Source organism: Eupeodes corollae, chromosome 3, assembly GCF_945859685.1.
Source record: "Eupeodes corollae chromosome 3, idEupCoro1.1, whole genome shotgun sequence".
NCBI classification, from domain to species: Eukaryota; Metazoa; Arthropoda; class Insecta; order Diptera; family Syrphidae; genus Eupeodes; species Eupeodes corollae.
In genome coordinates this window covers 83,595,243-83,654,366 of record NC_079149.1, presented here as the reverse complement: position 1 = coordinate 83,654,366, position 59,124 = coordinate 83,595,243, and the positions used below count along the sequence as shown (strand labels likewise).

Below are 59,124 nucleotides of genomic sequence, written 5' to 3'. Positions count from 1 at the left end.
TTACGGTAGAGAAGATTTTGTTGGCGATGTTAAGTAGACTAATTCTTCTATAGTTAGTGCAGTTTAGATTGTCTCCTTTTTTAGAATTGGGCACACAATACTGAGGTTCCATTAATCGGGCATGCTTTTACCCGACCATATCTTATAGATAAGTTGGTGCATGCTCCTAACCAACTTATCTCCAGCTGCTTTAAAGAGCTCGGCATTTAAGCAATCCACTGCAGAGGCTTTATTAGACTTCAGCTTAGATATGGCAATCTTTACTTAGTCTAAGTCGGGAGGACGGGATTGTTGACTTTCTTCGCCTATGTTGAATGGATCATCCTGCCTGACAGCGGAATTCGGTTTGTCATCGCCATTATACAGACTGTAGAAGTGGTCCTTTCCTATCCTCAGAATTGTTTATGTACCTGTGAATTTTGTTTCACCTGTCTATAAAACAATCGAACTTCATTACTGCTTTTAAACCTCTCAACATCTTCGACCGCACGCTTCTCATGTCCTCTCTTTTTTCTTCTGAGAAAAAGTTTGCTGATAGGAAACATAAATATTTACGTTCAACATAAACCCCTAATTAACACATATTGTTATGCACTAAATGTCAACGCAAACATAAATTTCGTCAAGTAAAACAAAACATAATCCTCTTAGCACATTTATGTTAGACATTAGTATAATTTTATCATTATTTGAAATATCTGCCAAGAATTATGAAAAAACGGATTTTGAAGTGTCGGCCTTGTTGGAATATGAAGTAGAATTCCTCGAAGTTCTGTTTTTGTTTGTTTGTTTTAAAAAATTTCGTTTCTAGGAGTAATTTTACCGCTCCTATTTACAACTTTTAGTCGCATTACGTTTTTTTGCGACAGGAACCCATCTCCTAACTTAACCCCGAGACTGGTGGAATGGAGTCAGTTGACAGTTTTAAGAATATTGTTGAAGGTGTCGAAATTAATTAAAAGAATTGCAAACGATTATATTAAATTTGTTGAAACCTCAGCTAACAATTCAAAAACAAAACAAAATCTTTTTATGAAAGTCAAGAAAAATAACCCTAACTTTTAAGTCAAGTCTACTTCTATCAAAATGACAGTTGATCATATTTTGTTATTCAACTGAAATTTGAACTTCAATGATTTTTTTATTTTCTGACCAATTTTATTTAATGTTTTATAGGAAAGGGTTCCTCTTCAAATTGGAAAAGAAATAAGTAATATATTCTTCCAATACAAAACACAAATGTTGATTGACATGTAACTTGCCTGAGAAGTGTTTTGTAGACAATATTGTTTTTTTTTTTTAGTTTTTGTACGAAGAACTGAAGGTAGAAGTTAGTGAAGTAAAGTTCTGAGTTTAAAATGTATAACACTTGAAAAAGTAACTAGCTGCTTTGCTTAAAATGTGCGTTCAAAGAATACAGTTGAATGCAAATTAAGTCTCTTATGTTGTCTGAAACTGCCCATTGACGGCACTCTTATCAAAATCAGTCCCCAGGCTTAAGATTTAAGAATGAAAGTTGATATAACGATGTCATGTAATAATAGATAAATATTTAGTTTTGTAGAGGAATTAAGTACTTACAAATATGTTTTTATTTTATTTTGTGTTCTTAAGTATCATATTGAAACTAAATTTTGATGTTTGCTGTTTCGCAATGTTGTTCTGAAACATTGGTGCTTTGCAATGTTGAGGCGATTGGCCTTCTTCTAGAAGTCTATAATGATGCATTTTCTTTTCGTTCGGTGTCAACAAATTCTTTTTCAGTTATAGCACATTGTCGTCAATTGTTTTTTGGGTAATTGACTTCGAGTTTTTTTGGAAGCATTGATGGTGTGTAGAATCTCCAGTCGCGTTGATATGATTTTCATTCCACTATGAAATAAATATAATAAAATAAAATCCATTTTCGTTCCGTACAATTACCTCGTTGTCATTATCAAAATACACAGCTTAGCAAAGGAGCAGATTTAAAACACATCTAAGTTCACTTCGTCCTACACAAAACGTCAAAATATTAAAATTCGTGAAAAAATTCAAAATTGAAACGGTGTTGTTTTGTTAATTGCTGGTTCTTATTGTGTTCTAAAATTGTTTTTTTTTTTGCAAAAATGAAATATAATGGCAAACAAAATCAAGAAAAGAAATCCCAACTTTTCACTAAACGAGAAAACATTGCTTCTTCAATCAATTTATGAAGAAAGAGCAGTAATAGAGAACAAAAAAGCTGATGCCTCTACATGGAAGGAAAAGGAAAGTGCTTGGCGTCGTATTGAGCAAAATTTGAACAGCCAATCCGGAGCTTCTAGTTTTAGGAATAGCGAGTCTTTAAAAATGCTGTATGGAAACTACAAAGCCGAAACCCGGAAGGAAGCTGCTCAAAATTTTCTAGTGTGCAAACTGGTGGTGGGAACCCGATCAAACCGACAGACCCAATTTTTGAAATAGCTATCTCCATTATGAACCCAAAAACTGTTCATGGCTTTGAAAAACGAGTTCGACGGTAACAACCAAGTCAAAGAAAAACAAGGCCAAAATGTAAATTGTAAAACAACAATTCACTGCTTGCCTACTTGACTTCTTAACTATTTTTTAGATTGCAGAAAACTCGAACAACGACTGGATTGGCTACAAACCCTCTATGCTGAAGAAAACTGCTCATCCCAAATTAAGAACCCCACTTCATACCATTATTCACACCGATTTACAGGATCTCAATGAAGAAAGCAACTTTCCTGAAATTGAAAATGAAAATCCAACAACAGTTGTTTTGCCAAAAGATTTCAAAAAACAATTTGAAAGTAGTTCGCTAGAAGTGAATACACCATGGTTTACCAGAAGAAGACCCGTTGCCTCAAGTCTACCAAGCAACAAAATATCTGAACAGTATTCAGAATATTCTAAAATTAAAATAGAACTTGCCAAATTGCAGTACGATACTTTGAAAGAAGAAACTATTGCAAAAAAATATTAGATGAATATCGAGCATGACCTGAAGAGGAAATCCATGGAACTTGATATTGAAATAAGAATTGAGATTTTGAAAAAAATCAGAGAAGAAAACTGCACTGTCAAAGATGCTCAAAATATTTTAAATGAAATTGAAGTTTATTTTAATGAGATCACACGAGAAAAACTTTCTTAAAAAAATGTCCTTCGGAAATACAAACGTACCTTGATACATATTTTATACTGCATAATATGTACATTCATTTTAATCCTATATGATTATAATATGCATGTTAAAATTTGAGGAATTTGTTCTTAAATTATTTTGCTGAAGAATGTTCAATATCCATCTGTCCAGCGCTGATAACACGTTCTTGATCTTCATTACTGAAGTCTATGCTTTCAGGCGGATCATCGATTATATTATTGTGCCTCGATATATTGTGCAAAACACAGGTTGCAATAAATAATGGTTAATACAGTACTCAATTTCAAACGGGCACCGTAGGCCAAAATGGGAAATCTTCGTTTTAAAATGCCAAAAGCTTTTTCGATTACTACTCTCGAACGAATTTGAGACTAATTATACAACTGTTCAGCTGTGCCATGTGGGTTGAGCAGTGGCGTTATCAAATAAGGTTTTTGAGGATAAGCTGAATCACCTAATATTTTAAAGTACCTACCCTAAATAAAACAATCTGCGTATGAGCTAGACTCTCTTTCCAAAACGTTTCTTATTCTGCAACTATTAAAAATCGTAGCATCATGGCTTGATCCAGGCCACCTCGCCACCACATTGGTGAATATTATTTTAGCATTGCAAATTGCCTGAACGTTTATAGAAAAATAATTTTTTACTGTTTCGAAAAACTTTTGCATCAAACCCACCTTAACATACACCATATTCGTAATCCAAATTTTGATAAATAAAAAAAAGGCATTATTTACCAGGAGACTGGATTTTAACATGAGTGCCATCAGCATCAATGGCGCTTATAACATTTGGAAACGATGCTATTTCAAAAAAATCTTTTTCAGTTTTTAATATATCAGTTGTACTATCAGGAAATGTGATGTAGTCATTAGCAAGTCTAGCTATTGCTTTGGAAACTTTCAAAACTATCCTTGAAACTGTCGAAACATGTGATTTCCAGTTGCAAAAAACCGGAAGGCGACCAAAAGTTGGTTGATAGGAGCTATGGAGTTGTTTCTGAGAGCACAAATAAAATTCAATTTCTATACTTTTATTAAAATGACTGTACCTGTTTGAAGGGCATTTTAATAAGCTTGCTATTTTTTTTTTTAAAACAACTATGTTTATTTCTCTTGTTAAACGAAATCTTTTGTAAAGCGAGAGCACATCAAACGATGAAAAATTTTCATTTCTCTCGTATATTTGACGAGGAACTCCAAGTTCAACAATTTCAAGGATTTCAACGTCATCATCAAATATATCCAGGATTTCGAAGTCTATTTTATTTTGTTTTATTTTTTTTAAATCACTATTTATATAAGCTTACAAGAACGTCCAAAAATTGCTATAGGTAACGATTGATTCAATCATTTAAATAATTTATGCGACACTTCCTTTTACACATAAATTATGTTTGACTTAATGACTTTTATGTGTAGGTTTGAGTTTGGTGCAAAGCAATATGTGTCACTTAACCTTCATACGGTCCTCAAAGTTACTAACGTAAAAGATCTTCTGTTACTGTTTTTTCAAGATTTATGTCCGGTCGTGTTTGTCCGTAAAGTATTTGATTAAATAATACAAGTATGGTTAATAATTTAATTTTTTTTAAATATTTTAATGAACATATATCTTATTTAAGTTTATATTTTACGATTTTATTGAATTTAAAAAAAAGTATGTTTACATTTTAATCTTATTAGTATTCTAACAATTTTTTATTGAAGATTGAAAGATGAAAGTGTAATCAGTTATGACAATTTGTGCACTAAGTAATAGTTTTAGAATGTTCTTTACATATAAATTTATCGCAAATATCGCCTGTCTTATTATCCGTTTTTGGACATAACTGACATCGGCTTCTTTTTGTTGTTTTCTTTCTTGTATTGTTTTCCGTCTGAGTTGATAAAGAAGGTTGTGGATCGTTTTGAGATGCACCTCGTATTTTTTTTGCGATTTTAAGGGAAAAAGGGGCTCGAGGTAGAGTTTTTCGTTTTTGTATGTAAGGAGTAACAAGTTGCATACCCAGATTTTCCAAAAAGTAACGTCGCTTAGCAAGACAGTTTTCTTTCCAGGCATGGTTAGCCAATTTGAACAAAACAAAAGCACTGTAAGCTGATATATCCACCATGTTACAAAACACCACTTGGGGCCATAGAACACGATAGTAAGGTAGTATCCTTGGTAAAGGCAAAATTTGATGAAGAACTTTGTCGTCCTTTTAGGTTTACAGTTTCTGGTATCAATTCTGGTTTGTTCTTGCGTATTGTTCCAACCAGTGTAATCTGTTTCTGCAGCAATATTTGTCCCAGTTGATAAGACGTGAAAAAGTTATCGGTCGTTAGATTATGCCCCTTTAGGCCTACAACCAAATGAAGAACAACACGCATACCTTGATTTCATTCCAGTGTACTTCCAAGTTCTTTGCCTGTATAAGGTTGAATGTTCCAAGTATACTGTCGAAAAGGACATCTCCCTCTAAATGCTACCAGTTATTCATCTATTGTAACATTTTCGGATGGGTTATAAAGTTTCGACAAAATCCCAATGATTCCACAATTCTCGTATAGAAGCAAATTTGTCTAACAAACCTCGTTCACTTCGAGTTTCTCTGTTGTCGAACCTGATAACTTTTGATACTTTTTTGAATGTCTTCAGTGACATAGTTGCTGCAAATATTGGCCTTCCTTTTTGAGAGTCCCATAAACTTTCAGAGCTTTCATTATTCGATCGAAAAAAACCAGCAAGTAAAAGAAGTCCAATGAATGCAAACAAATCCGTCCTATCAATGTCAGTCCATGTTTGTAAAAGCGAATATCATACGTACCAAAGGAGGTGGAAAGAATAACTCGAAGCTTGAAATTTCTTCTGCTGTGATTCTTGAGGACGAATAACGTGTCAATCCTGGCAACAACTTTATAACGTTTTCCCTCGAGACTCTTCCAGCAATGTTTTCAAAGGGCTTTTTGGTGTATGTTATTAGGCCATTTTTTGACTTAATCATTTGGGCAAAAGCAGATGCAATTTCACCATCCGATGAATCAGCTTCCTCAGCAAGGTCTTCGAATTCCGAACATGATTCATCTTCATCCGAAACTCTAAAAGAAAATTCACTTTCACTATCACTCATTTTCAATAGGAAAAAATTAGTCAAACTTGCAAACATAATTTATGTGCTTGTGCTTTTCACTAATTGTCAAAAAACAATTCTATAAAAGCCCCGTTAGTAAAGCAATGTTAGTGCACAACAATAACTGAGAACAAATAAACAAAAAAAATCTAATTGACACTCGATTTATACAGTAGGGTCAATTTTGACCCGAGGTCCGCGAAAGTAAAAAAGTCTGTACGTCCTAAAATAACAAATATTAGCTAAATATGTATATTAGTTTTAAAACTTAAGAAAAAGCCATGAAACATCAAGTCCCTAAGAAATTTAATTTAAGAGAAATCTTTATTTTACTTCAAAAATGGTTCAAAAATGACCCGAGGACCCTATAAAGGTTAAGGGTTTATGTTGAACATAAACGCTAAAGTTTCGTATCAGCAAACGGGCCTAAGATACTGAAATAAACTTTTCAAAAAATTGATTTGAAGTTAGTTAGAATTGAAAAGCATTTATTTTGTAAGCCGAATCGAGCAATTTACATACATTTAAGCATCACATAAAACTTATGTTGAACTCAGCTATCTGTCAGATTCTTGTCTTATATTAGCAAATGGGCCTTAAACTCCTACATGTTATGTAATTCATGTATGTACCTAGGTATGTTAAATATGATTTGATTTTTTGTTTTCCAAGAAAATAGTTTATAAAATGAGAGAGTAGTTTTAAGAAGATCTTGTTTGTCAAGAACCTATTTTAAGCACAATTATCTATGCATTTTAAAGTGTAGTGTACTTGCTCTGCTTAAAACTGAAACTAATTATTATCTGTACCTGCAACGAATGCCTCCTCCCACACACTTTACACACAATTTGTAAAAATAAAATAATACAAATATTTATTTTGATGTTTCATTTATTTATGCAGTTGGCGCATGTTGCATAGTGCGGTGCGTAAATCGTATAGGGCTATGAATAAGACATCATCATCATCATCAACATCATGAACATCAACGTTGGGAATCAATTAATAATTTGTATGTTATTGGTCATCATATTAAATATCGGCTCAATAAATCCAATGAAAGGTGAGTTTTTTTTTCTATATTTTACTTCTTTTTTTTAAGTTGAATATACTCGTACATAGATACATAAGTATCTTTCTTTTATTTTGGCAACGTACCTATATTATAAATACATAATTAAGTAGGTTTTGAGTTTTTAGTTGATTGATTGATGTATGATTTAATTAGTTTTGTATAAAAGGGAATACATTGATTGACGTACGGTATAACTATTGTCTATGGAAAGATGCGGGTGCCCGCTTTATTATTGCAGTATTTCAATGAAGCTTATTGAGATCAGATTTATTTTTAAGTCGCATAAATATAACATGAGATTAAGAAAGTGTGTTAGTGTACTTAACCAAGAACGAAATATTGCCACATTGTTCATGTTCATTGCCGTCTTATCGCATGTTGGTGTTCAGATATAATTTCCAGATATGTTTTGATGAAACTTGTATTCCAGATATAAATTCACTGACATTCCCTTACAAATGAGGACTATAAAAAAGTGCAGGGTTGGAATCGGCTAAGGTGATTGTTGATAAATGACAATCAAAATCATCGAGTTTGATCTACGTAAGGTGATAGTCGAATTGATACTTAACAAACTGTCACAACAAAAATGTGATAGTCATTTTCTAACAAATATGTTTATTCCGAATAGAGCTACCAGACGCTTACACAAACTACTGGAAAATTTTCTTAGGTCACCTTGTTTCTTTAAAAAAACACATACCTCCGGCAAAGCTTACGAAAAAAGCAAGAAAAGCAAGAGCTTCATTCAAACAAAGCCTATTTGATACTTTTGCTTAGATATTTTATAAGAATCAATTTAAAATTTCACCAAGGCAACAATGAATTTTTACAATTTATTTGAATCTGAAATTGTTCAACCTAATTAAATTGAGTTGAATCAATTTTTTTAACTTCCCATAGGAAGTTATTGTAATGGGTCCGATTTGTCGAATTGAAAATGTTGACATTTCCTAGGGTCGAAATAAAAGATTTTTAGAAAGATGTCTGTGCGTGCGTGTGTACGTAAGTTCGTACGTTCGCGACGTTTTTTTCGTCGTCCATAACTCAAGGACCAGAAGAGATATCGACTTCAATTAAATTTTGTTATACAGATAATAATGCAGAAAGATGCAGAGAGGGCTCTCAATGAAATTGCTGGTGCTTTTTTTACCATAGCAGTTTAAAAAAAAGGTGAAAATGTAGGTTAACCCTAAATATATCACGAACCAATGACGCTAGAGACTTGAATTAAATTTTATATTATATATTGTAACGTGATACCAAACCAGTATATTTTTGGAAAAAAATACAACTAACGGTTTTTTTATAAATCAATAAAAAAAAACTGAAACAAAATGTTTCACCTCGAAAATTTTATGATTAAAAAATAATTTCATCTCCAAAACAATTTTTTGCAATGCAAAATAACGTTTTCAATATTTAGTAAAATTTTGAGAAAAATCGAATTGACAGTTTTTCTTACAAAAAATAAAAACTTAAAAGAAGATTTAACAATGGTTGGTAAACATTGATTTTCGACACAAATATCTTTCTAAAAGTTTGGGATTATGACTTCCAACTAATTTTACTTATAAGGAATATTTTTGTCAACATTCGGAAAAATGTTGAGAAAAATCGAATCGACAGTTTTTTTTTACCTAACCTAAACCTAAACAAAAAAATAAATAAAAGTTGGTAAAAACTAAATTTTCACTCAAATATCTTTTCAAAACTTTGTGATATTGAATTTAAACTACTGTTATCTTCAAAAATTATTGTTGTCAGCATTCAGTAAGGTTATGCGAAAAAACAGATTGACAGTTTTTTTTTACAAAAAATAAAAACAAACAAAAAAATTAATAAAAGTTGTTAAAAATTGATTTATCTTTATCTTGATTGATATCTTTTTTATAATTTTGAGATATTGGCTTTTAACTACTTTTATATAAAAAAAAAATGTTATCAACATCCAGTAAAATTTGGCAAACAATCTAATTAATAGTTTTCTTACAAAGAATAAATATTTAAGAATAATTCAGCTGACAACTTTTTTAACCCAAAACGAAAGCCTACAAACTTTTAAGCAAGACAAATAGACAGACGGGATGGGAAGTTATCAGTGTGGGTCGCATCCAAGAATCTTTTTATAACAAGCTTTTATTGTTAAGAATTTGTACACATATTCTTAGTCCATATTTTGTTCCACATGTAGTTTTTTAGAAAATGTCTTCCAGGACAGAACTAAACAGATGTGAAAGCGGATCTAATCGTCTTACTCTTTTTGTTAAATTTGAGTCCTATATACTTTGTTTTTATTCGTGCTGTGTTATTTTTATATATGTTTTTAATCGTTTCTCCTATATTTGGACTATATCATTTCGTGTTCAACGGTTTTACTATAGTCAATAAATAGAAAATAAACCGCCAGTCTATTTAAGGTAAGGTTGGGTTAAAGTGGATGGCAGTGATGGAGTAGGATGCACTTATTGTGATACCACAATGCTCATTGTCTCATTGTCTTCAATTCCTACAAAAGCTTTATGAGCCAATTCAGAACATTTCGAGCACTTATTGCAACCATTAGTTATTCTGGATTGGATGTTTTTGGCGGAAGATAGACTTGCAATCGTCATCGTCATCTACATTGCATTCATCCTTATTCACCTTTTTGGTTTCAATTCTTTTAGGTATCTACATAACTATTTTGGGCACTTTTATAATGTCTCTTGCACTATTCGCTTAGATGATTTAGAAGTTGGAAGAGCTTTCAGCATTGATTTGTACAGTTTTTTTCTTTTTTTATATTATACGCGCACTCAATTTGATATGAATACCCTTATAATGATTAATCACAGTGCGAGCAATTAGGAAGGGAGGATAGGATTAGAAAGGAGATATCGGTGCACATTGAGTGGGAAACATTGAGTCTGGTAAGGCATTCCACATTCGTGTGGTGCGACTAAAAAAAGAATCTCTGTACTTTACAGTACGTCCGAAATTGGGCTCAAGGGTAAACTGATGAGCATTCCTAGAAGAACGGGTATTACGTTTGAATTGTTTAAGATATGGGAATTGTACTCGAGTTTCGGACGAATAAAGGCTTTAAAGATTATAGCCAGATCAGTAGGAGTAAAAAACTTCTTGCACCTTCGAAGAAAATCTAAACACTTAGCAGCATTTTTGGCGATGTCAAATATGTGATCACTCCACAACAAGTGGTTTGTAATGCACATACCTAGGCCTGAAAGCTGTTCGGTCTCCTAGATGCAAGTACCACTAATGGATAGTGGCATTGGGGGAAGGTTACGCTTTTGTGACAGTAGACACATTGAGTTTTCGAAGCATTAAATTCTACACAGTTTTTGATTCCCCATTAGACAATGCTGTCAAGATCGGAAATGAGCTTATCATACGCTGCCATTGGTAGTCCACATCCGAAGAACAAGGATGAAAAACTTAAAACGAATATGAGAAGCTGAGCGAAACAATTAAGTGGATTAGAATTTTCAGACAAAATATCATAAAATAAGTAAAAATGTCGGAGACAAAACGGAGCCCTGGGGCGCACCAGCGTTTATTTTGTGGATATCAGATTTGAACCCGTTCAATACTACTGGAATTGAATGGTCCAAAAGGTAATTTCTAACCCAACGAAGAAGCAATTCATCAATACCAAATGCGCGCATTTTTGATAAGAAAGCTTGGTTCCAAACTCTATCAAATGCCTTTGAAATATCAATTGCAATAATCTTACTTTCTCCAAAACGATTTAAAGATTTGTTCCACTTCTCGGGTAGATAAACCATGAGATCACCAGTTAACTTTTTTACAATTGTAGCTTTTTCTCGTTATGCTTTTCTCTAAGTAACCAGCCTCTTTCTAATAGGAATTTTGACACGATCTTTTGTTAAAGATAAAATAAAAGAGTTGACGTAAATGTTTAGCACTGGAAGTTGTTGTAAATGGTTGGTTATTGGTTTCAGGTACTGGTTTAATGGAACCGTTTCCCCTATTGAAGCATGATTCTCAGATAATGGCCTGTTGGCCAGATAAATTGAACATCCAGTCAAAACACCGCTGTTGAGGGGATAAATTCCATTCTTTTTGAAACTGTTTACTGCGGTTTGAATGACAACAGACTTTATATATGCAATTCCAAATACCTCAGGGGATTTGACAATACGTAACCATTAACGATGAACAATATTTACTCAATTCCTTTTTCTGCCTTGCTGTAAGACTTACTTACTTTAGGGGGTACTACAGTCCTGTGTGAAATAGGGCCTCATCCAACAAATTTCTCCATCTAGCTCGGCCCCTAGCGAGGACACTTTCCTCTCTTCCTCTACTGCGCTTCCCTGTGGGTGTGGATTCAAAAACTTTCCGGGCCGGAGCATTGGCTTCCATGCGCTCTACGACTTGCTGTTAAGCAGTCTTAAAAGGATATACAAGGCTCTTGTTGTCACGTGTATACATTAAAAGCGTTGTTCTTGAATTTTATTTAACAAGCTGACTCTACTTTCTCCTTATAGCTAGACGCATGAAATTTCTACAAAAAAACATTAAATTTTCAGTAAAACAAAGCTACAGTAATGGAAAGACCGTTATGTTTTTATTTGTTAAAAAGTTTAGTTTGTTTAAAAGTAGGGTTGCTAAAAATCGTTATAATTACAAAAAATTGTATTTTATTGAATCTTTCCTCAAGCTTAGATGAACTAGTGTAATTAATTTATGGAGTAAAAAATAGTTACATGGAGACGTAGAATCTTGATCTATACCTATAAGCTCCTTTTCAATACACCTATACTCGCAAATCATTGGTTGACATTCTCAGCCGAATCATTTAAATATCGGGGAAATTTTAAATCCATGCAGTCAAATTAGCTTGGTGTGACCCGGTGCCAGATATTTGTTCATTTGTGGCTTTGAATGCCAAATTAATGATAAAAAAAATGTTTTAGAGACAGTCTCCTTTTAGAGCTTAAACGTCCCGAAAAACGAACCGGACCCTTTGACCCTTGAACATCATAACAAGAAGTAAAAGAATTATTTTTCTACATTGAATATCATGAACGTTCATAAAAAGAAAAAATATTAGTCAATGTAGATTGCTTAGAAGGAAAAATGTTTGCATCCTTCTTTTGAATATGAACAAAAAGGACTTGGGATGGAATACATTGATGTTACTTTTTATACAAAACCTATCTAAAACGTTCAACGTTTTTTATTTTTAAATCATTAATTACACAAACAGTTAATTATAAGATGTTTAAATAAGTTTTTAAAATTGGTCCTTAATGAAATTTTCTATTTTGTAGTTTCATTTTATGGAGATGGATATATTACCATGCCGCTGCAGGAAGCAAAAATGTCGACCAACATTCGCATAAAATTTCGAACTCAACAAGAGAATGCATTCCTCTTTTTAGCTGACGGAAGAACTGACTATTGTCTAATTCGTTTGGATGGAGGCATCATAAATTTTACTTTCAAAATTGATAGAGATGTCATACAGGTACGCAATTATTTATTTATTAATAATTTAAATAATTTATACATTTTTTTACCAATAAATGTAGTTGATTTCACCAAAAAAACAAAAACTAAATGATTTGGAGTGGCATGACATAGCCATCCAAAGATACGATAGCAACATAACTCTTCAAGTAGATGCAAGTATTATTCGAAAATCTTTAAGGAACGGGCTATCGGCTTTCAATGTCCATTACGGAACATATTTGGGTGGAGTTGGTGAGTTCAGAGCTGAATATGTTAAGGATGTTAACAATTTTCGAGGTTGTATATCTGATGTGAGTAAGTTTTTTGTTTAAGTTGAGAAAAATTAAAAATCCGATTAATTTATTTTTATTTAATTAAGGTCTTCTATAATAACATAAATATAATCAAACGAGCAAAAGAACGTATTAGTCATACAACGAGTATTGGAGTATCGTGGACATGCAGTAGTGAGTTCGACGCGGGAGCCATTGAGCCCATAAGCTTTTTAAATGATGATTCGTTTGGACTTCTAGTAAAGGAAAACAATCCAACTGCAGAATCGTGAGAAAGTGCCATTAAAAGGTCTCAAAATGTTGCTAACCATGTTTACAATTATTCTATTTAAGGATTCTTTTTGAACTTCGCACCATAGAACCATCGGGTTTGGTATTTTTCAACGGAGGCTATGATTTTATCCTCGTTGAAATTCAAGACGGTGTTCTTCATCTTATTTTCAACAAGGGCGGGACAATACTCAAACTAACTTCCAATAACAAGGTATCGGATGGTGAATGGCACCAAGTTGAAATACTTTATGATGACGTTGAAGTTAAATTTGTGGTTGATAAAATTGCTTCCATGGAGAATATTGCGAACCTTTCTAATAGTACAATACAGTTGGAAAAAAGTTTCTTTGTTGGAGGTGTTCCGGAAAAAATGCGTAGAAAACTTTCGAGTGAAGGTCTTAAAGTCAATGACCAAAGTTTGAAGGGATGTTTACGTGCTATTGTAGTTAACGACTATACCTTGGGATTTCCTCAAATGCGAGCCAGCAATAAATTGTCGGTGGATTGTGTTTGGAAGTATCCTTGTATTGAAGAACAACCTTGCTTACTCAGTGGCGTGTGTAATCAGTGGAGTGTTGATGAATTTATTTGTTACTGCGATCAGGCGTATTGCATCAAGGCTGATTATCAAGGTCCTTTCAAGGTAAGGTTTTTAATTGTTAAATGTATATATTGTTATGACATTTAATATCTTCTATAATCATGAAAAGTGTTTTTCCCAGCCTTATACGGAGTAATTTAATGCAGTTTTCTCTTGTAAGGTTTTAACTGTAGGGAGTGCGCTTGTGGTGATTTTCGTATATTCGCAAGAAAGTTTGACTTCTTTCCCACAAAGTGGCAAAGTTTCCTTAGCTGCGGTGTCAGCATCTTGGTTGCCCCTGATGCCTACATGTCCAGGTACCCAAACCAAGCAAGTATCTTTGGAAGATTATAAGAGACTTCTCACGTTTTCTATACGAACTTTCTATAAGTTCGGAAATATAGCTTCCAGATGAATCAGAAGAAGTCCTTTGCAGATTATTTTTGAATTTTCATTTGATTTTAATTCCACTACTGCATTAGAGGAGTTTGGATCCTTAAACGAACCATCTGTTTAGAAAATACGATCGGCTTTTTTTATCAGCGATCATCTGACTATGAAATCTTTTAAATTGTTGATATGGTGTATTGTTTTTTGTATGCCTTGCTAAGGAAGTGCATAAAGAGCAAATCTTGTTTCCAAGGTGGAGGAGGAATCTGAACTACCTCGTCTCTTGTTGTTTGGGAAAAAAGAAGAGGAAACCCTGGCTCTGATAAAAAGGACGTTATCTTATTTATTACAGAGCTGGTACCCTTACGAGGCTTTCCTATGCTAAGCGATTCCTTCGTAGCCTTGTGTAAAGGGTGCAAGAGATTCCCCAGAGAGAGATTCTTAGCAAAGAGTTCAAATGGTAGATAACCATCTCTCTTCGAAGTGCTAATAACATGTTGAAGAGAACAATCTATTTAGGTCTTAGCTAGTCGGATGGCGGTTTCTGTATGGGGCCTTTTCGTTTGGAGCAGATCATTTTAAGGGCATTGTTGCATAGTTTAAGTTGATTCGTTGCTTTTTTTATTTGAGAATTCTATTTGAAATTTCCAGAAAAAAGTATGCGGAGTATCCTAAGTTTTCTCTTAAGTGGAATTTAAGTATTTCGCAGGAAAAGAGGTGAACAGGAGCACTTTCTCTTTCTGTAAATGTGAATAGCTTCGATCTTACTTGGTGGAACAGAAGCTCCACTTTCTTGTGGCCATTGATGAGTTGCTAAGTCTTCCAAAAGTTGTTTCACATGGTTTGGGTCTCCAGATTTTTTACACCTGGAATAGACTTTGACTTTATGATTAATTTTTATTGTGTTTGGAACAAAGTTTTTCTTAATTTACTACCTATAATTTGACTAGTAAATTAATAAATCAATGCACTATATATCAGAAACAAATGTGTAATTTAAGACTCCATCAATATATACAAATCATTTACATTCTTTTGTTTGTTTTTTTGTAAATGCTATTGAAAATAAAAGTAAAGAAGCTATATATGGTTTGGAAGCTTGTCAAACGTTAAGACTATTTTCTTGTTTAATTCTAATAACACCAAACATGATTTTCAACCATATCTTATTTCAAATCCAAAGAGACCCAAATCAACACCCGATTTTTCTATACGCAATATAATGATCCCTTAAACGTACCCATTGTCTATTGAAAAATGCAATTGAAAAAAGCTTAAATGCGTCTGGCAAGCAGAAAGATGAAAGTAAGAGTCTTGGACGCACTTTTATATAATCAGGGGATTTTTTGATGTATCACTCATGTGGTTATCATTTCGATCTCAAACTCGGAATAATGATAAAAAACCAGCCAGATGTTTAAATTTGATGTAATGGTGCGTACGCATTCACAACAAGGAATTTTGGTTCTAACTCCACTTCTAAAATTTGCTACTGGCTCCAGGTCTATGACCTTTTAAAAATATCTTTTTAAGATTGCAAACATCATGTACTATTTTGAAAAACTGTGTTATTCATCTGTCGTTTCCTTTGTCCATTCTTTTTAATTTCTTAATATCTTCTTGTGTGTTTAAATCGATTTGGAAAAGTTCCGAAGTTAAATATTATCGATCTATTGCTAGAATTAATATTATTCCTAAACTCTTTGGGGTATATTAATAGTCATATTTTAAACCTTACTCTTTTTAAACTGTAGTCTAAATTTAACATCTATGTAGGTTAGGCACGGCGGCTATTCATAAAAGATTCGGCAGCTCTGTTTAGTTAGAAACAGGTTTCACGCATATTCTACTACAATTTCATTTAAACCTGAAAAAACGTCTTGAAGAGTGGAAACAAAACTAAACGCGTTAGCTATAGAGCCAAAGTCTTTGAAATCGTTGAAATTATTCTGCTTGTTGTTAGTTAAGAAATTTCATGAAAGTCGACTGTGTACCGAAAAATCTTAGCGCTGGCGATGTTAAGACTTGGAAACACACAGATATTGATAAACCTTTTATTGATTTTTGATCTTCAATATTTAGAAGGTCATTATCATAAATTTGGCATTTTTTTCATCGAATTCAAACAAATCGTCGTCATCTATTTTAAAGGGGTCGGTTAAAGTAGAGCTTAAAATGTTGATAGATTCTTAGGTCTATTGACATTTTAATGTAAGTTTTTATATTTTGAAATAAAACGTCTCGCAAAGTATTTTAATAAATTAATTTGTTTATTTTTAACGCTTTATAGAATTAATAACAGCTTAAACAGAGGGTCTGTTGAGTATATTTTTGGGCTCTAGGCGATTATTTAAAAATGGGCTTAAATTGTTTATGAATAACATAAACTGAAGTTTAGTTTAAAAAAGAAAAAATAGAACTTTTCAAAGAACTTTGAGTTTATTATTTGTATTGTAAATCGCTATCTTTTTATTTTGAATTTATGATCATTCCAAATCAGCACGGTTTTACTAAGGGGAGTTCTACCGTCACTTTTAAATGGCTTCGATTCAAACAAGTTCAAAGTTAACTCTGTACTTCCACAAGGTAGTCATTTAGGCCCTATTTTCTTTATTTTATTTATTAAGAATTTATCGTCTGTGTTGAAGCACATTGTCAGTACTTTTTTTTGAGTGATGTGTTTGTACTGTCTGCCTCTTAACCTTGAAAAATATAAAACTATGAGCTTTCCGAGAATGTTTTCTGTAACCTCTTTTAATTATATGTTTGACGAGTATCATTATTTCGTGTTAATAAAATGTATGTCTTTGTTGTGTTTTTCGATGAAAAATCGAAATTTAATACGCTTGTCAGTTCTGGGTACCAAATTATTCCTGTCATAAATCCAGAAGAGAACCTAGTTTCTGAGATCGGGGCTGAGGGGTAAGGATGGGCTAATTCCTACGATCTTCCATTTTAGCAGAACAGATATGTACAACTTATTAAAATGCCAAGTCTTGAAAGCAGACGTGCTTATTAATGTTTCGTGTGTATTGTTTAATTAATAAATGGAAATATTGACTATTTGCACCTTATGTTAGGTATCAACTTTAATATTCCCCAAAGAAAATTGAGGAATTTAACTGATTTCAAAATTGTCGGACTTATTTATTTACAATGATCCCCTTTGAGTAGCTTGTTTAATGTTTATTTAATTACCCTAATTTCAAATAGTAATACCCGTAGCGTGATGGTTAGTGCGTTGTACTGTACTGGATCTTTTGCTGTACGACACCAGACTAACAGTTACAGACAAAGTGGGTAACCACCCTCGAAAGTTCTTACAAAGACAGCCGAGTACGACAGTGATCAGAAATTGACCAACATTTACAACAAATGGACGAAACAATAAAACGAACGATGGAACGGACAATCCCAAAGTACAAAGAACGGGACCAAATGGACACTTACAGAAACGCGACTATTGACGCGCTGCGTAGGCCCAAAAACATCTACAGACGACTTACAGACCCACGCAAATTGGAGGCTAGGACACTGAAGTCGTCAATAAAAATATCAATCTGTTGATTAAGGATAACTAAAGATTATCAATGTAATGAGAACAACTTTATCTTGATGACAACTCCTTTATTAGACTCCAACTCAATGACTGACTCCTTACTTACATACTACAACTAAGCTGAGCTAGGTATGTCTATATACTTTAAGTACAGTGAGTATAACACTACATCTCCCTTTCTAGGTTTGTTTATACATTTTAATTCATTTCTTTTATATAACATCACTTGTCATTTGTAATATTTCATTTTTTAAATTATACAGCAAAATAATAGTTTTATAATTAGGTAATTCAATTTTGTGTAACTTTCTTTCTCTTCTATCCTCTGAATTTTTAAATTCAAGCTTATAATAATTGTTTTATGAATTAAAAGTGAAAAAATAAAAAAAAATATTTAGTAACAAAGAATGAATGAATAGGATTTATAATTAATTATGTAATTCATTTATCTAATCTTAATTTAGGAAATTGATACTTCAAATATTATACTGTTTTTGTTATAATTTATAGAAATTAGATTGTTTTTTTCATTTTCTTTCAATTAAATAAAATTTTTACAATCTTGTCATTAAAGAAACATTTTCTTTTTTTTTATAATTTATAGATATTTCAATTTAGTACAATGTTTGGAATAAGTTTCTAAGCAAACTTCCAATCTGATTGAGCTTATTAGTGATTTATGCGCGCGATCTTATATACTTTGAGTTTCGGCGAAGGATTCTACCACTTTGCAGCTGTATCAAATATGATCTTGGGAGCGAATGTTTTTCTTTGATTATTCCCGCGAGCCAAAATTTTCCTTCCTGCATCCAAACTTTCTGTTTTACTTGGAATGGGGATCTTTCTTTTGCGCCGCGGTCATGATAGTGCTTATTTTTAAGATTTTTGCTGTTAAGAACAGGTAGTAGTTCGTTACAAATACCACTATTCTTGTAGAGTTTATGATCCCCGGCAGCAGTGTACGAGTTTGTCTGCCCATTAACACTTGAGTTGGTGTCAATTTAGAATTTTTAATTGGTGTATTTCTGTACTCGAGCAGGACTAACCATAGATTAGTTTTTGATTCTAAGGATTTGCGAAGAAGATTTTTTGCAATATGAACGCACTTTTCACTAAACCCATTGGATTTGGCATATTTAGGACTACTTGTGATTAGTTCAATATCAAACTTTTCAGTAAAGGCTTTAAATTCCAATGAATTAAAAGGCATATTATCTGCCACTATTTGTCTTGGGATACCATGAATCGAAAACACAGTCTCTAGTTTACCTATGATTGCTTTTGCTGTTTTACTATTCAGCGGTAAAACGTCAATATACTTAGACAAAAAGTCACCTATGACGAGGTATGATTTACTGTCATATTCCATTATGTCCATACCAATTCTCTGATATGGCCCCTCTGGTAATTCATGGTTTATAAGCGGTTCTTTGATGTTGCTCGACCTATATTTTTGGCAAATCCTACACGATGCAACTAATTTTTCGATTCCTTGGTTCAAGGTTGGCCAATAGACTAAAGAACGTGCTCTTGCTTTTGTTTTTTCTATTCCAAGATGTGAAAGGTGTAGAGTTTGTAGGACTGAATCTCTTAATTCTTTGGGTATAAATATTCTATCAGTATAGAAAACTAAACCATCATCTAAAAATAGATCGTCCTTCAAACTCCAAAAACATTTCAAATTTTCCGGCATTTTGCTTTTATCTTTTGGCCACCCTTTACATAAATATTCCTTGATTCTTTTCAGTACTATGTCTTCATCTGTTTTTCTTCTATAAAAATCTCTTTTGGCGTTACTAATGTTAACCGTATGTATTAACTCATTTAAACCTTTAATATTGTTTTTATCGAATTTTACTGAACAGCTATTTCTTGATAATAGATCAGCTAACACCATTCGACTACCTGGCATATATTCTAAATCTAAATTGTATTTTTCTAACTTAAGTTTCATGCGTTGTAGTCGAGGAGAGGGTATTTTACTATACTCTTTATTGATGATCCCTAAAAGTGGTTTATGATCAGTGACAATCTGAATTTGCCTTCCATAGATAAATGAGTGCCATTTGCTGCAAGCAAACACAATTGCTAGCAACTCTCTTTCAATGTTTGCATATTGTTTTTCTGTATCCGTAAGGCTACATGAAGCAAAGGATACTGGCCTATTATTCTGCATTAAACAGGCTCCTAAACCAGAAAGTGAAGCATCCGTTTGAATAGTAATTTTTTCATTTGGATCAAATGATTTAAGAATTGGAGCTCTAAGTATCGAGTTTTTAATTCTTTGGAGGCATATGTCATGTGCCTCGGACCACTGAAAGCAAATATTCTTTTTTAGTAATTCTCTTAGCGGGTTAGACAACTCAGATAGGTTGGGAACATATTCTCTTACATAGTTTATAAATCCTAATAATTTTTGTAACTCAGTCTTACTGGTTGGTGGCTTAAGCTCTTGAATTGATTTTATTCTGTCATCGTCTAATGCTATTCCATTTTCGCTTATTAAGTGCCCTAAAAACTTTATTTGCTTTTGTTTGTATTGAACTTTTTCTTTGTTAAATGTTATATTTCTTTCCAACGCTCGATTTAAAACCATTTGAACTGTTCTGTCGTGGTCTTCGACAGTTCTCGTGGCTATTGCTATGTCATCTATATAAATATAAACATTCGGAATATCACTAAAATTTTTTTCATTGATTTGTTGAAATGCTTCTGCAGCTATTTTAATACCTAGTGGCAATTTAATGTACCGATAAAGGCCAAATGGAGTACTGAAAGTACAAATTTTCTTCGAATCCTCATCCAATTCGATTTGATGAAATCCGTCCTTTATATCGAACACAGAGAAGAATTTCTTATTAGCAAAGTTTGATTTTATATTTTCAAAAGACGGAATTTCGTGAAAGTGCTGAATAATTGCTTCGTTTAGATGCTTTGGGTCGAGACAGATCCTCAGTTTATTCGGTTTTTCAACAATTACAATGTTAGATATCCATTCACTCGAGGTGAAACATGGTTCTATTATTGCTAGTTTACATAACCTATCGAACTCTTGTTTCAACTTATCTTTTATAGCGAGGGGAACGCGTCTTGATGGTTTCGCTACAGGTGTGGCGTCTTTTTTTATACCTATGTGAAAATTTTTATAACAACACCCTAATCCAGTGAAAACTTTTTCGTACCTATTTAAGAGGTTATTTTTTTCTGTAAGCATGCTTTCTGTATCATATTTAATCTCATTGTTTTTTATTTCATTTATTCTTTTAACTAGTTGTAACTTCATGCAACTTTCTAGACCTAAAAGAGGTATTCTGTCCTCATCAACCACATAAAATTCCACACTTCTGTTAGCAACTAAGCACTCTAAATTGGCTATCCCTAGCGATTTGATCTCCGTTCCATTATAAGCAGACAGTTTGGCTGCATTTTTAATCAAATTTATGTTTTTCAATCCATTTAAATATTTTACTGGCAATATATTAACCATGGCTCCCGTATCTAATTTGAATTTTATATTAATGTTTTGTACCTTTATGTTTTCTAGCCAGGTACCCGAAATATTTTCTTGGTTCATGATACTGTCAATAAAAAAATCATCGTTTGATTCATTTACCTCGTTATCTTCTACATGAACTTCCCGAACCGGTTTATTTTTACAAACAACTGCAAAGTGATTTAATCCGTTGCACAAAGTACATCTCTTTCTGAATGCTGGGCAAGACCTTTTGCCATGTGTTTTACCGCACTTCGTGCAATCAAATTGGAGGTCCGATACATGTGGTGATCTATAATCATGAGGAGAAGAGTTTTTATGATTAATTTTGTTGTTAGTATTGTTATATTTTTGTTCGTTCTGATGATACGTCCCCTGCTTTTTAACTGCGTCTATCGATGCATCTGTCCTGGTGTTCATCTGCTCTATCTGTTTGTTTGTTACTTCGGCGCAACGAGCCATCTCTATTGCCTTTTCTAGCGTTAATCCATCCGTCTCCAGATATCGTTTTTGTAATTTTTTGTCATTAATTCCCAGTACGATTCGGTCTCTTACCATTCTATATACGTGCCATTCTAAGCTGAGCTAGGTATGTCTATATACTTTAAGTACAGTGAGTATAACACTACAATCAACTAACAAGTACTGGGACCGCAAGATCCAGTCATTTAATTCCAGTGACCCAAGTATGTTCCCCAAAATCAACAAAATATTCAGGAAAAAAGAACTATAGTGACCTTCCGTGTCTGAAAATCCAAAGAACTGAAGAGAACAGAGACGTGAGAGAAGCCATCTTTGACGATGACTATTTAATATAATTGAAGATCCGAAGGAAAAAGTGGAGGCGGAAGCAGCTGCTTTCCAGCATGTGTACAGGGTGAATGTTAGCATTCACCCTAACCACGACCTGGAAAACAGAGCCCTACTTAATCACTTTTACCTCTGTAATGATATCACACAATGGCGATCTGAGAACCGCGGTTTCATGCGATTCAATGACTATTCCTTAGCAAATGCCATAATCGCCGAGCAAACGGGAGCAAGTCCCTTGTTGGTAACGAAGGTTGAGCTTCAGCTCGTCTTCAATTCAATAAAAAAATAAAATGTCAAGTATGGTATATCCAACGTTGTACAAAGACGTTTACCGATGGAGGCAATTGGCATTTACACTAAACTCTTCAATAATGCACTGAATAATGCATATTATCCAGTGCATTGGAAGACTGCTGTGCTTCATCCTCTCCCAAAAACGGGAAAGGACAACTGCAACCCGTCAAATCTTCGGTCGATAAGTCTTCTTCCGAGCATCAGCAAAGTTTTCGAAAAGATCATTAATAGGGCTCTGACTAAGTGGGCTGCGGACAACAAAATAATTCCGGATACACAGTTCGGGTTCAAGGCGGGTCATGACACAATTCATGCTGCGTCTAAACTCGTTTCTGATATCCAATGGCATAAATCAAAACAACAATGCACAGGTGCTGTTCTGGTTGATTTGGAAAAGGCCTTTGACACCGTATGGTTAGAGTGTCTTTACCTAAAACTGAGCAGGCTTGGCATTAGCAAGCCATTGTTGTATATACTATATGATATGCTTAACGGTAGAAAGTTTGTTGTCAAAAGTGGCAATGTAACTTCTACCACAACATTCTCAATTAAAAATGGTCTTCAACAGGGAGGGGTGAATTCGCCGATTCTCTTCAGCATTTACACCAGCGATCTGATAGGTAGTCTTACAAAGGCAATTGCGTACGCCGACGATATAACTGCGTACAGAACGGTGCGAAAGGTTAATGCTATTAGAGTTCTCTTGCAGCATGATTTCGACAAGATTTAGCGATATTGCGATGACTGGAAACTGAAAATAAACATCCAGAAGTCGGAGACAATTCTGTTCCGGACTCCGTTGGCTAAGGCCAAGAGGGACACGCGCAAAAATTGGGGCAAGATGGTCATCGTTGATCTTCACGGGCAGCCATGAATTTTTGTCTAGTTTTAAGATAGGTTTAAGATAGGTTTAATAAAAATGAATTGAAAAAAAAGAAAAAAAAGTGCGTTTGACTGTCATGCAAGGGGTCTTGGGTACAACCCCTTCCTGTACCACCTAACTTGTTTCACGTGTACTGCCTCTTGCGGGAAAATAGCAAATCCGCCAAGATTTATTCTTGTCATGAAAAGTGCTTTCTCAAATTAGCAGTTCGAGTTCGGCATATAAACTGTAGTTCCCTTTCATCTCTGACAACATTATTCGCACTCAGGAATGGTTAAGAGTTGTAAGTCGGTAGGCACTGGTTCTTCATGCGCTGTTGCACCACCTATTATATAAACATTTATCCTTTATTTTACTATTTCACAGGGACACATGCTGTGTCCCAATATTTTGTGTGTTTTTTTTTAATTTAAAAAAATATTATACTTAAAATGCAAACATGTTTTTAAATAATTATTATTACTTTCATTTTTTTTAGATTTTCGCAGAATCCAGTACGGAAACTGAACTTCTCAATATTTCACCATTACAACTTCTAGAAGGAGGAACAATATTCATAACATCGCTAAATATTGATCTCCTAATCGAACTTAAGAGACAAGATATTCCTGACCTAACCGTCAGATTCATAATTGTACATCAACCTAAATACGGCACGATCTTACATTTCTCCAGAGACAAAAATAATTTTGTTCCTGTTGTTTCTTTTGGTCTAGACGATTTGAGCACCGATAAATTGAAATACGTTCACAATGGAGCAGAAAGCTTCAACGATCATGCAACAATCGATATGCAAATCGATGGTCCACCACATAAAGTACCAGATTACATTTTGGGGAAACATCGTTTTCTTTTGCATGCTAACGTTACGCCGGTCAATGATCCTCCACAATTACGAATTCCAAGAAATAAAATTCTACGACTGATTGAGGGCATTGAAAGAGTATTGGATGCTGATTTATTTTCGATTGAAGACCCAGACAGTCCCCCAAATGCTTTGATTTACTCTATCCTACCAACAAAAGTTCCAAAAGAAAATGAAGGACGTTTCGAGGTCGATGGGAAACCTACTGAAACTTTTTCCCAAAAAGATATTGATATGGGAAGAGTGACTTACTTATATAATACGACAACAACAGAAACGTTTTCTTACAATATCAAGCTTCAAGTCTCTGACGGAATTGAGACTAGCGACACGGTTAATCTTCCTGTTTCTGTCCATCCATTGGAATTGAGACTTGTTAACAATACGGGACTTATAATGATTCATAAATCGTTTCTTTTTTTGACTCCATACAATCTCTCAATCGTCACTAATTCCGGGGAAGATAATATTGATATCAGATACGATATTGTTAAAAGACCACAATATGGAGCTATTCAACGGTTGCGACAAGTCGATTCTTCATGGGTGAATGTGGAATGGTTTAGCGATAGTCAATTGCTGCTCAGTCATGTACGATATGTTCATAATATTGGTACTCCGTGGCAGGATGTCTTCAAGGTAATATTTTATTTATGATGCATGCGTCCTACGTGTTCCCAATATACTATGTTGAAAATCGTGTATTTTTATATTCAAACAGTTTGTTGCATCGCATGGATTGGTTACTACACAAATCTTTGACTTTCGTATTACTTTTACCAGTCTTCGTATAACTTCGAACAAACAATCTGTAATATCAATAAACGGTTCCAAGGAGTTCATATTCAACAACGATGTGCTCCTTTTCGAAACGGTACCTCTGCCAACATTTCCACGGAACATCATCTATAAAATAATTCAACCGACTAAATATGGATCAATTTTCGTAGAAGGCTCACGTAAGTTTGCGAAGGTCAGTTCCGTTTTCTTAGTATACAATGTTCCCTATGTTACATTTACTGTTAAATTTTAAAAACTCCATTTTGATTGAATTTTATGTTTATAGGAAATGGATTCATTCACTCAGCAGGATGTGGATAAAAATCGAATTCGTTATGCTTTACATCGCACGTCGTACTCGTACTTTGTTGACTATCTTGACTTCATGGTCTCTGTAATGGAGTGTGAAAATGTCATAGGGAAGCTGAAGATAATTTTCACACCTCAGAAAGAGTTGGAGAAAAAGTTGTCGTTCCAAAACAAACAGCTTTTGCGAGTTCAAGAAGGTGATCGAGCACTCATAAGTAAAAATAACTTCGAAATTGCGTTCAATATTTACGAAAGCCTGAATTTTTCAATTTCCAATCCTCCACATCATGGAAGCCTTTGCCATCAAGATACAAACACTTCGAAGCTTGAGACAATGACAGTTTTCACCCTTGAGCAATTGTTTCTAAATGAAATCTATTACTGTCACGATGACACGGAATCCCAAGAAGATTCCTTCAGCTTGCTGATACTCTCAAATAAAGAAGCTGACATGCAGTTTGTGTGTCAGATTGATATTCAAATCAAGCTTTTAAATGACAATCCACCATACCGCACCGTCGATCGAATTTTCCATGTGGTTCGTGGTTCGGTTCGAACCATAAATCAAGACGAACTACAATACATGGACTCTGACGTTAACACCAATCTGTCAGATATTCATTTTATTCATGTGTCAAGTACGAACGGTGGGTTCTATAAATCAGGGGTGTATATGGATCATTTCAGTCAGGATGACATAGACAATAGGCGAATTGTTTTCCAACATTCGGGACCCGATATTGGAACGGCTTCTTTTATTGTTAGTGATGGCCAATATGAATCAACTGGAGTTCTGGAGATTCATGCGTCTGATCCATTTGTCTCAATGCTTCCTACAAATGCTACTACTGTGCAGGAAGGGAAATTTGTCATCCTTCGAAATAGAGATTTTGTTTTGGAAACAAACCTGGACATAAAACTCGATGGAATTCATTATGAAGTAATAACTCCACCTTCGTATGGTATTCTTATGTATTTGGGAAGAAGAACAAATGATTCTGTCCATATTAAATCTTCGAATCTAACATCGCTAACTAATTTCACTCATTTGGATGTGGAAAGAGATCGATTGGTTTATTGGAATACTGAAGTTGCTTCAATGGATAAGGTTCGGTAAGTTTTTCATCAACAATATTGGTTAAATGCATTGGGTTTTAATTTAGCTACAGTTAGAAAACAAAAATGATTGTATTCAGTTGTATTTTAGTTTCAAGTTGACTGAGTTCTGTAGGTCATCTATTTTCATGAACTTAAGGATAAATTGATATAATCTGCAATAGATAAGTAATGTGCATTTAAAGTTGAAAAAATTTATCCAAAATTTGTTTTTCATTTGATATCTTTTCTTAAAAAAAAATTGCGGGATGTTTTGTTTTTGCACAGAACTTTATCAAACTTTTTATAATCGATATTTTGTGAAAAAGGGCGGCTAGACATTAATTTGCTTCCATATTATGAATATTTTTCTTCGGTCTTAACATCTCTCCAATTATTCTTTTTATCTACACATATAAATGAGTTTTACTAAGTTCTAAACCACCATTTAACAACGTTTCTTGATGAAAACACCAGCCAAAGTTATTAAGGATAAAAAGTTCTTATCACAGTTTTTCAATTACAAAAGAAATTAAATGGTTAGACTGGAACCTTCCTCACTCTCAATACTAAAACTTCAAATGATTCACAAGCTATCTTTAACATGTTTGCTAACTATTTCAAATATTTTGTATCGATCTTTTTCTGTTCCATATTCTGCATGTTTTGAATAGCTCTCTAATTTCTCCGTCGGTCCTTAGTAAATTAAGACTGATTGTCTCCATGAAGAAAAAACTCATTTGCAATCCCACACCCAAAAGTGTTAAATATATGTACATATTATGTTGTACATAAGCCCACATATGTGGGAAAATTATTATTATTTGAAAACATCTTTAACAATATTTTGAGTTAACTACGCATACACATAGTCCAAAAAGTCTCAGTTCTGGTCCATAAAAGCGATATAATTCTTTTGTACGGTACTCGATTTCTCTAAATCATCTTTGTCCATCCCTTCCTTGAATATTAGCTTCTCAAGAATGATCCGCTTGTCAAGCTCTAATGCATACATATTTCAAGAGCGCGTTAAAAGAATTTCCTTTCGAGGCCTTAATTGCAGTTACTCCCTGGTCCTTCTTCCATATCAAGGCTGCGCTTAATTAATAAATCTAAAGATTTAGGAAGAACGGTGACTGAAATCGTGTTTATTTATTTGTTCAAATTTTTATAATTCCATCTTCTTTAACAGTAACATCGTCTTCAAAACTTTCCCTTTAGCTAAGCCTCATCTTTAGCTTTAAGTTACTTAATTTCGTAAGCTAACTTAATTCTCGAATTCAGAAAAATAAATGAGGAAACCAAAATTTAATTAAAAAAGATAACTACATATCCCGTCTGTAGATTTGTCTCACTTAAAAATTTGAAGGCTTTACTATTGGGTTAAAAAAGTTCTCAGTTGAATTATTCTTAAGAATTTTAAAATTACCAACGATATTTTTCATAGAAAGAATAGTTTAGTTTGAAAATCTAGTTTTGTTAAATAGATTTTTAGTCGAAAACAAAATTTAACCAATTTTAGTAGAATTTCTTAAATTTTTACAGATTGGATCACTACTTTAGTTACTTAGAAGGTTGCGGTCAAACATCCCTTTCATCTTTCACGATAACTAAAGAAATGGTACTTGTTAAATCGTAAGTCTCAAAGAAAACTTTAGCCCTGGTCCGAATGGCGTCCCATCAGTTGTTCTACAAAAATGTATGCATTCTCTGTCAAAGTCTCTAACTGCACTCTTTGAACTCTCTCTCTAGCAAGGTGTGTTTCCTCATACATGGATTCATAAATATTCATAATATTTTGGATTCATAAACAAGGCAATAAAACTGTAATAATCAATTATTATAGACCTATTGCTAAACTTTAATGCATTCCAAAACTTTTTGAAAGCTTAGTTTATGATTCCGTTTATTTCCATTGCAACCCCTTATTCTCGCTCGCTCAACATGGTTTCTTAAAGGTAGATCCACTACGACTAACTGAATTGAATTTTTATTCAAAGTTTTGTTAGCCCTTGTGAATGGCAAGGAAGTTGATGTTGTATACACTGATTACAGCAAAGCCTTTGATAAAATATCCCATAAGATAATTTATTTCAAACTTAGAGCCCTAGGCTTTTTATCTATGTTTATAAACTGGATAGGCTCCTACCTTGCCAAATGAACTTATGGAGTCCTTTTCCGTAACTTAGTCTCCAGTCCCATACATGCAACTTCTGGCGTCCCACAAGGTAGTTACTTTGGCCCTTTTCTCTTCGTCTTATCTGTTAACGATGTATATCGTTAATTAAAAAACTCAGACATCCTAATGTTTGCACATGATAAGAATTTTTTTAAGATTATCTCATCTCCATCTGATTCCTTACTTTTACAAAATTATCTTAATATCTTTTTTGTTTGGTGCATGCACAATTTCCTAGAGTTAAATGTAGGTAAATGTAATCAAATGCGCTTTCCGCGCAACCAAATCCCATCTCATAGAGTATGCTACTTCCTTAATGACGCCGCGCCGTCTATTCAATTAGAGATCTTGGTATTATGTGTGATAAACACTTGAATTTCCATTCCGATTTTGACCCAATTATTAATAAAGCTAATAGATCTCTCGGTTTTATTAAGAGATGGTCAAAAGAATTTTCCAACCTCCATTGTAACTAAAGGGCTTTACATTTCTCTAGTCCGTCCCCATCTTAAATATACATGCCAAGTATGGTCTCCTTTTTATGAAAACCATTCACTCTAAATTGAAAATGTTCATAGGCGTTTCGTTCGATTTGCCTTACGTGGTCTCGCCTGGGATGATACATCCAACTTGCCTCCTTATGCCGATCGACTAAAACTGATAAGTTTGCAACCCTTATATATTAGACGCAAAAACGCTGATATAATATTTGCTCACCAATTGTTAATGGGCAATATAGATTCCCCGGCACTCCTGAGTGATATTCATCTTTACACCAATCTGCGATCTGTCTCCCTTTTCTAAATCCCTCATCACTGCGCTAATTACGGACACTTTGAACCAATGTCCAGAATTCTTCGTCACTGCATCGCTGCTATTGTAGTCTTTGATTTTAACATTTCCCAATCCCATTCGAAAGATTCCCTTTTTTTTTCTCTTTTTGCGACCGAATTTCTCGTCCCTTTTAATTTTAAGTCTAATAAAATAAAAATTCTTTGTTCTGTATATTAAAGAACTTTTATGTGGGCCTTAGGTCCCACATGAATTAATGTTGAAAAAAAATGTTAAGTTAGTGTTAAGTTAAATTAAGTAATGTTAAGTTATAGCTCATATTAAGCTGAATAAATAAATAAATTGAATTTAATTCAAGTCTCTAGCGTCATTGGTTTATGAGATATTTAGGGTTAACCAAAATGTTCACCTTTTTACTGCTTTGTAAAAAAACCACCCGCGCAATTTTCTTGAGAGCCCTTTCTGAATCTTTCTGCGTTATTATCTGTATAACAAAATATATTTGAAGTCGATATTTCTTCTGGTTCTTGAGCTTTGGACGACGAAAAAAACGTCGCGAACGTAGGTACACACGCACGCACAGACATCTTTCTAAAAATGTTTTATTTCAACTCTAAGAACCTTGAAACTTCCTATGGGAAATTAAAAAGAGGTTCGGATGCGACCCACACTGATACGTTCCAACCCGTGCGCGTCTGTCGATATTTGTATGACTTCAACAAAACATTAATTAGAATATTTTGTGTGAGATGAAAATTTTTGAAAAATGTCTTCATTTTTCTTGTAGGTGTTCGTGTTTTGTAAAAAAAAATTTCCAATTGAATTTTTCGAAAAAAAATTAGTTAAATATTTTAAATAAGTTTGAGATCTGAATTTGTTTTTTAGCCCAGATTTTTGGCCGAAAAATATGTTAGTAGGTAACTTTCTTTTAATTTCTTCTAGAGGGATGACCTTGGAAAAGCCATAGGAAAGTTTTTCAAAAAAAAAAAACACATACAATTCAGAAAAATCCATGCAATCTTTATTACGGTCCATTTAATTTAATGTTTGAAGATTATTTGACTGCGCCTCAAATGGCCCATCCGCTTAGTCCAATTTTGGCATACTCTTTCCAACATTTCGAGCGGTATCTCACGAATAAATGCTTCAATGTTGTCTTCCAATGCGTCAATTGAAGCGAGCTTGTCTGTATAGACATGAGCTTTCACATAGCCCCACAAAAAACAGTCTAAAGATGTTAAATCGCACGATCAAGGCGGGCAATTGACCGGTCCCGATCGTGAAATAAAATGTTCATCGAACTCGCCTCTTAATAAGTCCATTGTCGAGCGTACTGTGCATTTTTAGCAAAAAAAAGTTGGATATTATATCACTGTAGCGCAAACCATTCACAGTTTCGTTGCGATTCGCATCATCCTTGATGAAGTACGGTCCAATGATGCCACTAGCCTATAAACTGCACCAAACTGTGATTTTTTCTGGGTGCATTGGTAGCTCTTGCAATGCTTCTGGTTGATATTCACTCCAAAATCGACAATTCTGCTTATTAACGTATTACGTACGCATTGAGACAAAAATGAGTTTCGTCGCTCGTTGGAAGAACCGCGCGATGAACTTTCTTAAGAGCACGCATTTTGAAAATAAAATTCAATATTTGCAAGCGTTGTTCTTTTGGTAGACGATTCATTTTTAAATTAAAGACCAAACTGAAGATGTTTGACAGTGAAACAAACCACAAAACGTACGTACGCGGCGCTACAGTCCAGAGCTCGAAGAATATATCTTTGGTGTCTTCATCTTTCTCCTTTGTTGGAGCATGCGCGCATATTAGGCTTATGTTGGCGAATTTAGCCTTGATGCGGATTGTCGTGATGCGCTCGCTCACACTGTTGAAACTCAAGACTTTTTGCCTGTATTTGAACATCAGCTGTTTAAACCAGTGTTACCAAAAATATAATAGCTAAAAAATCACCCTTTATAAAAAATAAAATATAGATCGAATATTTGTAAGACCACTTACAAAGTCTTACGATAACAAAAAAATTAAGCAAATAATAATTAAATCATTTTGAAGTCAATATATTTATTTATTCAGAATTAAACATCAATTTTTACCAATTTTGTGTAGATTTTAATTGCACGGACTTTTGCATTTTTATTAAAATTTTACTGAAAAAAAAAACATTTTTTGTAACTTAAAATTAATTTGAATCCAATATATTGAATTTTGAAAAAGATATTTGAGCCGAAACTCATTTTTTCCCAACTTTTAGTAAAGTTTTTTTTTTAAGGTTTTTATTTTTTGTAAAAAAATCTGTCTATTTGATTTTCCACAATATTCTACCAATGGTCGAAACCATCATTTTTCTTCGTAAAATTATTTTAGAGTTGGTAGTGTTATCGGTTCGCGAAATATTTGGGTCAAGTCCTTTCAGCATTTTTCTGTTTTATCATCCGTAAAGCAACATTTATTTGAGGTTCTTGAGAATTAAACGATCTAAAGTGATATACCGAACCTAAGAATATAGGCCCACACTCCCTAAAAATGTTTTATTTAGGTTCTAGGGACCTTAAATGTAAAAATTTTCAATTCGACAAATCGGACCGATTACAATAACTTCCTATGGGAAGCTGATAAGTGTATTTTTTATCGTCTTATCAATTCATAGATTTAAGTTAAACATTTTAAAGACAACGAGCAATAAATAGGTTTACTACGTAATTATGTAATCATTTTATAATACTCTTTATTTTACTAAAAATGTTTAAATCAAAATAAGGCCATTTGACGTACTTTTTTCTAATTTTTAGGTACCGAGTTTTAATAAAAAATACTGTTGCTGAAGGTGAAGTCATATTTCGAATATATCCATCAGCTTATTGGGAAAATCTACTCATTAAAAAAAATGAAACGTTATACGTTGAAGAGTCTACTAGTGTATTGCTGTCGAGAGATATTCTAGAGGTTTGTTTAATAAAACATAATATTTAAATCAATTTCAGTAAAACTAAAAATTGGCAAAATAATAAATAACTCTACAGGTTTTAAGCTTAAGTCAATTAAAATGTTAAAGATAGAATCGAAATTGTATACTCAGGCGTTTTTCAATAATTCATCCTTTTCAGGTTTCTCATCCCAATATATCACCTGGTGATATCACATTTCTAGTAACTTCTTCACCTATGCACGGATATTTGGAAATGCAATCAATGAGCTTTGATGACGAATATAACTGCAAGGTATTTGACCAATCCGCTATAAATACCAACAAAATGTTCTACATCCAAGCTGGAGTCAATCAGTCAACTGATTATTTTGTTTTCGACGTTACTAATGGAATAACATGGTTAAGAAACCTCATGCTCAAAATAATTATCATTCCGGAAAGACTGTATATGATAACAAGTACTGTAGTTGTTGTTGAAGGTAAGCATTTTTTTAAACTTACATATTTCAAATGTTGTTAAATGTTTCGAGTTTTTTTAATCCTCAGGAAAAACTGTACAACTTTATGCGACAGACATTCAACCATTTTCTGAGTATTATAAAAATAAAATATTAGAATACAAGATCATAGAAAGTCCATCCTCTGGATTTGTTATGGCTGGAAACTCAAAAGTCAAGCGCTTCACTCAAAAACAACTCGAAATAGGATCCATCCAATATGTTCACAACGGAAATGAAAATTCTTCAGATACAATTACGCTGATTGCTTTAGCAAGAAGCAAGGAAAGTGTGCCATTTGTTCTTAAAATTTCAGTTAGTCCGGTAAACGATGAAGTTCCTTACATTGCTGTTAACACAGGTTTGCAAGTATGGCAAGGTGGAAAGTACATTATCAAAAGCAGTGATTTATGTAAGATACAAATAAAAAACTTATACTAAACAAATTAATAACATTCCATAAAAACATTTCACAGCGGCACAGGACCATGACACACCTCCGGAAAATCTAACATTCATAGTAAATCATATTTATGGTGGTTTTTTGGCACTCAAGACTGATGTAAATAGAAAAATACATCAATTTACCCAAGAGGATATAAATAAGGAAGTTGTTCAATTTGTCCACGATACAAATGCTAGGAAGACTGAAATCTCATTTATAGTAAATGATGGTCTATTCAATACAACCGAACAGCTTTTAAATATAGCCATAAAGCCTGTAGTAATCATTGAAGAGCATAACGAAAATCTACATGTCTTTCCGCTAACAAGAAAGCAAATCTTACGAGATCATTTGGCATTCAAATGCTCGGATGAGGAACGAAAGATTCAGCTTAACATAACTATGCCTCCTAATCTCGGAAGAATTCTTTATGAATCGTTGGAAAACGGCCACACTACACAAGTAACAGAATTTACTCAAGACGACATCGATAATGGAAGGATTTTTTACGAACATACTGCCGTGATTTACGAATTCCGTGTTAACGATTCATTTTACTTTGACGTTGCTGCAGCGGAATCTGATCGATTGCTGAATCAAAAGTTTAGCATAGAAATATCAGTATCGTCTGGAGGACTTTTACGGTTCTTACCAATACCTCAAATAACAGTCGATGAAGGTGGAACTGCACCAATAAGATTGGATTTCAGCAAAATTTATGAGTACTTAAAGACAAGGGCAGGCATAAATAATCCAGAATTGTATATTGAAGTACCGAAGAAGCCTAGTCATGGCCGTATTGGAGTTGGAAATGATATGAAGATAGAAAATCGAATAAGTACAACAGATTTTTCGAAGAAAAATGTCTTCTACGAACATGATCATACAGATACCTTAGAAGACTCTATTTTGATGTCGGTTTATCTATCTCAAGGGTAAGTTTTCAAATCAACTTTTGCCTTCAACAAATGCAAATTATTCAAATCTATGAAATTATAAAGTTAACCAATTAAGTTTCAAGGAATTTTAGGTTGATGAAGTTAAGTAAAGTGCTGATGGTTAGTGAGTTGGAGTATCATGTCACAGGTCTTGGGTTCAATCCCAGTTTCCTGAATGAGTACACCTGTACTTGAGTGAGTTAGTGATTCAGTGGGATCAATCTTTTTTTCGCACTGGTACGAGTAGTGTGGAAAATCCGCTGGTCTGGATGGTATCTCTGCTATTGTTCTGAAGATGTGTTCTTCAACGCTCGCAAAACCACTGCGTAAGCTTTTTCAACTGTCCTTCTACTCAGACTCAGGTCTCGACGCGGTGCGATCTTCTTCACCCTCTAATTAATTAAAATAATGACCGACAGCACGTCATTCGCAGTAATAGGTCCATTGGTGATCTCAAGGTTTATCACACCGAACAATGGTGCCAATTGCTACATCGTTTTAAAGGGCGTAAGATTAGTGTACTTGATATTTCAAAAGCATTTTATGGGGTTTGGCATTAGGTTATCTTATCGAAAATGCGCTCTTTTAGTTTTCATCATTCCTTTCTTCATTGGATCATTGGACAAGTAGTATTGGATGAATTCAAGTCTGAATACCACAAAATAATTTCTGGTGTGCCCCAGGGCCCTGTTCTATCTCGAAAACTTTTTCTCATTTTTATTAATGATCTCGTGCCAGCAACTTCCAATCCAATACATTGTTTTGCTGACGAAAGACCTTATAGCTTCTGATATTCGTTTTAAGAATCATCCTTTTCCCACCGAGTTACAAGTAACCTCTCTCGAAGTTCTCTGCCGCCAACACAAAGTATCGAAAACCAGTGGCAACATTGCTAAGATGCAATCAGAGAAGCGGCCTCTGATGTGCTGGGTTTCAAGCAGCCATCAACAAGGAACCCCCGGATTGATGAGGAATGCTGGCAGGCAAATGCAGCCAAACAACAGGCACGAAAAGCGGAGCTGTATAAAGGGCTGAGAGCTGCTCATGAGCTCTATAAGCAGAAAAAGCGAGAGGAACACCGACTTCTCAGAAGGAAAAAGAGAAGGCATGAGAAGCGTGCGGTCGAAGATGTTGAGAGGTTTGAAAGCAGGAATGAAGTTCGAAACGAAATTCACAGGTACATAAACCTAGAACCAAAGGCTTTAAAGACGAAGTGGAAACATCATAGTGGAACCACAGTCAATGCTGTGGATATGGAAGGGCCAGTTCTGCAGACTGTATAACGGCGACGATAAACCGAATTCAGCTGTCAAACAGGATGATCTATTCAACATAAACGACGGAAGCCAAAAATCCCATCCACCCGACTTAGACAAAGTAAAGATTGCCATATCTAAGCTAAATTCTAATAAAGCCGCTGGAGCGGATGGCTTGAATGCCGAGCTCTTTAAAGCAGGTGGAGATAAGTTGGTTAGGAGCATGCACCAACTTATATGTAAGATATGGTCGGAAGAAAGCATGCCCGATGAATGAAACCTCAGTATTGTTTGCCCGATCCTGAAAAGGGAGACCCTCTAAACTGCACCAACTATAGAGGAATCAGTCTACTTAACATCGCCTATAAAATCTTCTCTGCCGTAATATGTTTACGTCTAAAGCCCGTCGTCAACAACCTGTTCCTTATCAGTATGGTTTTAGACCAGGAAAGTCCACAGACGATCAAATATTCACATTACAGCAGATCCTGGAAAAAAACCAAAGAACACGAAATCGTCGACACCCACCATCTTTTTATCGATTTCAAAGCCGCATATGACAGCATCTACAGGGACGAGCTGTATAGAGCCATGTCTAGTTTTGGCATCCCTGCCAAACTCGTCCGTTTGTGCAGGATGACCATGGAGATTTCACGCTGCTCCATAAAGGTTGGAACCTTTCGATGTCAAAAAAAGTTTTAGACAAGGTGATGCGTTTTCATGTGATTTTTTTAACATCTTGCTTGAAAGAATAGTGCAGAGCTTTCAAAAGTCTCTCCAATTACTAGCATATGCAGATGACATTGAAATAATCGGCAGAACTCAGTGTGATGTCAATGGGACTTTTGTGAGTATTGAGGCAGAGGCGGCAAAAATGGGTTTAACGGTTAATGAGGGCAAAACAAAGTACATGCTGTCGTCTAGAAAGGACATACAACACCGACGTCTTGGTCAAAACGTCACCATCGACAGACGTAACTTTGAGGTAGTCAAGGGCTTCGTCTATCAAGGCTCCGCTCTGAACACAGAAAATTACACCAGCGCTGAGATCAAACGCAGAATAACTCTTGCTAACCACTGTTTCTTTGGACTAAGAAAGCAATTGAGTGGTAAAGTCTTGTCTCGAAGGGCCAAAGTGTCGCTATATAAGACCTTTATCATCCCCGTCCTGCTATGAAGCGGGTGAAAGCACCTTGGATCGGTTCGAGAGAAAAGTTCTTCGTGTGATCTACGGTCCCGTATGCATTGAAGGGGAGTGGAGGAGAAGATGGAACGACGAGCTGTACGGACTGTACAGCGACGGCTAAGATGGCTGGGTCACGTAGAGCGCATGGTATCCAATGCTCCGGCCCGGAAAGTCTTGGAATCCACACCCACAGGACAGCGCAGTAGAGGAAGACCGCGGATCAGGTGGCGCGTGAAACTAGAGACATCTAGCTAGTTACCGATCTAGATGGAGAAGTTTATTGTGTGAGGCCCTAGTTCCCACATTACTGTGCGCCACCTTAAGTTAGTAAGTATTCTGATCTGGCTGTTATCTATATGACATATATACGCTTAAAGCTTGAGTATAACTCCCATCTCTGGGCTGGTGATCCTGCAAATTACTTTAGCCTCTTTGGCAGTATAGAACCTATAGCATTTCGATTGATTGGTGAAAATATCATCATTAGTTCACTTACTTCACCTGAACCTTTTTGATCGTTATTCCTGCTTCTAGGAATTTTTGTGAAAATCTTCAAGAATCGATCCCCAATGTGTTGGTCTCAACAAAATACGAATGTCAAAACTAAAACCATTCGATTATCTTTATTTAATTTATAAATAAAAGTTAAAGCTAAGTTGACTAAATGAGCAACATTTCTATTTTTTATTTTCAGAGTAATTTTTCTGTGCAACCTGTCAATTCCAGTCTCCATTACACCCATCAACGATCAACCATTTACACTTATCACACATGCCCCACACATGATTGTTGTCGAGAGTGAAAATAGAACCATAACCAGAAATATGTTGCTTACTGAAGACAAGGACACTTCTCCCGAAGGAATACTTTATGAAGTTATGAGCGGTCCTACGCTTGGAGTTCTCAAAAAGACCTCTCCCGATGGCGAAGCTCACGAATTGATAGTTCATTCAAATCAATTTACTCAAGCTGATATAAACAATAATCGAATAACATATGTACACTTTGGGAACCCTCAAGTAACTAAATTTCACTTTACCGTATCCGATGGACATTTTGATCCAGCATATGAAATATTTACAATTAAAGTAGATCCCATTAAAATTCTACCAACTGAAAAACAAACTCCAGTCCTAATTCAGCAAGGTGGAACAACCGCTACATTACAAGTGATCAATATTGCTCTGAAGACCAATGTGAAGCAGAACCGTCTTTTGTACAATGTTACAAACTCACCTTTGTACGGTATAATAGTCCTAAGGCACCAGCCAACTCTTAGATTCAGCCAAGATCTTCTAGAGGATTCACAAATCAGTTACATGCAGACTGACTTGAGCAGATCAAACGACACTTTTCAAGTATATGCTTATGTTCCAAATACAAACTATGGCACTGTTGTTGATGTTGTGGTTTTTGTAGAACCTGCTATTAAGATCAATGACATATGCTTGCAAAATAGCGAAAGGGTTCGACTTGAGACTTCATTAATTGCTGATAATCCACTCTTAGCTAAAATGAATAAGTTAAATGCAAAGTTCATAATCACACGCACCCCCAACTCAGGGCAAATTACGAAGATCATCAGAAGTTCTGGAGATTTTGAAAGCCAAAACGAAAGAAACACAAATACATTCTCCTACAAGGAACTCAAAAGTGGGGTTATTTTCTTCGTTCCACATGAAAGCAATAATAAAAAGCTCCCAGATATGTTTGAATACAGTTTGATAATTAAAACCGTTCAACCCGCTCAAGGAGTTGTGAACATAGATTACTACAAGAAAATAGGGAACACAAACTTGGCTACCATCGAAAGTGAACAATATTCCGTGAACTACATGGCTATTGTTTATATTTGTATACTCGTGCTTATAATAGTTCTAATAGCCTTACTTGCATTTAAACTTCGTTGCCTGAAGAAGAACCAAATGAATCTATGCAAAGAGCAACCTCCAGCCTTACCATGTCCTCCGGATCTGACATCAGTCAGCCCAACTCACAATTACAACAATTCTGAAGTTGACTCGATACCTGCTACAGCTGCCTCCACACCCTTGCCATGTTTCAGCAATATACCACACTGCAAAGTGATGCGTGTAGAAAGTTATAAAGTTAGTGGCACTGATTATGATGAATATGATAATGACAATGATTACGACCTAAAGGACGATCAGAGGGAGATTCAGCACATGGTACCGAATCCGTATCAGCATTCGTATGGAGATAATGATACGTGGAGTTCTTCTTGTGATATGACTAATGATTTAGGATACTCAACAGTAAAGTCAAACCAGCCGTCCAGTAATCCACTTCTAAGACGAAACCAATATTGGGTATAGTTTGAGTACATATTTAGGAAGAGAAAGTGACTGATCAATTCAGAATATAAGAACATTTGGTTTTTTAATTGTATGTATACAGCATATTTGAAGACATTTTAATTTTTAAAAATATATACATGTGTATCTATTATTGGTTTTGACTGATTATGATGAGTGTATGACTGTAGTTTTTTTTTTTAATTTTGATATATTTTTGGCATCTGGTCTTTCTCCTAAGAACTTTTCATAATTCTATAATTATGCAAAGAGAAATATGATCAGTGTTTTACGATGTTCCGTGGTGTTTCCTTCATTTATTTTTTTGCTTCGCTTAAGGGCCACTTAAAGCTATCATTGAATTTGATAACAGGCTGGTTATAGCTATAATTGAAAATGTTTGTTATAAAACAAAATTTCCTGATTGAAGTCGTTCATTTGGGGTGAGAGTTGATCATTGAAACCTAAGCTTACTAACTTACTTAAGGTGGCGCTACGGTTCGGGAAGGACCTGTGCCTCAACCAACATGAGTCTTTAGCCAGCTCGGTCCCTATCTAGCTGTCTCCAGTTTCGGACGCCAAGTTGGTTGAGGTTCTCTCCCATCTGCGTGATCCGCCTGAGGCGCGGTCTTCCTCTACTGCGTCGTCCCTCGGGAAGACCTTAAGGGCTGGAGCATTGATGTCCTTTCGCTACACGACACAGTCTCTAAGTCGTTGGACTTTTATTCTTTCAATCACGTTAGTGTCGCTGTACAGCCCGTACAGTTCGCTAACGACTACGTCGTTAAATGTCTTTTTTGATGAAAGCATATTCTTCATCATTGACCACTAAACTTATCTTGTCCGCTTTCATTGCAATGCTCAAAAGCACTCCACCGATATCACACTGTCAATATCATCGGAGTATTCGAGTAATTTGATGGACCTTTGGAAGGTTATGCCTCTAGTGTTCAAGGTTGAGTTTTGCATAATTATTTCCAGAACGGTGTTGAAGAAGTCGAATGTATCGTCTTTTCTAAAACCTTTATTGACATCAAATCCATCGGTGAGATCTTTTCGGACCTTGATAAAGTAGTGTGATTTCTCCATTGTTCTTTAAATCACGTTCCACTTCAAGCCTTCTAATTTCTTTGCATAAACGTATCAGTTTTGCTTTCATTAATAAACGCTTACTTTGAATGCTTAATTTCGATAAAAAAAATGTTATTTCAATGATACGAGTAGAAGTTTTCAACTATTGCTGCAACCGATCTATCAAAAATGTCCCTAATAGTTTTGTGACACTTTTTAATTACAATGTTTTTCTTATCTTTGCCTAAGGCGCCAGTAATAGCTATCATTGAAAACAATCCTGAAAAATGTATGAATCCATATTTTACGGTGTTTCCCTTTCATTTGAAATGAAAATTATATACTGATCGATCGGAAATCACAGAAAGAATTTTTGTTGAGAAAAACGGATAATTGCGCATTTACTTTTCTCTAAAAATGTATCTTTTTGTTTTCCGGACGGAAATTCATTTTCCTGAACAGCTGATACTTTTATGTTCAAAAGTGAAACGAATCGTTCCGGTGGTTTTCAATTAGGAAATTATTTTCAATGACAGACATTTTTAATGATAGTTATAACTAGCGCCTAATTCATATTATGTTCAGATTAAATTTAAGAATGGAAATCAAGAAAAAATCAATGATGAGCCGATTTCAGAACATAATCGTTCCACAGCGAAGTGTTTCACTTTGTTTGTATTCCCACCTGTCAGTTTTACTTTCAATAATCAACTCTCACCCCAAATGCTTAATCAGGAAATGCTTGGTTCCAACAAGGACTTATTTATCCAATGGCAGTAAATTTCAATCCTACATCAACCTTTCAAAAAAATTTCAATGATGAAAATCAATGATAGCTATAAAAAAAACTGTTTCTTCAATTAATAATAAATTTTTCGGTTAACACAGTACGCATGTAAAATTGCTATCAATACTCCATAAATTGCAGCTAAGTATATTACTAATAAGAAATAAAAATAAATATAAGCACTATTTTGTAAGTTTGTTATTTATTATTCTTTATTATTCACATTTAATAGTGAATTATAAGAAAAATGCAAAATATGTATAATGTTTATATACAATATTTATTTTAAGGTTTATGTACTTGATGAGTGATGAGTTTTAAATATTGACAATAGAATAACAAATAAAATTTCATTTCTCAAGATCATTTTTTTAATAATATTTTAATTTAATATTTATAATTAAATTTTATATTCGATTGTGGTAAATATGCTATGCCACTTAATTATTATTTCTTGTTTAATCTTCTTCAATTGAAAAATAGGCTTAAGAATTTGTTGGTATCAGAGAATAAACAATTTATTTCAGAATTCCAAATAAAACAACTTTTTTAAATTAAATTGCATTCACTTGGCTTTTTTGTGTTACGACTAAAAAGGATTATGCAAAATGATGATTGGTTCGCGAAAAAGTTTCCAGCAGAAATACCAAAAGTAAATTATTATTATTATTCCTTTATTTGATTAAAAAAAAAAAAAACATTTTTTTTTTACAATTTGAAAATCAAAATAATATATGAACATGAACATGGCAAGATTGCCGTCTGCCAGAAAATAACATTTGCTTTAATAATAAAATAAATATTTTGTAGGTTTCCATTAGATTTCTTGTTATAAAAATATAATTAGATATTTTACATTTGCTGATTTTTGCGTTTTAGTTTACGTTTTTATAAATTCATATTATAAATTGTTTCAGAAATTTGTAACGGATCCGTTCATTACACCAAACATTTGTTATCTAGAGAGGACACTACGTTGAAAATAGAACCTTCGAGTTTCTTGTTGTATTCGACAAATAGCTATGAGATGGTAAACTTCGTCACGCTCATTGCTTTTACAATAATTGCAAAGATCTGACCGATGCGGAACATAATTCAAGTTCAATACTTTAACCCTTGCACTGAAAATTGTACCTATAGCTCTCGAAGAAAGTCTATTATTGAAATAATTTGTCGCATTAGTATTTAAGGAGTGGCTTAGATTTCTATATATTTCTCTTGTTGACGATGATGATGCTTATTTAAATTTTGAAGATATATATTTTCCTCAACTTTTGCGATAACATTCGAAAAGATATCTTGCCAGTTGTGTATGTTAAACTCATTCAGTTCAAGAGAAACATTATGCAATAGGGCAAGGTTAGTCCATTCCTTAAATGGCGATGCTTCTGTTCGCAAAAGAACCTTTATGCTTCATGATAGATGTGTGAAGATTCGAACATGGTTTAATCATTACTCTTGTTAGAAAATCTGTATGCAGTTTCAAATTTTTAATATAAATCGGCGCAATTCCAGACTCAACATGAATTGCATAGGTTGGCGTTGAGGCCGAATTAGGTAACCGAAATAATCTTTTGAAAAAGAGCCGTTGTATCAATTCAAATTCTTCAAAATATGTGTGACCAAAAACTTGAATACAGCAACACAAGCAAGCATTAATGGTTGCTTGCACAACTCGGTATTTAAATCCTATGAGTCTTTGGTTATAGACATCCCAAGTGAGGACATTTTGTAAATGAGAGTTTGTCGATTAACGGTATCAAATGCCATTTTTAAATCGATAAAGCAAGCATACATCTTCTTTTTTTTTGTATAAATTTGTTAGCATTACTCGATAAAGCAAAATATGGTCAACCGTTGAAAAGCTCTCACGAAAACCTGCAAACATAATTAAGCAATTGTTTAATTCTACCCAATTGATAAGTCTTTTTCTTCTATAATTCTCAGGTAAGCTAGCATCACCTTTCTTAAATATTGAAAATAAAACAGTTTTTTTTTTAACTGGTGGGATAGGAATATAAGCGGAATCGTACAAGTTGTTGTTAAAAGAAAGAGGATATTGCTTGTATTATAAAGATGAGTTTTTTTGAAATTCAACGGGAATGCCATCAATTCCTGGGGACTTATTGTTTCTCATGTTAAAAAGAGCAAGTTCCAGTTCATCAAGGACTATTACAGAATCAAGAAAATTATCGACTGTGTCTGGGTAAACGTAATGAAACGAGTGCAAGTCATCTTAACATGTCAACAAGGATCGGAAATGGGATGCCAAAACATCAGCTTGTAATACACTTGAAGACATACGATTGTTTCCACCTAAGTCCCTTACATTATACCAACAATTCTTTGAATCCTTACACCTTTCTAAGCTGGTCGCCTCACAGACCTATTTGTATATTTAGCTTCCAGATATGTAGACTTAAAATGGTCTTCATTAATCTTCTAAACAGCTTAAGGAAAGCGAATTATTCTTTTCTGAGCCCCATACATTCGGAATCAAATCATTTATTTCTGGGTTGCAGCTGCTTGGGCCTACTAGTAAGGGAAGCAGATAATCTAACAATTTCGCTTATTTGTTCTCCTAATTGGTCAATTGCAGAGGGGCATGGGCTGGCAGCGACCCAACGTGAACGTTTAATCTTAATCGGAATCTCTCTCCCCCTGAGGTATACATTTAAGCCTTGGAATTTTTTCTAAGCTTGGACTATGTGTTTCATGCAAGAAGTTTGCATTCACCAGAATTGTTAAATGAGACGTAAAAGTTGCTAATAATACTTTAAAATCATTAACAGCCTAAAGCCAATCACCATTTACTGCACACAGATCGATAACTGAACTTCCCTGCCCACCCTCAAAGGCCAGTTCACCACATACATCACTTCTCGATACACCATTCAAGACCCAAAAACCGAAACTTTCAAGTAATTCAATTAATATTCTCCCGTTTCTATTTAGTGTTTCTCTTTAGAGTTTCTAATTGAGAATAAACCCGTTTGAGTATTCAATTCTTCGATGCTTGAATTTTGAAAAAACCCAATTCTGGCGTTGAAATCGCCGATCAGCATTAAATTTTTAGATTTAAAATTATTTAAAAAATCGTACAATTGTTCATAATCCATCAACCAATTATTAAAGTTTAAATATAATGGGATAATGTGGGTTGTGGTACCTTCTATCTGGAAAACTAATTTACACTAAACTTTTCTAAACTTTACAAAATTACTGATTTTAGTTTTTGTAATACTACACAATGTAGTACCCGTGGCATGATGGTTAATGCGTTGGACTGTCATGTCAGAGGTCTTGGGTTCGATCCCTGCCTGTGCCACCTAAAGTTTTTATTCACGGGTACTGCCTCTTGCAAGGAATTGACAAAGTCTCCGAGAGTAATTCTTGTCATGGAAAAGTGCTTTCTCAAATAAGCCGTTCGGATTAGGCATATAAACTGTAGGTCCTCTCCATCCCTGCAATTACTCGCACATAGGAATAGTTAAGAGTTGTAAGTCACTAAGCCCTGGTTCTCTACGGATTTTTGCGCCACCTAATTTATTTTAATACCACACAATATTCCCCCACTTGCGTCACAAGCGTCAATTTTTTGATTTACATTGATGTCTAAAGTCTTTTAAAAATCTGGCAGATACAAATTACGCTTATGTTACCGAAAACTCTTTGTTCACTCCAAAGCAATCTGGCTTCCAGAAAAAGGCACAGCTGGACAACATCGCTCCTTTGCGTGACTGAAGAAATAAGACAAACACTGGATAAGGACGATGCAACTTTCTTAGTCTTGCTTAATTTTTAAGGCTTTTGACACTGTCAATCGTGTCCATCTGAATACAAAAAAACTTATACATACTTATACTCCAAGTTGGGTGAGGTCACTTTCCACTTGTGCGTTCCACCGGATCCGCGGTTTTCCTCTACTGCTCTGTCCTGTGAATATGGATTAGAAGACTTTCCGGGCCGGAGCATTGGTTTCCAGTCGTTGGGCTTTTACCCTTCTGGCTAAATCTACGTCGTTGTACAGCTCGTCGTTCCATCTTCTCCTCCATTTCGACCCAAGGTGTTTCATCTGCTTTTTTTATTGTCCATGCATCTGCACCGTCTAGCAGGACGTGGATGATAAGAGTTATTTTTCGTTTGATCTCACCGCTGGTGTTGTTTTCTGCCTTTACAGCGGAGCATAGGTAGACGAAGTCCTTGACTACCTCAAAGTTAAGTCTGTCGATGGTGACGTTTTGACCAAGACGTCAGTGTTGTATGTCCTTTCTTGCCTACAGCCTGTACTTTGTTTTGCCCTCATAACCGTTAAACCCATTTTTGCCGCTTCTGCTTCTATACTCACAAAAGCCCCATTGACATCACACTGAGTTCTTCCGATTATGTCAATGTCATTGGCATATGCTAGTAATTGGACAGACTTTTGAAAGATAGTGCCTCTAGTGTTGATGTGTGAGCTCTGCACTATTTTTTCAAGTACGATGTTAAAAAAATCGCATAACAACGCATCACCTTGTCTAAAACCTTTTTTGACATCAAAAGGTTCTGTTAAGTTGTTTAAAAAAACTTATGAAGCAGTTTAATTTGTCTGCAAGTTCTGCTAAGCTTGTATATTCTCATTTGGCTAACAGAAAACAAGCAGTTCAAATTGGTGACTGTTTTTTTAGTTTTTACTTACTTCGTACGGTGTTCCTCAATGGTCTACATTGGGCCCCCTACTATTCTGTATCTATTTCAATGAACTTCTAAGTTTGATCAAAGACTGTTCCTGTCATCTGTATGCCGATGACTTCCAACTTTATTTCAGTTGTCCTCTTGGACTCATTAAGCATGGTGCCTGCAATATCAATGAAGACTTTGACAAAATTTCAAACTGATCTTACTTAAAAGGCCTTTACTTGAACCCTAAAATATCAAAATGCACATAGAATATGTAGAAACTGCTATAAACCTCAGCGTTAAATTTAACCTCTCTCTATCATGGGACAACCATATCAATAGAATTGTAAGGAACGTTTATTGCGCACGTTTCTTAAAATTGTAAATCGCGATATAAAAAGGGGTTTTTTAAGAAAAACGGGATTTAAAAAATTGGTGTTTTAGAAGATGGGATTTTTAAATTTATTTTTTGTCGGGATTTTTTTAAAAACTGGATTTTAAAAAGCTGGATTGCGTTTCACCAGTAGACACACGTATAAAGCTTGCCAAGGCTTTGATTATTTTATTACCAATCTTAACGTATACCATCTTAATGTTGCTTTTAATAATAATTTTCGCTATATGTTTAAGGATTACGAATCTATGGCATGTGTATCCAATTCTGCTACCCTGCTGCTACGTATGTAAATAAAATAAATTAAGTAGCGCAACAGTCCATGAAGAACAGGGCCTAGTGCCGAATCCGAACGGTTAATTTGAGAAAGAATTACTCTTGGAGGATTTGTCAATACCTCGCAAGAGGCAGTACCCATGAAAAAAGTTTGGTGGCACAGGCAACGATTGAACCCAAGACCCCTTGCATGACAGTCCAACGCACTTACCGTCACGCTACGGGTACTACGGCTGGTACGTATGCATGTCCTTTGATAATAACCTTAAACTTCGTAATTTGTTATTACTCTCTGATGTACTGCTTACTCACCAACCACAAGGCTGTTTAGACAACATTAATTTTCCTACCTTTAGAAGAACTTGACAAGTGGATTTTTCTCGCTATAAATGTTTAACATCCGAACGTCATTTTCTTATAAACCCAGTCCGAATGTGAAACTCTCCCCTACGCCGCTATTAGGGATATCTTAAACGCGACAAAGCTCTAAAAGATTATTTTTCAAATACCATTAAATACTTCAACTTATACCTAGTTATCCATTTAGCGGTTTCAAAAGTATAGGGCTGGTATTCGACATCTGTCACACTAAGTTTTTAAACCATTTTGTTTTTAGTTGAAAGTCTGACATTTACAAAAATGGATCGCTTAATTATTGCACAACGCATAGAAATTGTTAAAACCTACTACAAAAATGGTTATTCTGCCACAACCAAACCACATATCGTGATTTAAGAGGAGATTTTTATTTACATAATTGTTAAACTACGCAAGCAATTGACAAAATTGTGAAGAAATTCGAAGATACTGCATTGGTTACAGATATTGTAAGGCCTGTGCATGATCATATCGCTCGTAACACTAAACAAACATCGCTGCCGTTCTCAGGAATTAGGACTGTCTTACGGCACATTATGACCGTATCTGAAGCCAGCTGACCATTCACATCATGGTAGATACGTCAAATGAGTGTTTGAACAACAGGCGCTGGTGGTGGACGGCGATTTTTCAAACAAAATTTTCTTCAGCGACGAAACACATTTCTAATTCCAAGTGTATGTTAATAAACAAAATTGTCGTCTTTGGGGTTCTGAGAATAATCAAGTAATTGAAGAGAGGCCATTACATACACATTTAGTCGCTGTTTGGTTCGCTCTTTGGTCCGGAGGTGTGATTGGACCTTTCATCTTCGAAAACGACGATGAATCTACTGTCACCGTCAATTCGGAGTGTGATGGTCATATCATAACCGATTTTTTTGAATGCTATTGATGAATACGACTATGATATGAATTTTGTACTAGGGAGTTTCCGAGGGTATTTTTTTTGTCTTAATTAATTTTGAAAATCTTTTTGAAAGTGTTCCTCACTTTATCAGCTTAAGTTAATAAATAAGTACGAATACCCTTGTTTTTTTTAAAAAGGTAATGTTATTTTACAAAAAAAAATACATATGTAATAATATATCACTGTCAATGGACGAATTATTGGTTTTGAAATAAATTAATTTCGAAACTAATATGAATTTTGTGGGAAAGGATGAGTTTTATTCGATGAAGGCGTAACCTGCAGTCCAGCATTGTCGTAAGAGTATTCAGTAGTCGTTGTGCTGTCTTCAGCAGGATAACGTGTGCTGACTGGAGTTGTAACTGTAAGTACTGTTGATCCTTCCATTCCTATAAGTTAACATAAACGATATCATTTGTTTAAACAAAACAAACAAATTATGTAATTATTTACCTGTCACGCTAAAGATTTGAGAAGGTGGCCTTTCTGGTTCGTGCATATTCATGACATTGGCTATGGTTCCGGCATTTTGCTCTTTTGAATTTTTTTCTTTTTTCGATGTTATTTTTTTAAGAAATTTTCTAATACTTTGTCTTCTTCTAAGCCATCGGATGATTTTGATTCCATTTGAAAATATCACAATAATCAAAAGAATAATAAGGATAATAAAGATAACATCTTGTTGTTCCTTCATTGCACGAACCTGCGCAGGTAGGTTATCATCTTTGTTGTATCCTGAAAATAATCAAAAAGAATAATTTAGTATTTATTTTAAGTTCTCAATCAACTAAATTTAGTCAAGAAAAGATAGGGTCAAAGGTAAAACTAAATAATTCATAAAATTTTCTGTAAGCAACGACTCAAGAGTCTCCAAAAATCCCCCTAAAAACTGTTTGTAAAATGACGTTTTATGGGGGGTTGAAGGGGAGAACAAACTGAAATATTAACTTTAACACAATCAAAACCAATGATACATGATTTCATGGTAGTTTTTTAAGCCTATCCAAATAAAACGAAAGAAATTGAACCATCCGACTTTAAAAAATTATAGCCCTATTTTATTTAAGGACAACATGCATCTCTTCGATCATTTGTGTTTTAATAATTTTACCAAATCGGAGAATTTGTAAGACTTGTATTGCCCAGCCCCCCTGCTATCACAGTATAAAAAATCAGTATGAATATTTGTATCTACACTGAATGCATTTTAGCCAAGTGAAACTAGAAAGGCTTTGCAAGCCTGGCCAAAATTAGGGTAATCTGCAAACGTGAAATTTAGGTTCTGAATTGATAGTAATAGATATTATCGTTGAATAGCAAGATGGTAAAGGGTGATTTTTTTGAGGTTAGGATTTTCATGCATTAGTATTTGACAGATCACGCGGGATTTCAGACATGGTGTCAAAGAGAAAGATGCTCAGTATGCTTTGACATTTCATCATGAATAGCAACGCTTGCAAATCATTGAATTTTATTACCAAAATCAGTGTTCGGTTCGAATGAAATAAAATCCAGCTCGTGCAAGAACTGGAGCCAAACGATCTGCCACAACGTCGAATTTTCAGTGAATGGGCCCTAGAAAAGTTGGCAGAATATCCGCTTTTTTATCGACAAATTTTGTTCAGCGATGAGGCTCATTTCTGGTTGAATGGCTACGTAAATAATCCAAAATTGCCGCATTTGGAGTGAAGAGCAACCAGAAGCCGTTCAAGAACTGCCCATGCATCCCGAAAAATGCACTGGTTGGTGTGGTTTGTACGCTGGTGGAATCATTGGACCGTCTTTTTTTTTAAAGATGCTGTTGGACGCAACGTTACGGTGAATGGCGATCGCTATCGTTCAATGCTAACAAACTTTTTGTTGCCAAAAATGGAAGAACTGAACTTGGTTGACATGTGGTTTCAACAAGATGGCGCTACATGCCACACAGCTCGCGATTCTAGAAGAAAACATTTCCGAAGAAATTCGGGCTATTCCGGCCGAAATGCTCGAAAAAGTTACCCAAAATTGGACTTTCCAAATGGACCACCTAAGACGCAGCCGCGGTCAACATTTAAATGAAATTATCTTCAAAAAGTAAATGTCATGGACCAATCTAACGTTTCAAATAAAGAATCGATGAGATTTTGCAAATTTTATTTTTTTTTTTAAAATAGTTCTCAAGCTCTTAAAAAATCACCGTTTATATTGATAAGAATACTAATTGAAAATTCGAAATACTAAAAGAACCAAATGCCTTCTAAGTTTAGATATCCTATGTGATGTGTATGGGAACCTAGTATCTATGCCTACATAAAATAGCTTCACTAATAGTGCGGCTTTAGGAACCACGGGCGGATGCAATAATGAGAGTCACACACTTAACATAAAGACGAGTTATAGGAAACCGACAAAATTAAAATAACATAATATAAATGCATACATCTTGTTTCCATATATCAAAGGCTTTAAGTACAAACCTTAACTATGAAATTATTTTAGAACATTGTTGTTTATTGTTGTCCAGCTAGAAATGGTCTACCTATTTAATTTGGACGACAATGTTAGAAATTGTGTTAAAATTTAGCTCTTTCCCAAAAATAATATATTCTGTTTTTGTTAGCATTTCTATGAATTCGAAATACTCTAAAAAAAAAAAAACAGAAAAATGAGAAAGTTAGCTAGAAAAATGTGTTTTTCATAGGATTATAAAAAAAAGAATCTGTTATGAAGAATTGTATGGTTTCTTATACTTTTTTTTCAGTCTCAATTTTCGGGAGTCTATTATTACTTTCGTTATCAATCTGCCTTCTCGTAGATTGGAGCTGATGATAGAAGACAAATTCTTAAAAATTACTCTTTTGAGTGAACCTTTTAAAAATATATTGATCTTAAAGGAGTCAACAAACATTTTAAAATTCAAGAGAAAAAAATATTTCTTTCTTGAATTTAAGCACATAATTTCTCTAAAAACTAAATAAAAACAAATTTGTTGAAAAAAAAAACTTTAATGTAAGGAACAAGAGATTTGCAAGTTGTACTCCATTAGATCGATTTTGGTGTTACGAAAATAAAATTTGGAATCGAATTTTTCATTAAATAAATTTTTCAAAAAAGAAAGTTTTATTGCACTTGTATATTTTGATCTCTTACTTACTTACTTAAGGTGGCGCTACAGTCCTGTGTGAACTAGGGCCTCACCCAACAAACTTCTCCATCTAGCTCGGTCCCTAGCTAGATGTCTCCAGTTTCGCGCTCCAAGTTGGGTGAGGTCACCTTCCACTTGTGCGCGCCACCTGATCCGCGGCCTTCCTCTACTGCGCTGTCCTGTGGGTGCGGATTCGAAGACTTTCCGGGCCAGAGCATTGGTTTCCATGCGCTCTACGTGCCAGCCATCTTAGTCGTTGGACTTTTACTCTTCTTGCTAAGTCTACGTCGCTGTACAGCCCGTACAGTTCGTCGTTCCATCTTCTCCTCCACTCCCCTTCGATGCATACGGGACCGAAGATCACACGAAGAACTTTTCTCTCGAAGCGACCCAAGGTGCTTTCATCCGCTTTTGTCATGGTCCATGCTTCTGCACCGTATAGCAGGACGGGGATGATAAGGGTCTTATATAGCAACGCTTTGGTCCCTCGAGAGAGGACATTACTACTCAATTGCTTTCTTAGTCCAAAGAAACAGCGGTTAGCAAGAGTTATTCTGCGTTTGATCTCAGCGCTAGTGTTGTTTTCTGCGTTTACAGCGGAGCCTAGGTAGACGAAGTCCTTGACTACCTCAAAGGTACGTCTGTCGATTGTGACGTTTTGACCAAAACGTCGGTGTTGTATGTCCTTTCTAGACGACAGCATGTACTTTGTTTTGCCCTCATTAACCGTTAAACCCATTTTTGCCGCCTCTGCCTCAATACTCACAAAAGCCCCATTGACATCACGCTGAGTTCTTCCGATTATGTCAATGTCATCAGCATATGCCAGTAATTGGACAGACTTTTGAAAGATAGTGCCTCTAGTGTTGACGTGTGAGCTCTGCACTATTCTTTCAAGCACGATGTTAAAAAAATCGCATGACAGCGCATCACCTTGTCTAAAACCTTTTTTGACATCAAAAGGTTCTGTTAAGTTGTTTCCAACCTTTATGGAGCAGCGTGAATTCTCCATGGTCATCCTGCACAAACAGACGAGTTTGGCAGGGATGCCAAAACTAGACATGGCTCTATACAGCTCGTCCCTGTAGATGCTGTCATATGCGGCCTTGAAATCGATGAAAAGATGGTGGGTGTCGATTTGGTGCTCTTGAGTTTTTTCCAGGATCTGCCGTAATGTGAATATTTGATCAACTGTGGAATTTCCTGGTCTAAAACCACACTGATAAGGACCTATCAGGTTGTTGACGATGGGCTTTAGACGTTCACATATTATGGCAGAGAAGATTTTATAGGCGATGTTAAGTAGACTTATTCCTCTATAGTTGGTGCAGTTTAGAGGGTCTCCTTTTTTCAGGATCGGGCAAACAATACTGAGGTTCCATTCATCGGGCATGTTTTCTTCCGACCATATCTTACAGATTAGTTGGTGCATGCTCCTAACCAACTTATCTCCAGCTGCTTTAAAGAGCTCGGCATTCAAGCCATCTGCTCCAGCGGCTTTATTAGACTTCAACTTAGATATGGCAATCTTTACTTCGTCTAAGTCGGGAGGACGGGATTGTTGGCTTTCGTCGTCTATATCGAATGGGTCATCCTGCCTGACAGCGGGATTCAGTTCGTCGTCGCCGTTATACAGTCTGCAGAAGTGGTCCTTCCATATCCTCAGCATTGACTGCGGTTCCACTATGATGTTTCCACTTTCGTCTTTGCAGCCTTCGGTTCTAGGTTTATGTACCTGTGAATTTCGTTTCACCTGTTCATAAAACTTTCGAACCTCATTCCTGCTTTTATACCTCTCAACATCTTCAACCGCACGCTTCTCATGCCCTCTCTTTTTCCTTCTGAAAAGTCGGCGTTCCTCTCGCCTCTTCTGCTCATAGAGCTCACGAGCAGCTCTCGTCCTTTTATGCAGCGCCGCTTTGCGTGCCTGTTGTTTGGCTGCATTTGCCTGCCGACATTCCGCATCAAACCAGGGGTTCCTTGTTGGTGGCTGTTTGAAACCCAGCACATCAGAGGCGGCTTCTCTGATTGCATCTTGGCAATGTTGCCACTGGTTTTCGATACATTGTGTTGGCGGCAGAGAACTTCGAGAGAGGTTACTTGTCACTCGGTCGGAAAAGGATTTGGCGATCTCTGGCGATTGTAGCCGTTCGACGTTGTATCTTCTCCCAGCACCTCCCTGTTTTGCCTTGGGTCTGGAAATCCGAAGTGCTACCCTGGCTACAACGAGGTAGTGGTCCGAGTCGATGTTAGCTCCTCGGAAAGTTCGTACATCCATGATGCTGGAAGCGTGTCTGGCGTCGATCGCAATATGGTCAATCTGGTTGACGGTAGATTGATCTGGAGAAGTCCAAGTTCCTTTGTGGATGTTGAGGTGTGGAAAACGCGTACTGGCTACCATGACGTTTCGCCCCGCAGCAAAATCTATGAGCCTGAATCCATTATCGGAAGTGTTGTCGTGCAGGCTGTTTTTCCCGATTATTCCACCAAAGATGTCTTCCCTTCCTAGCTTGGCATTAAAATCGCCCAGGACTATTTTAATATCGTAGCTAGGGCACTGCTCATATGTTTTGTCTAAGAGCTCGAAGAACATATCTTTGGTGTTGTCGTCTTTCTCTTCTGTGGGGGCGTGCGCGCATATCAGGCTAATGTTGCCGAATTTAGCCTTGATGCGTATGGTCATGAGGCGCTCATTGATGCACCTATAGCTCAAGACTTCTTGCCTAAGTCTGGCTCCAATGACGAATCCGCATCCAAATAAGCGCTGTTGGTTTTCGTGGTAGCAGTCACCATAGTAAATATCGCAGTTTTTCATCCTCTTTTTGCCCGGCCCATCCCATCGTATTTCCTGGATGGCGGTGATATCTGCTTTATATCGTTCTAGGGCCTCCGCTAATTCTTCGGCCGCACGTGGTCTGTTAAGGGACCTAACATTCCACGTGCATATCCGAAGTTCGTTGTCCTTTATTCGTTTGCGTTGGTTGTCAACAGTAAATCCGTCCGTATCCGAGGCTTGTTGGTGCTTCGCAACTTTGAAAGCTTTTACGTGGCCAGGAAGTCACCCCGACGCACAACCTCCAACCTGGAGGGCCAGATCCTAAGTATAACTCCAAGGATGGGGAGCCGGATAAAACCGCTCCTTACAGGCCTGGGCTCCGAATAAGTCGAAGAAGCCCTATAAGGTGTTCACTAAGTAGTTCAACCTTACTGGAACTGTAGACGCCACCGTTGATTCCATCTCGGGAATTCCTCCGCTGCCGTCTGGATAAGGAGAGGTGCCTTAGTGGAAACACCTCTCCCCACCTCTCTCGTTTGCTGCCCCCAACAACTTTCCACTGGGGTTGGAACCCAATCTCCAGTTGAGGTACTAGGCACCCGATGTTCACCACGTGGAGGTGAGAGTAGGAGTTGATAGACAGTGGTTGGTTTTAAGAAAAAACCTATGGACGCTTGTGTCCTCTTGAATGCACATGTCTACCATTTGAACAGGCTTTACAAATATGAAATTTATAGCGCTAAATAAACTTTTTTCTAAAAGTATTGTAAATACAAAGCATGCTCTGCATGATATTTGCAAATCAGGTTGGTTTCAAGTCGAAACCTTAGTTCAATTCGCAACATGAAAGCTTCGAAAATACACATACCTGAAATTCACAATTATGATGACCAACCTCCTCCTTGGCTGTTTCCTAGATATCTCATAGATATTTCTTTAAGAGAATCTTTAAAAGAAAGCAAACCAAATTAAGTTTTTAGACAAAAGTTTGCTGATGAAATCATAGAAACTGACAATTTAGGTTTCGTTCTATACACCGACGCATCCTGTAAAGATGGTGTAACTGGAATACTGCATTTATAGGCTTCACAGTACCAACAATAAAGTTTTACTCCAAGAACTTATCACCCCTGATCAAAATTCGTATATATTGGTGAAGTATTTGCATAAGTGGAAGCGTTCAAATATGCCCCCAATTCAACTGTCAAAACAGCTATCTGCAGTGACTCTCTCAGCGAAATTCTGGCTATTAAAAACAACAAGAACTAGGTGCCAATCATTCAAACTTGAAGAGCCCATCTCTGCTCAGAATGTCCACATGTCACCAGGACATGTTGGAATTGCAGGGAATGAAAAAGTAGACAAAATACCACCATTTCCAAACTCCATATGGATTCATTCTTTCAAGCTTTTGAATAAGAGGAATCAGAGAATCATTGGAATCAATCAAAATTATTTCTGAGAACACATAAGCCAAATTTATCACATGTGACTTAAAACCGATCTCAAGCAGTACAGATTTCACGATTGAGACTAGGCCACACAATGTTTAACAAATCGCATCTCTTTAAAAAACAAGACCCACTATTATGTAACTTTTGCAGAGAACTACTAACAGTTAAACATATTTTCATATGCTGCAGAATAACAAAGGAACATTTCAGGGGAAACGTTCCCACCATCAAAGAATTATTAGATCCTTCAGTACATCCCAGTACTTCAAAATTGTTTCCGCTGTTAGCGAAGAATAAGGTTTAAATTTAAAATATAATATCATTATCTTTACCCACTCTACTATTGTAACAACTACTCATGTAATAAATTATTAAATTCATTATATTTAATATTCAAAATTGTAACTACAAACAAAATAATTTATTTTTATATTTAAATTTTATAAATAATAATATATGTATTTGAAATATTTATATATAAACCTTAAGAAAAATGTATTATCAGTAACCGCCAAAAAGGCATAGTATACCCCGTCGGCATTATAACCCGGACAATGTTAATTTATTAATATTGTATGCTTTGAAAATAAAATAAATAAATACAAAATATGTTGACATTTTAGATATGGTGATGCTACCTTGGACAGAGGAACATTCACCCCCTATTTGGAGGTTCCAGCAGAACAGTGATAAGGTAAGGCAATTTTCTGGTACCTGATTGTCCAGTTGCGAAAAAATTGCTTTCCAATTTAGGCAACTTTTTTGGAAAGTTGACTGAAAAGTTAGTCAAGAAAACTATCAAGATCGTACTTTTTTATTCAATTGAAAACAACACTTTATTCCTCTATGTTCCTTGCCAAATTGGAAAAGAAATAAGTAATATATTTTTACATTACAAAATCCAAATCATGATGGGCTTGAAGCTTGCCTGAGGAGTATTTTGTAGACAATAATGTTTTTGATAGTTTTTGTACGATGAACTTAAGGTAGTAGTTAGTGAAGAAAAGTTCAAGTTTGAATTTTAAGTCACTTGAATGTAAATGAATGAAATTGATTTGAATCTAGTCGAGTATTTGTTGAAACACGGAAAAAACAATCATTATACTGAAAATACCAAATATGGATGCATTGTATGAAGAAATTCCGCTGTCAGGCAGGGTGATCCATTCAATATAGACTACGCAATATAACAATCCTATCTTCCCAACTTAGACGAAGTGAAGATTTCCATATCTAAGCTGAAGTCTAACAAAGCCGCTATAGCAGATAGCTTGGATGCAGAGATCTTCAAAGCAGATGGAGATAGTTTGGTTAGGAGCATGAACCAACTAATCTATCAAATATGGTCCGTAGAAAGCATGCCCGATGAATGTAATGTTTGACCAATACCGAAAAAAGACCCTCTAAACTGCACCAACTATAAAAGCATTAGTCTACTTAACATCGCTTACAATGTCTTCTTTGACATTATATGTAAACGTCTAAAGCTCATCGTCAACAACCTTATAGGTCATTATGAGTGTAGTTTAAGATCAGGAATGTCTATAGTTTATCATATATTCACATTAGATCCTGGAGAAATCCAAAGAACATCAAATAGACATCTTTCATCTCTTCATTAATTTCAAGGCCGCATATGACAGCATCTGGAGGGACGAGCTGTACAGAGCCATGTCTAGTTTTTACATCGCTGCCAAACTCGTCCGTTTGTGCAGGATGGAGAACTCGCGCTGCTCCCTAAAGATTGAAAACAATTTAACCGAGCCTTTCGATTTCAAAAAAGGCTAAACATTGGGTCATATGATAAAAGATGAGCACTGTGCGGTCAGTCGAATCAAGAAGGAAAAATGTCTTCTAAAAGCGGAAATGAAAGTGTAATTATAAACAATATGAAACTAAATAAAGTTTCGTTACTTGTTTCTTTAGATGGTGTCATTAACCAAGGCGTTATGCCATCCCTTTAGGGCGCAGTAAAATTGCTGAAGAATTATTATTCATATGATTAAATAAGAAACTATTTTTCAAAATACGGGAGTCGTGGACTGATCTTGGCCAGCAAACTTCAAACCTTGTACATTTTTCATCCGCGTTGCACGTAGCCTGTACATTTATTGAGTAGTATCCTTTTCGGTTGACGTATTCCTCGCGGTGATATGGTGATTTCCTTATAAGTACATGTCCGTACATCCAATGACGTAAGGAAACTCATACCTACTGCTCCAAGACCTTTGCTCTTTTTCTATTTCTTCAGAAGTGTGTGCGAATATGATCCAATCAGTCCAATTTTTGTTACGACTTGCTGTACCACTCTAGATCCTGTTGATTGTTTGACACTAATGTCTTCACCAACACCGATTTAAATACCAGGATTTCCTTCACAACCCACAAAAATCTTCATTTTTTCTTGATGGGGCTAAGCATCACCGCGTGTTTCAAGGGATTGGCCCTCATCTGTCAATAATTGCACACCTCTTTCACTATTTCACTAAATCAAAACAATTTTCGAAAATCTCCACCAATTGGACTCATCTCTCAATAATTGCACACCTTTTTCACTATTTCACTAAATCAAAACAATTTTCGAAAATCTCCACCAATTGGACATCTTCTATTTTTATAAACACGATTTGTAACAAAATTGTTCAGAAACTCTGCCATTTTGATAGTTGTGTATCAACTTAGTAAGAGAAAACCCATCCTCAGCAATTTGTGAGATCGATCTCAGGCAATCGAGCGTTTGCTCATCTTTTTGCATATCAAAAATAGAACTTTCTCACATAGAACTTTCGTTGAGAGATCGATCTCAACACTCTCAGCTTGAGGTCGATCTCGGTCATTGTATTTTTTTTGCACACCACTCAAAGAAAGTTCGCAGAAAAGTGGCTAAAGAGCTTGGATTCATCTTTTTGCATATGACCCATTGTCCACGTCAACACTAGTGGATATATTTTTTAAAATTCTGTCCAATTACTAGCATAAGCTGGTGACATTGAAATAATCGGAAAAACTCAGCGTGATGTGGGTCGTAGAGGCGGCAAAAATGTGGTTTAACGGGTTATGAGGGCAAAACAAAGCTCATGATATCATCAAAAAAGTGACCTACAACTCCGACCGACGCACGTCAAAACATCATAATCGACAGATGTAACTTTGATTTAGTTATGAACTTTGATCATTGGAAACAACACTAGTGCTGAGATCAAACGAACCGCTGTTTCATTCTGGCTAAGAAAGCCCAGTCTCGAGAGGAAATTTCTTAGCGTGATCTACGGTATCGTATGCATAGAATGTGAATTCAAGAAAAAAATGTAACGACGACTTGTACGCCCTGTATACAGCGACGTTAGACTTAGCCAGACGGATAAAAGTCCAACGATTGAGATGGCTGAGTTATGTAGAACCAATGACCCTGCCCAGAAAATCTTAAAATCCATGTCCACAGGACAGCGCAACGTGGGAAGACCGCGGATGAGGTGGCGCGCACAATTAGTGGAAAGTGACCTCACTCAACTTGGAGTAAGCAACTAGCGACATGTAGCTAGGGACCGATAAGAAATAAAAAAGTTCTGTATTCCATACCGTCGATAATTTCCTCTATGCAAATTCACTTTAGTACAGTTATCAAGCATACGTAAAAGGTACTCCACCACTTTAAAAAAAAATAAATGATCTTGTATCGAAGCTGCATTTGTAAAATTATATTTATTTTACAATACTAACTATTACTGTTTTATTTTTAATTTATAAATTTGCCGGTTATGAGTCGACTTTGTTTTTATCATTTATTTTATTTTATAAACCTATACTTACTAAGATATCTATTATCAACTAAACAATTTAAACAATTCATGACTCATACATTTGTTTACGTTTACCATCACGTACTTATTGTTTGCAGAAAAGTAAAAAATATTTGTATTTTAGAAAGAAAAGATGAGAGTTTGTTTCTATTATTAAAAATATTAATAAATGAGAAGCTATAGACTCACCTGCACAATATTTATTGCAGTCACTTTCGTGGTAATTATGGGAAGTTGTATCGCAAATTCCTTCACAATTTTCACACCGTTCACTAAACGGAGAGCAATACTCTTCTGAAGAGCATACTTTTTCATTTTTACAAACCTGAGCCAGTTCTAAGGATAACGATCCGTGTATGGCTGGCATCAGGATAACTGCGACACTTAAGGCACCATTCATATCTTAGAATAAATTATTATGTTTTTCACTCAAACTATTTAATTTGTTTAAAATACTTTTTTGTTTGTTTTAATTTGCGACA

General features: G+C 35.3%; 2 protein-coding genes across 2 annotated transcripts in view; one reads left to right on the top strand and one right to left on the bottom strand.

Moving 5' to 3' along the window:
- Positions 1-7,179: 7,179 nt before the first annotated feature.
- Positions 7,180-39,234, top strand: LOC129951901 (chondroitin sulfate proteoglycan 4). Its single transcript, XM_056064259.1, has 13 exons — positions 7,180-7,332; positions 12,645-12,841; positions 12,906-13,136; positions 13,205-13,386; positions 13,452-14,034; positions 23,882-24,907; positions 24,990-25,241; positions 25,335-26,470; positions 32,235-32,388; positions 32,550-32,850; positions 32,918-33,280; positions 33,345-34,248; positions 37,388-39,234. The coding sequence occupies exons 1-13, from the start codon at positions 7,248-7,250 to the stop codon at positions 39,027-39,029; spliced, it is 7,056 nt and encodes a 2,351-aa protein (XP_055920234.1). The 5' UTR covers positions 7,180-7,247; the 3' UTR covers positions 39,030-39,234.
- Positions 39,235-47,605: 8,371 nt separating this feature from the next.
- LOC129949884 (protein grindelwald) overlaps positions 47,606-59,124 on the bottom strand; it is an 11,889-nt gene continuing 370 nt past the window's right edge. Inside the window, exons 1-3 of the mRNA XM_056061596.1 lie at positions 58,832-59,124; positions 47,939-48,220; positions 47,606-47,874 (exon numbers count right to left, since the gene is read on the bottom strand). The exon at positions 58,832-59,124 is cut by the window's right edge and continues 370 nt beyond it. Coding sequence (XP_055917571.1) covers positions 47,714-47,874; positions 47,939-48,220; positions 58,832-59,042 — 654 coding nt within the window. The 5' untranslated portion in view covers positions 59,043-59,124 and the 3' untranslated portion in view covers positions 47,606-47,713. The remainder of the gene's footprint in view (positions 47,875-47,938; positions 48,221-58,831) is intronic.

Bases quoted from the DNA above. Each gene is read 5' to 3' on its own strand.
- LOC129951901 (XM_056064259.1), top strand. From the start codon at position 7,248: ATGAACATCAACGTTGGGAATCAATTAATAATTTGTATGTTATTGGTC. The intron at 14,035-23,881 runs GTAAGGTTTTTA...CATTTTTTTTAG, and splicing joins ATTATCAAGGTCCTTTCAAG to ATTTTCGCAGAATCCAGTAC. The intron at 33,281-33,344 runs GTAAGATACAAA...AACATTTCACAG, and splicing joins TATCAAAAGCAGTGATTTAT to CGGCACAGGACCATGACACA.